At 41.0% G+C, this 72,089-nt stretch overlaps 2 protein-coding genes across 2 annotated transcripts in view; one reads left to right on the top strand and one right to left on the bottom strand.

Annotated features, from left to right (window-relative positions):
* LOC110491057 (pituitary homeobox 1-like) overlaps window positions 1-13,537 on the top strand; it is a 14,434-nt gene extending 897 nt beyond the window's left edge. The window contains exons 1-4 of the mRNA XM_090201561.1: window positions 1-408; window positions 9,011-9,160; window positions 10,127-10,329; window positions 11,997-13,537. The exon at window positions 1-408 is cut by the window's left edge and continues 897 nt beyond it. Coding sequence (XP_090057687.1) covers window positions 363-408; window positions 9,011-9,160; window positions 10,127-10,329; window positions 11,997-12,548 — 951 coding nt within the window. The 5' untranslated portion in view covers window positions 1-362 and the 3' untranslated portion in view covers window positions 12,549-13,537. The remainder of the gene's footprint in view (window positions 409-9,010; window positions 9,161-10,126; window positions 10,330-11,996) is intronic.
* A 35,421-nt stretch (window positions 13,538-48,958) lies between these two features.
* LOC110491046 (guided entry of tail-anchored proteins factor CAMLG) lies at window positions 48,959-58,468 on the bottom strand. The gene is made up of 4 exons (XM_021564422.3): window positions 58,130-58,468; window positions 54,128-54,591; window positions 53,902-53,967; window positions 48,959-50,280 (listed from the first exon to the last, which is right to left on the bottom strand). The coding sequence occupies exons 1-4, from the start codon at window positions 58,290-58,292 to the stop codon at window positions 50,080-50,082; spliced, it is 894 nt and encodes a 297-aa protein (XP_021420097.3). The 5' UTR covers window positions 58,293-58,468; the 3' UTR covers window positions 48,959-50,079.
* Between the last annotated feature and the right edge of the window lie 13,621 nt (window positions 58,469-72,089).

Here is a 72,089-nt window from a genome sequence, read left to right as displayed (position 1 = left end):
ATATAAAAGAGGTTATGTGTTTACATCACGATAAAGATCAACTTTTGCAACGGTATCTCTGAATCTTTTAAAACTAAAGGTCAGCATTCTTCCAATTGATGAATAAGTGTAGCCAAAAAGGACTCGATTACTGTGCGTTTTTCACAAGTTGTGCTTGAATTTGTGTCGTTATATTTTCATTTCTACTAAGCAAAAGGAAACGTGCGTAAACGCTATTCAGTGGAGCCAATGCTATAGGCCAATATTATCCCTGATTAAAGTGGATTTGTCAATAGGCTATAGATTAGAAAGTTACAATGACCACCCAGTATAAATAATATGATGGTGAATGTACATTGTTATTTTGTTTTTCAGGCATCTAAATGGAATTTATTTTGTCGAAGAATGTAATCCCTTGCGGAAATACAGGTATTACTGCATGCTTGACCGTTACTTCTTTTAGACTTTTGTAACATTTTACTGGTCAAACATGGTTTATGCATTCATAAAGCCTGGGCAAATACTATAATATATGCTACCACAACGCATTGTCAGTTAACAAGCAGCTTATAAACGAACATGGTGTTGAGATTTTTTTTTTGTGCTCCATTGACAGCCTATGAATACATAATAAAGCCTTCATCATACCCATAGGCTAATATTCTCAGGTTATATGCATCTGGCATCTGGAATTCTTCAAGTTCATGCTTCGTTATGAGGGATTTGTTTCATGACAGACATATTTTGTCTGTATGCTACCTTACTGCGGCAAAAGGGGCTACTTCAATTGTTTGACTAGGCTATATCCATTCAATTATAAAATAACTAGTTGATTGCGTAAATGTAAATTACACTGGTAATTAAATATCAGGGCAAGGGTGTTCTTGTAGATAGAATATAGCCCTTATGCGCAAACATTAGGGAAGATACCCGTTCAATTTATTATTGTGGTTTGAATAGCCTACAGATTTCTGGTAGGTATTTGCCAAGAATATATTAAATAAATCAGGTCTAGACGATTAGTTAAAACCATTTGTTTGCATACACTTTTATTCTGCCTAATTACGCAGTATCACAGAAATAAATGTGGACGGAAATCATTGATGGATCATAGAGCTCTATAAATTATTGTCGTGCTTTCGCATGTTTTCCCATTCCATTTAAGCAATAGACATACGCAGTGGCGACCAGTAATCTAGGGCACCTTGTTTTCAGTCCGACATTTTTAAAGTGTGGGGCTATATATATGTTTTGGCAAGTCGGTTAGGACATCTACTTAGTGCATGACACAAGTAATTTTTCCAACAATTGTTTACAGACAGATTATTTCACTTATAATTCACTGCATCACATTTCCAGTGGGTCAGAAGTTTACATACACTAAGTTGACAGTGCCTTTAAACAGCTTGGAAAATACCATAAAATGATGGCATGGCTTTAGAAGCTTCTGATAGGCTAATTGACATCATTTGAGTCAATTGGAGGTGTACCTGTGGATGTATTTCAAGGCCTACCTTCAAACTCAGTGCCTCTTTGCTTGACATCATTGTAAAACCAAAAGAAATCAGCCAAGACCCCAGAAAATAAATTGTAGACCGCCACATGTCTGGTTCAGCCTTAGGAGCAATTTCCAAACACCTGAAGGTACCATGTTCACCTGTAGTATGCGAGTATAAACACCAAGGGACCACGCAGCCGTCATACCACTCAGGAAGGAGACGCGTTCTGTCTCCTAGAGATGAACATACTTTGGTACGAAAAGTGCAAATCAATCCCAGAACAACAATGGAACTTGTGAAGATGCTGGAAGAAACAGGTACAAAACTATCTGTATCCACAGTAAAATGAGTCCTATATCGACATAACCTGAAAGGCTGCTCAGCAAGGCTACGGTTTGCAACTGCACATGGGGACAAAGATTGTACTTTTTGGAGAAACATCGTCTGGTCTGATGAAACAAAAATAGAACTGTTTGGCCATAATGACCATCCTTATGTTTGGAGGAAAAAGGGGAGGCTTGCAAGCCGAAGAACACCATCCCAACCGTGAAGCACGGGGTGGCAGCATCATGTTCTCGGGGTGCTTTGCTGCAGGAGGGACTGGTGCACTTCACAAAAAGCACACTTCCAAAGTTGTGGCAAAATGGCTCAAGGACAACAAAGTTAAGGTATTGGAGGGGCCATCACAAAGCCCTGACCTAAATCCCCTAGGAAATGTATGGGCAGAACTGAAAAAGCGTATGCGGGCAAGGAGGCCTACAAACCTGACTCAGTTACACCAGCTCTGTTAGGAGGAATGGGCCTATATTCACCCAACTTATTGTGGGAAGCTTGTGGAAGGCTACCCGAAATGTTTTGCCCAAGTCAAACAATTTAAAGGCAATGCTACCAAATAATAATTGAGTGCATGTAAACCTCTGACCCACTGGGAATGTGATGAAAGAAATAAAAGATGAAATAAATAATTTTCTCTACTATTATTATGACATACCACATTCTTAAAATAACGTGGTGATCCTAATTGACCTAAGACAGGGAATTTTTACTAGGATTAAATGTCAGGAATTGTGAAATACTGAGTTTAAATATGTTTGGCTAAGGTGTATGTAAACTTCCGACTTCAACTGTATATATTGCATATATATTTATTGGGGATGCTTGCCTGTTTTGCATGTTATTTTGGCATTAATACGTGTCACATATCAGTTTGCAAACAATGTAAAAACAAATAATAATAATAATAATTGAGTTAATAAAGCTGCATACAAACATCAACTCTGTTTTGCTTTCAGCTCCAAAATGCAGGTGTTTCAGCCCAACTCAGTGCTTTCTGTGGTGGTGGGGCAGCCAGCGTAGGGGATTGGTAATGTTCTCTAGTTGTGCCATGATTGTCTCAGTGTTCTGTCACTCATGGGGACACTACGTCACAGCCAAGTCTTAGGGTAGAGCTAGAAAATGTGAGGCCCTTGGGTGCTGCCATAGAGTTACATTAGAAGTGCCCATCCAAGAAGGCTCAAGGCCACAGATAAAATGACGCCAAATCACGTTATATCTATAGTAGCTTTGATTAGATTGACATCATACTTTCAAGTCGACATTCTACTGGCAAATCCTTTTTAATCGTTGTCATATGAATAGAAATAATGAAGAGAAATTATAGATAAAACATATCGGCGCTCATCGGCCATTGGACATAAACATTACACAACAAGTTGAAAATCGCAAATTCGACAATGAGTGTTTTGGAAGTAATTAGTTGCTAACTGCATGCATTGCAAAGCAATCACTAGCCTGCTATTCAGAGGAGTGCCTGTGTGGTCCCAAATCTGCGATTAAGGGTCTCTTTTCCAAGCTTAAAATGATAAACATTCAACATTGGCCATGCTGTCAATGAAGCATGATTTGTGCCACACTCAAAACAACTGTTAACTTGGAACTGGGAAATCTGATTTCAGTGACTTCAGGACAACTAGGAGCTTGAAAAAAAAACTAGCTCTGACTGGGAAAATACGTTTTGAACGGTCATCCAACTTGGCATTGTAAATCTGGAACTCTGGCCTCTATTTTAAAGCTATAACCTGAAGATCACTGATGTCCTCATAATTCGACCTTGTTTAATTCCGCATTCCCAGTTGTCTTGAAAGCACCATAAATCCAGAGAATGCCAGACTTTGATGACAAAGTTTGATGACAGAATTTGCCCATTAAGGACTGCCACACCACCTTCATGTGATCACAGCACAAGAAGCTGACTCCAAAAATGTATTGTATGCTGCTGCATAAATGATGTAATATGCCAGGGAGATATGTATACTGTAGCTAAGAAAGTAATACTAAGTGTATGTTGTGTAGTAAGATGTTAGTAACCCATGTGCCTAATTTTGTGTATTTTCCCCTCTTAATTTCGCCCTCCATTCTGACCTGGTGGTGCACATGTAGCCCCATAACCTGTGTTAGAGAAATGTAATCATCAAATATTGTAAGAGCTTTCATTGTCTGCTTATATGTCCCCTTTATTTATCCTATGGTTCTACTTGGTGTAGAGGGAGAACACTGTAAGAATGGCCCATGATCTGAATTATGTGGTTGTACATTTCAAAAGGGCTGAACAAATAGTTATATTGACTACATCTGTCCTAGCTCGCTCATTAATGTCTTAATCGAAATGACATATTTCCTCGGATCCACTTTTGTCCCCTTGTAGTTTGTACATCTCAATTGTCAGTAGAAACCACATGTGTTTTAAGCAAGTCAGCCATATTAGCTAGTTTTTTAAGGCAGTAAATGAGGCTGGATGAACTGTTTCGCTGCCAGACAAGGCTTCACTGATAACAGTGGTAAGATGTTGGGACTGCTGTTGAGACAGCTTTAAGTAGGCCCTAACAGTTTGTGGGCACCGTTTGTCACCGTCATATTGCAATTAAGGTATTGTTTAGTGTTTTGTTGTGGCTTTGCTGGCATGCATCCCACTTTCTTTCTTTTTTTTTGCCCCACCAAGATTTACATGCTAAAATCGCCACTCAGCATACATAAAATATTGACGAGGACGTAACATAACTTTTTACTTGCATGGCCTATAGGCTATTGAAGAGAACACGAGGCAAGAGTGATATAACGTCAATGAATCTAAAGCAGACTGAAGCAATAAAGGTACAAAGTAATACCCATTCATTCGTGAGTGGGATGATGGAGCCATTTCGAATGAAACATTTGTTCAAATGTCAGGGTGGTTATCGGGAATGGGTCACACGGCCTTGGACCAAGTATCCACTCAAGATTGAGATGTGATGATCGCTAAATCAATAATGTCATTAAATCCATAGCCGTAACGCACGGTGTCCGATTATATTTTAGCCCCACTGTTTTCGTAGCCCCTTCAGTGTTCTGTTGTGTGACTATGACATAAAGGACACGATTAAAAAAAACAGCTTTTTGGTTTGGCTTGTGATTAATCACGGTCGTTGCGTTTTTTTTTTTTCAGTCCTCCGAAAAAAATATTACTGTTTATCTTGCTACTGCCCTTTAACCTGTCTTGGTGGATGAAAATGTTTTTTGTAAACCATCCCTCCCGCAAGTGGCAAGTGCCATACAATTGAAAATGCATTATCAGACGAGCCAACAATACGCGCATGAAGGCCAATAAGAACGTTCAGCACCAATGTATATGCAAGAATATCAACAGATTAGCCCTATGATATAGATTGTCAATAAAATAACACTAACAGTCCTGCCTCTAACGTAGGCTAGGAGCCAAAGCCCAAAAGGATGCTGACTACATCTCTGTTGGTAATTATTTATGATTAGCATCTCTAACACACAGAGGCAAACATTAATTTGATTGTGCATAACATTTTACCTTGTCAGCTCGGGGATTCGACTTGCAACCTTTCGGTTACGTGTCCAACGCTGTAGCCACTAGGCTACCTACCCCCTCTTCAACTCACGTCACCGCGAGCCCCCCTACTGAGACGTTTGAGGCGCCCTCGAACATGTTAGATTTAACTTCAACTCACATTTGACTTGTTTTTAACGGTTAGAGATTGGTTTCTGAATAGTTTAGACCTCTTAATTCGCTGAGATGTTTGTGTTACATGGATGTTCCTCTTGATTTTATGTTGCTGGCTTAGTTCTTCCCTATACCAGGGTTGAATACTTACCATTAACAATTCAATCAATTTGACAGTTGAAAGGCAATAGCTACATTAATTGAAAAATGTTTTGTTTCCAGATTATGTGAAATTTAACTTCAATTGACCCCAATTCACAGCCTTGAGAGTGGACGCACCAATAAGGCATTATACTTGGTTGATGTATATGATTCCGTTTTTTTATTGATAAGGTATGAGCGTAGACCTACTTCCGGATGAAAGCATGGCGTGCATTCAATGCTCAAGAAAACTTTTCCAAAGAGGTTCAATAGCCTACAGAAAAACAATATTGCATTAAGCATGGCGAGGAACCTGAACAAATGAATGAAAAAGTAAGTGATTGTTGAAAAATTGCACAATTGCCTTTTGAAAGACCCTTAAGGGATTATTTCCAGTTCGACAGGGTCTCATCGGAATCGGAACGTCAAAGGTTCAGGCTGCTGCCCAGTCACTATGGAAGGGGAACGGAAAGGTCATGGCTAGAAGGGATCCAGTTTTTGCCAAATTAACGTCAGATTTGAATTTTAGTAGCTGGTTATGATAATTAACGTGGCAGGTTAGGATAATTGGGTTAAGATTAGGAAAGGGGTTTGGGTTTGGGTTAAGGTTAGCTAAAAATGCAACATAAAATGCAAAAATAATAACTTTTGACGTTAATTTGACAAAAGCTGGAAATCTTCTAGCCATGACCCTATGGGTGGGGGAAGCTCTAGTCTAGAAGGTACATTCCATTTTGCTTAGGAGGATATTAAAACTCTCTCCATGTAGTCAAAAGTAGATGTCATTGTTGTAAAAACTGTGAGCGTGCTTCATTTACTATCATTCTAAATGATAATACTGATTTGTTTTGTCATGTTTACGCCAATTTCCCCAATGAGGACAGTTTGTGTTACTACATTACACGCCATCGCAATTTCACCACATACATTTGAGTGGAATTTCACATCCTTTTTTTACTTCAGATTGGTGATGTTAATATACAAGTTTACAATCATCACGATTACATTACATCGATTGCTTTAAGCAGATTAATAATTGAATAATAATAATAATTTGAATGAACTACATTTGGTTTGGGCCCGTTGACTGTGTTAAACATGACTCTCCATTGCAGGATTTTGAACGCCGTTATAATGTTTAAACTAAATTGCACAGAACATTCGGGGAGCTCTTTTTATAACAGTCGATGGCAGCACACCAATAGGCTTACACTGGTTTGAGAGTCAAACCTTGTCAGGGGTCGTGATTCGATTAAGTTCGATAACGTTAAAGCAACTGTTTTGTTTCTGTCCCGTTTCGGCAGCCTCATCGAATCTCCATCTGACATGTCTTCAACAAATTCTCTCCTAACCAGTCATGTAAAAAGTATTATCAGATTCCATGTGGCATTTGAGTAGTGTTAATTTAACAGCGCATACACCCCAAACGTTGCCCCCTGTTCCATTTATTTCAAGATGATATCGATGGAAGTGACTAACAAAAATAAACGTGTACCACTGCGTTGGTGACCCATTTGAATCAAAATGCAACAATTCAAAAAGTAGCTAAGTATCTTTCCACGTTGTCCTCTAAACTCTAATGTTAACATTATTCCTCTATTTTTGGTGCGTGTGGAGTTTATACGGTGCTCATTAAACAAAAAACAAAAAGTTCTGACATGTGATAACAGTGTTTTGAAATTGGACTATTTATCAAAATGTATCGTCAACAGGAAGCAGCGACAGCCTCATCCTCATTTTCAACCAACATTTCAGGAATATGCCTATAAATTTAGATTTCAACATTAATTTCCAATGGAATTGTATTTAATCAGGTAAAAACTGCAGAATAATTCCAAAAACGTGCTGTGATTTATTTATTTTGATGCCTACAATAATCTAAAACGGGAAGCACTTGCGCTTGCAGCAATACTTGGAGATGGTGCGCAATAGAAGCTGCCTAAAACAAAATACTTGGCCAATATAATTGTAATACTGCATGTTATTGAGACCATAAAATCATCCAAAACCAAATAATAGTTGCAGATATGTTTATGCAAATCCAGGATTTTGACACTGTGCGCGCCTTCCTCGTTGTCATGCACATGGTTATCAACTTAAAACGAGTTTGCATTGTGTTTGCATATTGTTTTTATTGTTTAAGTTTTATTTTTTATTTATTTATTTAACCTTTATTTAACCAGGTAGGCAAGTGATTGATAATAAGTGATTGATAATGGTGTTGATTTCCTAGCATGGTTTACTATTTTCCATTTATTTTAACGCTATAATGAGTGACAGACATTTCACTTATATTACGGGAAAATATGCTACTGTCAATAGGTCTAGAATATAATATAGAGCCTTTCTCCTTTAAAACAAAACAAGGCCAACATAGGGAACATTGAGGTCGAAATGTAATATTTAAATATATTTAAATGAATCACAGAAAATCTATTTCTGTGAATTTAATTCAAGATTGGATTCAAGTGTCCGGGCTCATAACTATGTGATGTGACTTCTTATCTCAGTCTCAGTCCATCTCTGACCAACCAGCAGGCGCCACTTATTTCACACACACACACACACACACACACACACACACACACACACACACACACACACACACACACACACACGCACGCACGCACGCGCGCGGCGGCGCACGCACACACACCACTTCATTCTTTTGACACAAGGTCTGCCTCACCTTCTTTTTTTAGGTGAATGTTTAGAAGGCCTGAAAATATACCTCATCAAATCGTCCCCACACATGAACTGATAGACTAGGGCTACGGCAGATTTTGTGGCAGTGTCATTGTTTCATGTACATAGGCTACTAAATTATAAATTAGGTAGCCTACTTTCCATATATGTTTGGCCTTGAAAATAACAAGGCAGGCCTATATACAAATGTTTATTGAGCTCAGTTCATATAGGATATATAAATTACGTGTGCGTGTGTAGGCTCTAAGTTAACTAAGGGCACTCAGCTGCAGGGCCGTTCCATTGCGCTGGAGCATATTTCAAACATGCCAAAATAAAGGGCCCATTTTCTTCCTAACTTTCTAAGGCAACGCAATTTGCGCTGGCCTCCTGCGCTCCGCTGGGATACCCCCCATCCACGCCCCAATACCCCCCCCCCCCCCCCCCCCCGCCCCCTTGACCCCCCCACACCGGTCATATCCCCACCAGCGGAATCTGAAAGCATTAGGCTGTCCCTGCTGCTAGGAAAAGAGTCTGTTTATCTGGAGAACAAATTCATGAAAATATTTTTTTTGTTATTCTTGCAATGGCAAGTGTTTGGCTACAGATGGAAACCTAAACACTCTTGTTGAAGTTTGAGAGAAAGGTCGTATATACAGGATTTAATACATATATTTAATACGGCATCATTATTTTCAAGGTGGAATGAATTTGGACAGAATCTCAGAGACCGTGAGACCCCCACCGACGCGCGACATGGCCTCTACGTTTCACTTGCCGAGAACTGCAAACAACACTCGAGAAACGTTGGAGAACTCAAGCAGCGAGTCATCAGATACTGAAATAACAGGTACATTAACGGTGTAATGACATTGCATTACATACTCTCATAATTGCTAGGTAAGCTATACAACAGACATTTTTTTTGTGTGTTAAACATTAAAGGCTAAAAAGCTACGTATGTGTGTAATGTATTCGATATTAAGAGAAACTCATACGTAAGCTTACAACTTTGTTCATAGCATTGAGCACTAACAAATACATTCGAAACACAAAGCACCTTCTGTGAATGAAATAAATAACTTCAATTGTCGTGTTTCAGTAGGCCTACTTTGATAACAATAACCTTACAGTTTGATCAAATCGAATATTTTCTGCATATTTAAACAACTGACATGCAGGAGTTATAATAATTGTTTGAAGTTATATTTTGTGCTCCTGCGGAATGTTAGCTCTTTTATATTCCACTCCTTCTCATCAGTTGTACGATATCAATATATAAACCTAATACTAAAGAGATAATAAAACGTAAAACTTACGAAGAATAGGGCTAGCCAATGCATTCAGCAGCTACAATATGGCTAGTTTGTTTTAAACTGATCTTTCATTAAAAAAAAAAAATATTGCCCTTCTTACGTCTAGGTATGAAATGAAGGCGTTCTTGTAAAGACAAGATAATGGACTCTAGATAAGACTGGACAAACGTTGCAACAAAAGCAACGTTCTAAATTTACGCCGATGAATTCCTCACAGAGCGTCTAAAATAATAAATTTTGAACCCGGAGCAAATCTGTTCATGTTTTGACGACCGTGTTAGCCTACTGGTTGGTTGTCTTTGTAGGCCTTACAGACTTTTGAAAGTTGACATTTACTTTAGTGATTTACGGACACTTCAAACAAGGTTAGGATCACCCTGCCAGGTATATTATGCTTTTCTGCTGCAGAACTAAAATCAAAGTAGTGTAAAAATCAAAGAAGTCTGACTCAGTATAAGCTACAGTACAATAACCATAATGTATATGTTTGTTTTTCACAGAAAAGGAGAGGAGTGTAGAACACAGAAGTGACGATGGAAACGCGGATGACCCCAAAAAGAAGAAAGCGAGGCGGCAGAGGACTCATTTCACCAGCCAGCAGCTGCAGGAGCTCGAGGCCACCTTTCAGCGGAACCGCTACCCCGATATGAGCACGAGAGAGGAAATAGCTGTGTGGACCAACCTCACCGAGGCCAGAGTCAGGGTAAGTGAGTCGAGATGCGTTTTGGCCCGTGCTTAAAACGTGTGTATATTCAAAGGGAAACCGTAAAGACGTGAATGAATGACAGTAAAACTCTTTCCATTTAAACTTGTTCTGGGTGTATTGCTTGACTTTAAGCCAACACCGGAATACCACTTGGATGAAATCGTTGCAATAATTAACGACGATCACAAACTTTACGAGGTAGATCTTACGCTATAATTTCCCTCCATCTTTGGGGGGGGGGGGGGGGGGGGGGGGGGGTGCATTACACAGCTGTATCTATCGACTTTTGATGACATTGTATTAACTATGTTTTTATATAAACTTACAGTATCTGCGCCAATTCATTTAGAATATTTAGTTCGGCAACAGTTAATTTTACATAGGTCTTATTATTGCTATAATGGGTATTGTTCACTACACATCCACTGTAACGTGTTCCTCTGGAAACATTTTACAGCAAAATTGTTTAGTGTAGTGCAATGAGTAATATCATATTACCATGCATACACATGTTCTTGCGAGTAATTGCACATTAGGCCTATGGAAAACCCTTTTTGAAAAATTCTACCCAAACCACCTAAACAAATAGCGTGTTTTAATTACAATATAGGCAAGAAACAACATAAGCTTGAGTTTTTTTTGTGTCCTGGGCCTACAATTAGCGTATGTCCCATGTGTAAAGTACCAATACTTTTAAGCCTACATATCAAAACAACAATGCACTAGTCAGTTGGCAAGAAGTCGACAATAAGGCCAATAAGCGCCTAATATCATTTTAATTTATATTTTTTGATGGCTAATATATTATGATTATCCATACATCTATAGAATACTTCCAGCATTTCGAAGAGGATCATACACTCTTAAAATAGACGCCCAAGCATTAGGACATCATAACATTTACCTTATATTATCCAACAGACGTGAATTACACACACTCTTAAAATAGACGCCCAAGCAGGAGGACATCATAACATTTACCTTATATTATCCAACAGAAGTGAATTACACACACTCTTAAAATAGACGCCCAAGAGGAATACCTTTTTATCTGGAACATTTTGTTCAGCGGTCTTGCAAGGGGCCGTGCAAACACTTCACGGTTATTGATAATACAACTATTGATAATCATTTTGATGAATTTGATGGTCCATAGTGCCTATGCAGACGTGAGAGCGGCGAGATATAGGCCACAGCTAAAACACAATGATGAGGAGGCTTTTCTAGCTAAATATAACCCACCACTGTGCAGCTCTAAGCTTATGGTGTCACATCGTTCATGTCTTTGTGGACAATTGATCTTTAGCCCACAACCGTATGCCCAGGAAGACTATACATAGCCCCACTTCCAATTATATACCCTAAGACTCCTGATTTGTTTCCATTATAAAGTACAAACAAAGTGTTCTTTTAATAAAAACATTAGAGAGACAATTTTATGAAGTTGTGACAAAAAGATATTCTATTATATTATATTTTAATCATTCATAGGCCTTGTTAGGCATAGCCTAGGCTATATGTTCTCTAGTTGACTGTTATGGATTGTATTATAAATGTTTACAAGTAATAACATAATAACACAACTACTTTTCTTATTATTACATTAAATTACTGTTATAGATCGCATGTTGAATACATGTATTCTTTTTGTCTCTGATCTCAAGGTGTGGTTCAAAAATCGCAGGGCCAAATGGAGGAAGCGTGAACGCAACCAGCAAATGGACCTGTGCAAGAACAGCTACCTGCCCCAGTTCAGTGGCCTCATGCAGCCCTATGACGACATGTATCCCACCTACACCTACAACAACTGGACGAACAAAGGACTGACCCCGGCTAATCTGTCCACAAAGAACTTCACTTTTTTCAACTCAATGAGCCCACTCACATCCCAGTCAATGTTCTCAGCTCCTAACTCCATCTCCTCTATGACTATGGCCGGAAGTATGGGGGGGCACTCGGCTGTACCGGGGATGCCAACTGCGGGCCTGAACAACATCAGCAATTTTAACGGCATCGGCACCGCTACAATCAACTCAGCCATGTCCTCGTCGTCCTGTCCGTATGGGCCTCCCGGTTCCCCTTACAGCGTATACAGAGACACATGTAACTCTAGCCTGGCGACCCTGAGACTGAAATCGAAACAGCACCCAACCTTTGGATACAGCGGGTTGCAAAGTCCCGGGTCTAGCCTTAACGCCTGTCAATACAACAGCTGACGTATCAGCCGTGATGAAAATAATTTGCGGACAGCTCTAAACCTAGTAGCCTAGCCTACCTGTGAATGGAGCGAAAGACAACTAAACTGGATTAGTTGCAATCATTTATTTTTCAAATGAATTATGCGGGTTGTGGCCTATGTGTTTACCAATGAACTTGTAGGCTACAACAATTTAAATGTCCATGTTTTTTGGATTTAAAAGTGACGATGAAGATGTGTTACATTGCAACGTTGTACATTAGCCTACATAAGAAACAGACAAAGGATCTCCTATGCATGTTCGCTTACTTGCTTTGAGGGCTCAAACCCATTTGAACTGACTTGCATTGGTCTAAACCAGCGTTTCCCAAACTCGGTCCTGGGGACCCCAAGGAGTGCACGTTTTTTTTTTTTGCCCTAGCACTACACAGCCGATTCAAATATTCAACCAAAACCCCCTTGGGGTCCTGAGTACCGAGTTTGGTCAACGCTGGCCTAGGCCCTGTACTCTTGGTCTTGGATTAGAAACAGTTTGGTAAACTTGGATTAGAAACCAAGAAGTGCAACACATATAACTAGACATATCCGGACTCTGTAGAAGAACAATTGTATTGTACATAGCTCAGACTTTTATGTTGCTCATGTGTTTTACCGTTTATGCAGGGGGTGCCACTGGCCCACCCAATTGTGTCCTGTTTCTGTAGCATGACTTTACCTTTAAATGCTCTGTCTGGAGTATTTTCGTTTTATTTGTTTGTTAAAAATAGAATTTCTGCATTTTTAACTTGGGTGCAAAGACGAGTTGATAATAATGTAAGATAAAGCAAAATCCATTATACTGTATTCAAAAGGTGATTGAAAAGTAACTTCATGTGTTTATGGTAATATGTTTGAATAAACTACAGCAGAAAGAAGTGCATTTCAGATATTAAACGACAGAAAAGGTATACATGACAAAACATAATATGGTCCAAGTTTATGGAATAAAAGATAGGAGTGCAAAGTAAACAGCCTATAATTAATTATTTCAGGGATGACAACTCAAACCAATTTTCACCTGCACACATGTAAACCCCCCTAGAGCACGGCTTCCCAAACCTGACCATGTAAATAAAAAAAAAAAAAAAAAAATTGAAATAATTACAAATGATAGGCTAACTTTTTAAAATTAGGGCTATGAAAGTCTTTTACAAATCAGTCTGACAGGACCTTTGACAGTATTTCAATCTGAAGTATGGTGGTTTGAAGCGACTGAAATCAGAATCAGAAAGGTCTGGGCAATCATTTTGTATGATATTCTGTGTAGAAAATAACATCCCCTCTGGGCACAGACATCAGTTCAACGTTCAAATTTACATTTGGTTGAGTTGTCAACTAACGTCAATTCAACGTGAAATTAACCAAACATTTCACCATGTCATTGAATTTATGCGAAAGGTTGGGTAAAACAAATACGAAATTCCCTTAGTTGATGGCTTTTTGAAAATCCAATCAGTTTTTCCAGGTTGATTGAACATCATTACATATATTTTTTGGTTGAAATGACGTGGAAACAATGCTGATTCAACCCGTTTTTGCTTTAACCAGGTATCCATGCAAAGTAGGCTACATGTCAGATAAAAAAATGTCACAGCATATTTGTCGGTAAACTTTCCATATGTTGACAAAACTAAATAAACCTACCTTTAACAAGATGGGACCTTTTTGTGTAGTTAAAATGATTTATGTGAGAAATTGCGGTGGTAAGCCTTTATGCGGAAATATTGATATAATAACCATCATATCAAAGTAGACTTGGAGTCAGGAGATGATGTGTAATGTGATTCTCCCACTATGACTCGGGAAAGCATGCAGTTTATTAGGCTACATATTAAATAAATGATGATAAATTTCACAGGATGGTGAAAGTGCACGATGATGAGCTTGTGGCATTTTTCCAATAAATATTGAGGTTTTTATTTTGGTGACATGATGGTAGATGGTTGCGTGTTTGTCATGTACAAATAATCTCACCATTTTGTCCATAATAATCTCATAATGTGCTATAATATATTTGCGCAATGTATCAGCGAGCGTGCACATTCGCTATAAAACTAATTTTATTTTATTTATAAAACAACCAGTAGAGTTGAAAATGCAATGGAAACCCATTTCAATTTTATTTTTTATTCGGTACATTTGAATTTAACCGCAAATGTTAAGTATATATCCACAAATTCAGCACACACAGCCTTTTATCCACAACAAGTCGTTTTGATAGAAACACATCTCTAGTGAATAAATGCGCATATTGTTTCCATATAAAATGAACCCAAATATGTATATTTTCATTTCAAATTATATTTATCCATGAAATAAATAACAACAGCACATCCAATAATGTTATTGTAGACTACGCTACTCCCATATCATATAAACAGAGTAATTAATAGAAGGCGACTTTACCGTTAGGCTACTAACACAGTAAAAGAAGAACCGCTATCGACACGAGGCTAAGTATTAAATGTTTTCAAACAAACCAAATAGCCAATGCGTATCACACAGTAAATATTCCCAAATAATATCACAATCATAAACTAGCCATACTTACGATTCCTCCACAATGACTTCCATCCAGCTCATCATAATAAGAAATCGGTCTGGACCAGATCATCTCCTTCATCCTCACTGCTCTTCAATGTGGCGTCTAACCCATGTGTCGTGGTAAACCATTTAGTTTCCATATTTCTTTATGCACAAAACGAACAAATAAACAATATTTCTGCCTCACGGATGCAGTGGCGTTCTAGCTTGTATGGCTCCCTGGGTGAACCCCCCCCCTCCAGCCCCCCCCCCCCCCCCCCCCATAACATTTAAAACTATATAAATATAAAATATATATATATATATATATATATACAACAACAAATATCAAAAAGAAGTAACAAAGACAAATAGAACCAAATGTGTGTTGATTTGGCACTCCAGCATCGATAAATGACCCATCCCCCAACACTGTCAACCAAGAGTCGAGACTAAACCAATTCACATTGGTGGTGTGCAGACTGGTTTTATATTATTCTTAACCGATTTCGCACAAACCAGAAAAAAATAAAACATTATGTCTGTGAAATATATATTCACAGTATTATGAATGAGTTGTGGTTTATTTAGCAGCATTTTGTAGTGTGACTGATTTTACTGTACTGTACAAAGAGGTGCGCTATTTGATAGATTCCCCCGCTCCCCCTACCTCGGGCTTCCAGTGGGGAGACCTGAGGTCAACCTACCCCCGCCCCCCTCCCCATCTCGTACTTCTGAGTGGGAGACCTTCCCAGGCAGTAGCCCGTCTAGCTCACAAACTAGAATCAGGGAGCCCACTCCGACAAGGTTGATTGACCCACAGTCCCACGCGGTGACATGGTATCATTGACGTTACGTGCAAATGAGCGATAGAAAACCGATCGCGCTAATGTCACCATTCCAAATGTTTTTGTGCGGGCGCTTTGTGCCACCCTGGGCGGCTGCCCATGTCGCCATGTCGCCAGCAAAGCCAATACACAATCCAACACAACATCAAACAATACATTTATTGCACTATAACAGTGACAAACGGTGCCCACAAACTGATAGTGCCGACATAATACTGTCCCAACAGCAGAGTCCCAACAGCAGTCATAACATCTTACCACTGCTACCAGCGGAGCCTTGTCTGACAGCGAAACAGTTCATTCAGCCTAACTTCTGTCTTTAAAAAAACATAGCTGACATGGCTGACTTGCCTAAACACGTGGTTTCTTCTGACAATTGAGATGTACAAACTATAGCATAAGGGGACAGCTAGGGAGGTCAGATGTAGCCAATATAACTATTTGTTCAGCACTTTTGAAATGTAAAGCGACAGAATTCAGAACCAAAAGAACAAATAATCTGTGCTTTGGTATACAAATGAGCAGTGGCGATTTTGGCATGTTCTTACAGTATTCTCCTTGTATACCAAGTCAGAACTGTAGGATAAACCGTAGAACGAATAAAGTGGGTATATGAGAAGACAATGAAAACTCTTACAATATTCAATTATTACATTTCTCTAAAACAAGCAATAGGCTACATGTGCACCACCAAGTCAGAACAGTAGGCTAAATTAGGAGGGGGAAATGGACCAAATTATTAGAGTGAGGCACATGGGCCACTAACAGCTTACTACATAACATACACTTAGTATTGCTTTCTTAGCTATAGTATACATATCTCCCTGGCCTATTACATCATTTATGCAGTAGCATACAATACATTTATGGACTCAACTTGTTGTGCTGTGCTCACTTGAACAAGAAGGTGGCGCGGTAGTCCTTCATGGGCAAATTTTATCATCAAACTTTGCCATCAAAGTCTGGCATTCTCTGGATTTATGGTGCTTTCAAGATAACTGGGAACACGGAAATAAACAAGGTTGAATCATGAGGACATCAGTGATCTTCAGGTCGTAGCTCCAGAAAGAGGCCCGAGTTCGTGACTTGCAATTCCGAGTTGGATGACCATTCATAACGTATTTTCCCAGTCGGAGCTCATTATTTTCTAAGTTCCCAGTGGTCTTGAACTCACCGTAGTCTGTTATTTCCCAGCTCTGAGTTATCAGTTGTTTTCAGCATAGCAGAAGTAATGCTGGATGGAGAGCAAGGCCAACGTCGAATGTTTATCCTTTTAAGTGTAGAAAATACACCCTTAAACCCAGAATTGAACCACACACTCCACTGAATAGCAGGCTAGTGATTGCTTTGCAATACCTGCAGTTAGGTGTGCTATTTACAGATTGGCTGTGTACGTACAGGTACAGTGATCGGTAAGCTGCTCTGACAGCTGATGCTTAAAGTTAGAGAGGGAGATATAAGACTCCAGCTTCAGTGATTTTTGCTATTTGTTCCAGTCATTGGCAGCAGAGAACAGGAAGGAAAGGCGGCCAAAGGAAGTGTTGGCGTTGGGGGTGACCAGTGAAATATACCTGCTGGAGCGCATACTACATTAGGGTGTTGCTATGGTGACCAGTGAGCTGAGGTAAGGCGAAGCTAGCAAAGACTTATAGATGACCTGGAGCCAGTGGGTTTGGCGACGAATATGTAGCGAGGATCAGCCAACGAGAGCATACAGGTTGCAGTGGTGGGTAGTATATGGGGCTTTGGTGACAGTACACAATGCAATGCAGGTTCACCTTTCGACAATGCAAAAACAATTGAAAAAGTAGTAACTAAGTGAATAATGGAAATTGACTTTTTTTTACACTACCGTTCAAAAGTTTGGGGTCACTTAGAAATTTTCTTGTTTTTTGAAAGAAAAGCATTTTTTTTTGTCCATTAAAATTAAATAAAATTGATCAGAAATGCAGTGTAGACATTGTTAATGTTGTAAATGACTATTGTAGGTGGAAACGGCTGATTAAAAAAAAATGGAATATCTTCGCAGGCGTACTTTGCAGACAGAGTTCAGTGTGTCAAATCGGAGGGCATGCTGTCCGGTCCTCTGGCAGTCTCTATGGGGGTGCCACAGGGTTCAATTCTCGGGCCGACTCTTTTCTCTGTATATATCAATGATGTTTCTCATGCTGCGGGCGATTCCCTGATCCACCTCTACGCAGACGACACCATTCTATATACTTCCGGCCCGTCCTTGGACACTGTGCTATCTAACCTCCAAACGAGCTTCAATGCCATACAGCACTCCTTCCGTGGCCTCCAACTGCTCTTAAACGCTAGTAAAACCAAATGCATGCTTTTCAACCGTTCGCTGCCTGCACCCGCACGCATGACCAGCATCACCACCCTGGATGGTTCCGACCTTGAATATGTGGACATCTATAAGTACCTAGGTGTCTGGCTAGACTCTAAACTCTCCTTCCAGACCCATATCAAACATCTCCAATCGAAAATCAAATCAAGAGTCGGCTTTCTATTCCGCAACAAAGCCTCCTTCACTCACGCCGCCAAACTTACCCTAGTAAAACTGATTATCCTACCGATCCTCGACTTCGGCGACGTCATCTACAAAATTGCTTCCAACACTCTACTCAGCAAACTGGATGCAGTTTATCACAGTGCCATCCGTTTTGTCACTAAAGCACCTTATACCACCCACCACTGCGACTTGTATGCTCTAGTCGGCTGGCCCTCGCTACATATTCGTCGCCAGACCCACTGGCTCCAGGTCATCTACAAGTCCATGCTAGGTAAAGCTCCGCCTTATCTCAGTTCACTGGTTACGATGGCAACACCCATCCGTAGCACGCGCTCCAGCAGGTGTATCTCACTGATCATCCCTAAAGCCAACACCTCATTTGGCCGCCTTTCGTTCCAGTTCTCTGCTGCCTGTGACTGGAACGAATTGCAAAAATCGCTGAAGTTGGAGACTTTTATCTCCCTCACCAACTTCAAACATCTGCTATCTGAGCAGCTAACCGATCGCTGCAGCTGTACATAGTCTATTGGTAAATAGCCCACCCATTTTCACCTACCTCATCCCCATACTGTTTTTATTTATTTATTTTTATTTTTCTGCTCTTTTGCACACCAATATCTCTACCTGTACATAACCATCTGATCATTTATCACTCCAGTGTTAATCTGCATAATTGTAATTATTTGCCTACCTTCTCATGCCTTTTGCACACAATGTATATATAGACTCCCCTTTTTTTCTACTGTGTTATTGACTTGTTAATTGTTTACTCCATGTGTAACTCTGTGTTGTCTGTTCACACTGCTATGCCTTATCTTGGCCAGGTCGCAGTTGCAAATGAGAACTTGTTCTCAACTAGCCTACCTGGTTAAATAAAGGTGAAATAAAAAAAAATAAAAAAAAATAAACAGAGGCCCGTTATCAGCAACCATCACTCCTGTGTTCCAATGGCATGTTGTGTTAGCTAATCCAAGTTTATAATTTTAAAAGTATATTGATCATTAGAAAACCCTTTTGAAATTATGTTAGCGCAGCTGAAAACTGTTGTTCTGATGAAAGAAGCAATAAAACTGTCCTTCTTCAGACTAGTTGAGTATCTGGAGCATCAGCATTTGTGGGTTCAATTACAGGCTCAAAAGGGCAAGAAACAAATCACTTTCTTCTGAAACACGTAAATCTATTCTTGTTCTGAGTAATTAAGGCTATTCCTTGCGTGAAGAAACTGAAGATCTGGTACAATGCTGTGTACTACTCCCTTCACAGAACAGCGCAAACTGTTTCTAACTAGAATAGAAAGAGGAGTGGGAGCACAACTGAGCAAGAGGACAAGTACATTAGAGTGTCTAGTTTGAATAACAGAAGCCTCACAAGTCCTCAACTGGCAGCTTCATTAAATAGTGCCTGCAAAACACCAGTCTCAACATCAACAGTGAAGAGGCAACTCCGGGATGCTGGCCTTTCTAAATGGAAATAACATAAGCCAATCATGTTTACCTGTAGAATTGAATAGGTTATAAGACCTCTATGATACATTTCATTTTGTTAGTTCTACTACCTCAACATTGCCCATTTTAAACAGGGAGCGAGTAGCTAACAAAATGGCTAGCCAGTCAATCCTAGCTAAAGCAAATAACAGAACCACTCGCTGAAAATAAACACTTTTCCTAATATCATGACTTATATCAACATCCTTAGCTTGCCCATTCACTAAATATACTGTTAAATAACTAAATATACTGTTAAAAAACCAATAGCTTATGGATGCTGAGCACTAATGCTAGCTTATTAGAATTAGCTAACCCTTAGTCTCCCTCAGCATATCTACATATCTACTGTAGCTAGTTAGCTACCACCAACCCTGCACAAACCTGTGGCTAACCTGTGGCTAACTCTGCTGCTGCTGCTGCTGCACTTTTACTTCCTGGATGCTTTTTTAGTCTCTCTTTCAGAAGAAGTTCAGAATATCCATATTTGCTCTGTGCAATGCTGCAGACTCTGACCGAGTGACAGGAGTTTTGCTGATAGTGACTTGACATCTAACCGGTGCTATAGTAGTGGGGTCAAGGGACGTGAGCGGTCCACTGCATTGTGAAATCTCGACCGATCACAGCAGGCACAGGCGCGTCACTCCAGGGGCTTCTTGCTGTGCCTGCTACTGTATAGCGCAAGTGATCCTCTGTTATATAAACATTTTGGGGCTTAGGCCCCAGAAGCCCAGGCCTAATGATGCCACATATTGTTTTGACAAAAGCAATGTCCCCCAAAAAAACATTGCAATAGAAATGGCAGCCATAGTAGCAGCTAAAGATCGACAACATTTGTATTCGTTCGACAGGGGTGGACTTTTCTTTTTACTGGGAACAATTATGATGGAAACTATTATCAGCTAGCATCTCTCTCATGTCTCGTCATTGAGCAGCCAAAATGGGGCGGTTTCTATGGATACTCACAGATGCAGAGGAGCACATGGGCCACCACAGGGAGCAAGGGACAGACAGAGATGGATCAGATAGAGATGGATCAGCTATGGATATTAATAGAGGAAGTTACTGTATTTCTCATTTTGGGTTGAGCAATCAGGCCCGGGGAGAGTAGGGCTTGGACGTCACCGGCATTGCTTTTCTGGTTGTCTGAATGCAAGTTTCACCATCCAATTATCTCAGATCTAGGCTACAGGAGTGCAAGTTTCACCATCCAATTATCTCAGATCTAACCTACAGGAGTGCACGTTTCACCATCCAATTATCTCAGATCTAACCTACAGGAGTGCACGTTTCACCATCCAGTTATCTCAGATCTAACCTACAGGAGTGCACGTTTCACCATCCAATTATCTCAGATCTAGGCTATAGGAGTGCAAGTTTCACCATCCAATTATCTCAGATCTAGGCTACAGGAGTGCAAGTTTCTCCATCCAATTATCTCAGATCTAGGCTACAGGAGTGCAAGTTTCACCAATTATCTCAGATCTAGGCTACAGGAGTGCAAGTTTCTCCATCCAATTATCTCAGATCTAGGCTACAGGAGTGCAAGTTTCACCATCCAATTATCTCAGATCTAAGCTACAGGAGTGCACGTTTCTCCATCCAATTATCTCAGATCTAAGCTACAGGAGTGCAAGTTTCACCATCCAATTATCTCAGATCTAGGCTACAGGAGTGCAAGTTTAACCAATTATGTCAGATCTAGGCTACAGGAGTGCAAGTTTCTCCATCCAATTATCTCAGATCTAGGCTACAGGAGTGCAAGTTTCACCATCCAATTATCTCAGATCTAAGCTACAGGAGTGCATGTTTCTCCATCCAATTATCTCAGATCTAGGTTACAGGAGTGCAAGTTTCACCATCCAATTATCTCAGATCTAGGCTACAGGAGTGCAAGTTTCACCATCCAATTATCTCAGATCTAGGCTACAGGAGTGCAAGTTTCACCATCCAATTATCTCAGATCTAGGCTACAGGAGTGCAAGTTTCTCCATCCAATTATCTCAGATCTAGGCTACAGGAGTGCAAGTTTCTCCATCCAATTATCTTAGATCTAGGCTACAGGAGTGCAAGTTTCTCCATCCAATTATCTCAGATCTAGGATACAGGAGTGCAAGTTTCACCAATTATCTCAGATCTAGGCTACAGGAGTGCAAGTTTCTCCATCCAATTATCTCAGATCTAGGCTACAGGAGTGCAGGTTTCACCATCCAAATATCTCAGATCTAAGCTACAGGAGTGCACGTTTCTCCATCCAATTATCTCAGATCTAGGCTACAGGAGTGCAAGTTTCACCATCCAATTATCTCAGATCTAGGCTACAGGAGTGCAAGTTTCACAAATTATCTCAGATCTAGGCTACAGGAGTGCAAGTTTCTCCATCCAATTATCTCAGATCTAGGCTACAGGAGTGCAAGTTTCACCATCCAATTATCTCAGATCTAGGCTACATGAGTGGAAGTTTCACCATCCAATTATCTCAGATCGAGGCTACAGGAGAGCAAGTTTCACCATCCAATTATCTCAGATCGAGGCTACAGGAGTGCAAGTTTCTCCATTGCACGGACAGTGGTGATGGGTTGGCACATGAGAACTAGATGGTCATTTTCCAAACCAGATTTTTTTTATAACTTGCTCTTTAAAATAATTTTTGTGAGAGTTGAAAAAGTTTAAAATGTTTTACTTCAGTGAAAAGCAGTGAAAAATAATCAAAGTAAAAAAATATTTCAAATTTATTTGATAGACTACTATATCAGCCTTATTACTTTGGTGTGTGGGGCAGATAGATCACATACTTAATCACAAATAACTACACTCAGACGACGACACTTTTATACCACAGTATATGCAAACTGTAATAATAGAGGACAGAAGACAAAGAGACAAAGTTTAAAATAAAATACTAAAGTTTATTTTATCACAACAGTCTAGATGGACAATAAAATATATGACCTACGTGGAAGATTAAACTACCAACGGGACATTCAAAACTGTAATATCTTATGCTTCACGGAGACGTGGTTGAGTGACTACACTATCACCATACTGCTGGTTACACGCTGCACTGGAAGGATAGAACCTACCTAGAGAGTTTTCATCTGTATTTTTCGTAGCTGATAACATACCACCACAGTCAGAGGCTGGCACCTAGACAGAATTGAATGGCTGTATTCCGCCATAAGCAAACAAGAAAACGCTCACCCAGAGGTGGTGCTCCTACGAGCCAGGGACTTTAATGCAGGGAAACTTAAATCAATTTCACCAAATTTCTATCAGCATGTTAAATGTGCAACCAGAGAGAAAGAAAACTCTGGACGCATGCAAAGCTCTCCCTCGCCCTCCATTTGGCAAATCAGACCATAATTCTATCCTGCTGATTCCTGCTTACAAGCAAAAATTAAAGCATGAAGCACCAGTGACTAGATCAATAAAAAAGTGGTCAGATGAAGCAGATGCAAGGACTGGACTGCAGGACTGTTTTGCTAGCACAGACTGGAATATGTTCAGGGATTCCTCCCATGGCATTGAGGGGTACACCACATCAGTCATTGGCTTCATCAATAAGTGCATCGATGACGTCGTACCCACAGTCACCGTACATACATACCCCAACCAGAAGCCATGGATTACAGGCAACATCCGTACTGAGTGAAAGGCTAGAACTGTCACTATCAAGGAGCTAACCAGGAAGCTTCTAAGAAATCCCGCTATGCCCTCCGGCGAACCGTCAAACAGGCAAAGTGTCAATACAGGACTAAGATCGAATTGCACTACACTGGCTCTGACGCTCGTCGGATTTGGCAAGGCTTGCAAACCATTGCAGACTACAAAGGGCAGCAGAGCCAAGAGCTGTCCAGTTGCATGAGCCTACCAGACGAGCTAAACTACTTCTATGCTCGCTTCTAGGCAAATAACACTGAAACATGCATGAGAGCACCAGCTGTTCTGGAAGACTGTGTGACCATGCTCTCCGCAGCCGACGTGAGTAAGACCTTTCAATAGGTCAACATTCATAAGGCAGCAGGGCCAGACAGATTACCAGGACGTGTACTGAAAGCATACGCTGACCAACTGGCAGGTGTCTTTACTGACATTTTCAACGTCTCCCTGTCAGAGTCTGTAATACCAACATGTTTTAAGCAGACCACCATAGTGCCTGTGCCCAAGAACACTAAGGTAACCTGCCTAAATGACTACCGACACGTAGCACTCACGTCTGTAGCCATGAAGTGCTTCGAAAGGATGGTCATCGCTCACATCAACACCATTATCTCAGAAACCCTAGACCCACTCCAATTTGCATACCGCCCCAACAGACCCACAGATTATGCAATCTCTATTGCACTCCACACTGCCCTTTCCCACCTGGACAAAAGGAACACCTATGGGAGAATGCTATTCATTGACTACAGCTCAGCGTTCAACAACATAGTGCCCTCAAAACTCATCAACAAGCTAAGGACCCTGGGACTAAACACCTTCCTCTGCAACTGGATCCTAGACTACCTGACGGAACACCCCCAGGTAGTAAGGGCAGGTGATCAACACATCTGCCACGCAGATCCTCAACACATGGTCATTCAGGGGTGCGTGCTCAGTCCCCTCCTGTACTCCCTGTTCACTCATGACTGCACGGCCAGGCACGACTCCTACACCATCATTATGTTTGCCGATGACACAACAGTGGTAGCCTGATCAACGACAACGACAAGACAGCCTATAAGGAGAAGGTCAGAGACCTGGCAGTGTAGTGCCAGGACAACAACCTCTCCCTCAGTGTGATCAAGACAAAGGAGGTGATTGTGGACTACAGGAAAAAGAAGACGAGCACACCCCTATCCTCATCAACAGGGCTGCAGTGGAGCAGGTTGAGAGCTTCAAGTTCCTTGGTGTCCACATCATCAACAAACTAACATGGTCCAAGCACATCAAGACAGTTGTGAAGAGGGCATGACAAAACCTATTCCCAGTCAGGAGACTGAAAAGATTTGGCATAAGTCCTCAGATCCTCAAAAGGTTCTACAGTTGCACCATCGAGAGCATCCTGACTGGTCACATCACTGCCTGGTATGGAAACTGCTCGGCCTCCGACTGCAATGAACTACAGAGGGGAGTGCGAATGGCCAGGTGCATCACTGGGGCCAAGCTTCTTGCCAACCAGGACCTCTATACCAGGCGGTGTCAGATGAAGGCCCCAAAATTTTTCTGACTCCAGCCACCCAGTCATAGACTGTTCTTTCTGCCACCTTTCTGCAAGAGGTATTGGAGTGCCAAATCTAGGTCTAAGAGGCTTCTAAACAGCTTCTACCCCCAAGCCATAAGACTCCTGAACACCAAATCAAATGGCTATCCAGACTATTTGCATTGCCCCCCCCCCCCTCTTTTACACCACTGCTACTCTCTGTTGTTAACATCTATGCATAGTCACTTTAATAACTCGACCTACATGTACATATTACCTCAACTAACCGGTGCCCCTGCACATTGACTCTGTACCAGTACCCCCTTGTATATAGTCTCGCTATTGTTATTTTACTGCGGCTCTTTAATCATTTGTTACTTTTATTTCTTATTCTTATCCGTATTTTTTAAAACTGCATTGTTGGTTAGGGGCTCATAAGTAAGCATTTCACTGTAAGGCCTGTTGTATTCGGCGCATGTGACTAATAACATTTGATTTGATTTGATATGCCAGTGGGCTGTTCATAAAGTCCTCTCTGAGCCGGAGGGTGAACATGGGAAGAGGGACCCACTGGCCAGAGAAGGGGAAACATAAGTCAACAGAGTCAACAGATTATAGCATACATTTGAGTTCCAATATTTAAAATGCTAATTATATATATTTGTTTTACCATCATGTAGACTGGCAATTCTATTATTCTTTAAAAATCGTACCTGGACTTTTTTACACTAACATAAAGAGGACGTTGAACTAATGCAAGCATTGAAATTTCATAAAATGTTAGGGTCAAGATTCATACCTGAGATCTGAAGTAAAAATGCATAGCTGTAGTCGGTCTGAATGCAGGCAACTTTGAGGTCGAGGAATTAACACTGAATCCAGCAGGGTATTATTTTCTGTGGTACCAGCTTGTATCAACTGCACATACCCTCTTTGGTGATTCAACATCAAGATGGATGTAACTGGACAGCAGATCCTTTACATTTTTTTTATTTAACTAGGCACGTCAGTTAAGAACAAATTCTTATTTTCAATGATGGCCTAGAACAACAGATTTTTACCTTGTCAGCTCGGGGATTCAATCTTGCAACCTTTCGGTTACTAGTCCAACACTCTAACCACCAGGCTACCTGTTGAAGTTGCCACAGATGATGATCGGTTCAGTGCCTTTAAACTATGACAATGGAATGCGTGTGTGTGTGTACTGGTTTAAATTGGTTTGTGACTTCTTACCTGTAGAAAACTACAATTGTGGCACTTCAAACAGACTGTGTTAACATGGCTATTAATGCATATTTTGCAATGGTAACCAGGGAAGTGTCACCAGCAAAGTTAGTTTAATGAAAGCAGTTGATGGGGTTACTAAATCAGCTCTACTTTTTCATTGGTAGAAGCCATTCCTGTTATGATTTCAGATTTGAGAAGCAGAGAAGTAGTATTTGTGTAATTTGTTTGGAAAGTGGTCAAAAAGGCAGTTGTTTTAAAAAGTTAGGAGGCAGTGCATGTGGTTACTGAAACAGCTGCATCATTGAATTGGTAAAACATATTTCTGTTCAGATTTGAATAGCAGGGAAACAGACTAAGATGTTGGGAAAAAGACTAACTTGTTGGGAAAATGGTAGAAATTTCAGTTGTTTGTAAAAGTTCATAGAAAATGTTGTTGATGCGGTTACTAAAACAGCTGTACCATTTGATTGGTAGAATATATTTTTGCCTGATTTGAGTAGCAGAGAAGTAGAGTAAGGTTTAATACGCTGTTGGGAAAGTGGTCAGAGTAGCTGAATTGTGTCAAAAGTTACAATTGAACACTTGCTGTTGTTGTGGAAGGGAGGAACTCATATGGAACTGGAAAGTTTAAGGCTAATATTTGGGGAGAGAAATATGATGTTGCATCTAGTGATGACAGCTCTTTAAAAGTATTTTTTTTGTGGTAGAACTATGTAGAATAAGTTTGCATGTAGACCTACTGATAGCTAGCTGTAGTTCTATCTAATAAATAAACTATTTAGGCTAACAGCTTGAATAGCAGTGAAGTAGATAAAAATGTCATAACCTATGTTTATGTGTAACCTGTTGGGAAAGTTGTCAAAAGTTTGAAAGAAAAGGAAAGCAGAAAGGCATGAAATTTTAACACGAGCCCTACCCATGCCAGCAAAGTTCAGGCCCTACCTTCCCAGATTGCTCAACCCAAAATGAGAAATACAGTAATTTCCTCCATTAGTATCCATAGCTGATCCATCTCTGTCTGATCCATCTCTGTCTGTCCCTCGCTCTCTGCGCTGGCCCATGTGCTCCTCTGCATCTGTGAGTATCCATAAAAACAGCCCCATTTGGCCTGCTCAATGACGAGACATGAGAGAGCTGTTAGCTGATATTAGCTAGCTACTTTTAGTCACTATAAACTTTTTATTGGTAGATAAGATAATTATCTTCTGATTCTAGATTTAAATAGCAGAGAAGTAGACTAAGATGTCATACTGTCACCTGTGCTCCCTCTCCGGCCACTAGGTCACCAGGCTGCTCGTTAGGGCGCACACCTGTCACCAGCGTTACGCGTATGGCACTCACCTGGACTCCATCACCTCCTTGATTACCTGCCCTTTATATGTCACTCCCGTTGGTTTCTTCCCCAGTCATCATTGTTTCTGTTTCATGTCGATTGTGTTTCTTGTTTTGTTAATTTCTTAATTAAATGTATTTACTCCTTGAACTTGCTTCCAGACTCTCAATGTACATCGTTACATATACCCTCTACGTGTTTGTATTAAGTGCTGGGAAAGTGGTAACAATTTCAGTTGTTTAAAAAGTTGGAAATAAATTGTTCATGTGGTATAAATATATTTTTGAATAGCAGAACAATTAGAGGAAGATTTCATACACTAACTTTTTACCTAAGTTGTTGGGAAAGTTGTCAAAGTAGCTGATCTGTGTCAAAAGTGGAATGGAATGTTGGAAGTCATGATGTGTTGAAGAAATCCCATGAAAGTGGAAAAAGGACAAAATATATATATTTTTTAAAGTATCAATAAATTAAACTTAAACTTAATCCCGTTTTAAAGTTTAAATGACATTTCTAGCTTAAACGGTGTAACGTGACAAATATTAACAACTATATTAAGTCGAAGATTTAAAGTGGGGACTCTTGCCTCCGAAGCCCCATTAATACGTCAGAAATCATTCTTACAGGATTGAAAGTGGGGACTTTTGCTTCGCAAGTCTTACTAATTATTAGAATATGGTATATATTAGTAAATATTATTATTATTATTATTATTTTTTTAATTTTACCCCTTTTTCTCCCCAATTGTTGTAGTAGCTACTATCTTGTCTCATCGCTACAACTCCCGTACGGGCTCGGGAGAGACGAAGGTTGAAAGCCCTCCGATACACAACCCAACCAGCACTGCTTCTTAACACAGCCAATGTGTCGGAGGAAACACCTGGCAACCTTGGTTAGCGTGCACTGCGCCCGGCCCGCCACAGGAGTCGCTGGTGCGCGATGAGACAAGGAGATCCCTACCGACCAATCCCTCCCTAACCCGGACGACGCTAGGCCAATTGTGTGTCGCCCCACGGACCTCCCGGTCGCAGCCGGTTACGACAGAGCCTGGGCGCGAACCCAGGGACTCTGATAGCACAGCTGGCGCTGCAGTACAGCGCCCTTAACCACTGCGCCACCCGGGAGGACCTTCAGTAAAGACTTAAAGACTGAGTCTGCGTCTCTCACATGGGTAGGCAGACCATTCCATAAAAATGGAGATCTATAGGAGAAAGCCTTGCCTCCAGCTGTTTGCTTAGAAATTCTTGGGACAATTAGGAGGCCTGCGCCTTGTGACCGTAGCGTACGTGTAGGTATGTACGGCAGGACCAAAACAGAAAGATAGGTAGGAGCAAGCCCATGTAATGCTTTGTAGGTTAGCAGTAAAACCTTGAAATCAGCCCTTGCCTTAACAGGAAGCCAGTGTAGGGAGGCTAGCACTGGAGTTTTAAATTTTTCTGCATCATTTTTGGACAGAAAGTTTCTGATTTTTGCAATGTTACGTAGATGGAAAAAAGCTTTTATTTGAGACGACTGTACAACCATCAAGATTAATTGTCAGATTCAACAGAAGATCTCTTTGTTTCTTGGGACCTAGAACAAGCATCTCTGTTTTGTCCGAGTTTAAAAGTAGAAAGTTTGCAGCCATCCACTTCCTTTTGTCTGAAACACAGGCTTCTAGCGGAGGGAATTTTGGGGCTTCACCATGTTTCATTGAAATGTATAGCTGTGTGTCATCCGCATAGCAGTGAAAGTTAACATTATGTTTTCGAATGACATCCCCAAGAGGTAAAATATATAGTGAAAACAATAGTGGTCCTAAAACGGAACCTTGAGAAACACCGAAATTTACACAGATTTAAAGAGGAGTCCGTAATTTGCTTTCTAATGATCATGATCTTTTCCTCAAAGAAGTTCATGAATTTATTACTGCTGAAGTGAAAGCCATCTTCACTTGGGGAATGCTGATGAAACAATGACACTTAATATAATGTTTACATACCCTACATTACTCATCTCATATGTATATGTATATACTGTACTCTATATCATCTACTGCATCTTGCCATCTTTATGTAATACATGTCTCACTAGCCACTTTAAACTATGCCACTTTATGTTTATATACCCTACATTACTCATCTCATATGTATATACTGTACTCTATACCATCTACTGCATCTTGCCAATGCCGTTCTGTACCATCACTCATTCATATATCTTTATGTACATATTCTTTATCCCTTTACACTTGTGTGTATAAGGTAGTAGTTGTGAAATTGTTAGGTTAGATTACTCGTTGGTTATTACTGCATTGTCGGAACTAGAGGCACAAGCATTTCGCTACACTCACATTAACATCTGCTAACCATGTGTATGTGACAAATAAAATTTGATTTGATTTGAAACAAAAATAGAACTGTTTGGCCACAATGACCATTGTTATGTTTGGATGAAAAAAGGGGATTCTTGCAAGCCGAAGAACAACATCCCAACCGTCAAGAATGGGGGGTGGCAGCATCATGTTGTAAAGGTGCGTTGCTGCAGGAGGGACTGGTGCAATTCACAAAAAGATGGCATCATGAGACACGAAAATGATGTGGATATATTGAAGCAACATCTCAAGACATCAGTCAGGAAGTTAAAGCTTGGTCGCAAATGAGTCTTCCAAATGGGCAATGACCCCAAGCATACTTCCAAAGTTGTGGCAAAATGGCTTAAGGACAACAAAGTCAAAGTATTGGAGTGGCCATCACAAAGTCCTGACCTCAATCCCATAGAACATTTGTGGGCAGAACTGAAAAAGCATGTGCGAGCAAGGAGGCCTACAAACCTGACTCAGTTACACCAGCTCTGACAGGAGGAATGGGCCAAAATTCACGCAACTTATTGTGGGAAGCTTGTGGAAGGCTATCTGAAACGTTTGACCAAAGTTCAACAATTTAAAGGCAATGCTACCAAATTGAGTGTATGTACACTTCTGACCCACTGGGAATGTGATGAAAGAAACAAGACGCTGAAAAAAAACATTCTCTCTAATATTATTCTGACATTTCACATTTTTAAAATGAAAAAGTGGTGATCCTAACTGACCTAAGACAGGGAATTTTTACTAGGATTAAATGTCAGGAATTGTGAACAACTGAGTTTAAATGTATTTGGCTAAGGTGTATGTAAACTTCCGACACCCAGGCCTGTTTCTTTGTAACAAAGGTCTGTATGTCAATTAAAACATTCTGCTATAAATAAGGAAATGATATGGTAAATACAGGTTAAAAAAAAACAAATGCAAAATGGTCTCCTTCTACATTCCACAGAAATCACAGTTATATTCAATATTCAGCTTGAATCTTTCCAAAATATGTTTCACAGGATAAATTCTATGTAACATTTTAAATGAAACGCCCTTTACCTCATTACTGATACAATATTTGTTAGCAATTGTCCGTGCCTTCCCCCATTGTAAATCACCATAGATATTTGACCAAAAAAACCATCACCATAGATATTCGACCATCTTGCTGATTGAAATGTAGTATCACAAACAATATTCCTAATCTGTTTATTACCACATTTATCTTTGAGGATGTTAATATATTTTAATCTAAATATATGTTACTTACATCAACCACAGAATAAAAAATAAAAATACAACCCCCCTTGGAATCTCATCAAAAACAATTGCATATTCTTTCTGTGTTATTGGAATTTATAACTTAACAAGAAATTCCCCATATGAGAGTAGATATACATCTTCATTCAGTAACTGACCAACCAAAATAATTATATTCTCAAACCAGTTACGAAAAAAAGAGACTTTTTAAAAATCGTATATCTTTGTTGTTCCATAGAAATGATCTGGGGAAAATGAGGGGAAAATTCCTGTTTATGGAATTTGGCCAATTTTACTGGGATTTTATCAACATCAAAATTACACAGAAGCAGAAATTCTAAGCCACCAACAGAGTCAAATAAATACTCAGGGAAAATACATTCCAAATACTGTTCTGGTTCTTATCATACTTCAGAACCCAATTTATTTTAAAAGTATTATTTAGAGTATTGAAATCTAAAACATTAAGACCTCCTTGTTCTTGGGCTTTACTGAGAACATCTTTCCATAGATAGTGAGGCTTGTTCCTCCAAATAAAATGATAAAGAATCTTATCTAAGTCCTTTACAATTTTAGGGGCAAGTCAAGTGATGATGATACATAAACCGATCTGGATAACCCTTCAGCTTTGGACAATAAAACCCGACCATATAATGAAATATCTCTCAGTAACCAGAGGTTCAATTTCGTCTTTGTTTTCTCAATAAGGGGGTTAAAGTTTAATTCACTCCTTTGTTTTTCGTCCTTGCATATACCAATTCCAAGATAAGTTACCTTCTCTTTAATTGGGATACCATATACTTCCTATAAAACACAGACCTGAAACTAAGGAAAGGTCTTCAATACAGGAAACTGCTTTAGAAACCTCATTCCTGTCTCTCAACAAATATGGTGGTATCATCAGCCAGTTGACATAGTTTAAATTCCTTGCCAAGTGCTGAAACACCTTGAAAATTCCCTTTCTTGAAATGATGAGCCATAATGTGAGTAACCAATAAAAATAAAAATGGACTAATTGGGCAGCCCTGGCTAATGCCACGCCCAATATCAAATCTTTGGGATGTCCCATGAGCTAATTTCACAGAGCTAGTACAACCACTATATAAAGTTTGGACCGCTTTCAAAGAAAGTCACCAAACCCAAAAACTGTATTGCTTTGAATATAAACTCATGTTCTACAGTGTCAAAAGCTTTATAAAAATCAAGAAACATAAGAATATATATATATATATCTAAGATCAACCTGATGTCATTACTAATGTGTCAACCATGCACAAAACCAGATTGTTCTTAATCAATGATATGATGTAATCCTTGTTTCAAACTCTATTCAACAGGCTAATGGGCCTCCAGTTGTCTATATAAAGACTATCCTTATTAGGTATGGGAATCAAAGTAATTACGCCTTGCTTTAAGGAAGTGGTAACTACCCTTTTTCTATTGATTCTTGGAACATAGCAAGAATGAAAGGAATCAAATGATCATTGAATGTTTTATAGAACTCGCTTATTAAACCATCATTTCCAGGGGACCTATTGTCCTTAAGGCTTTTAATACAATATTTTATCTCAATTTCCGATAAATCATCACAAAAATCCTGAAATCATGATCTATCTATCTTCTTAGCAATGTTTGCTACATTGTCTAAGAAAGGATCCATATTGGAAGTTGCATTTGCAGTGATGATAGCTCCAGTAATTTCTGATTAGTTAGATCAGTTTTTTTGTTGTATAATCCATTATTCCATTTATGATGTCATATTCTTTCTCTCTCTTGGCACAAGACATGTCTTTCCCCATTGAAATAGACAAAAGCCTTATATCAAATTTCATTAGCTCCCAGTAACTTCCAGACGTATTCATAACACAGGCACGATTCCAATATTTATCAATAATTCCTGCTACTTCCTTCTTAAATACTTAATTCTCTAGTAAAGTTCCAGTAACCTTAACTAACTTTTTGTTGACAAACCATGCATTTCTATCTTTATTGAAATCCCTTTGTAGTCTGTTAAAAATCGATGGTTCAATTGAGACTGTATCAACCTTGTCAGCCAAATCTTCAGATATCAGCCAGCAATCAATATGGGATTGTATCTTTGGTACTCGATGTAAACATAATCTTATCTTGGTTCTTATGTCTCCAAATATCCAGAACACCTAACCTTAGATATATATTCCTTATCTCACAAACAGAATTACTATCCCTAGGAGGCCATCTATCTAGATTATTATGTAATACTGTATTAAATCTCCACCCCATATTACTTTGGCCAATGGAAAATTAAGACATTTTACTTATTTTCCCCTCAATGTCTCTAAATAAAATACAGTTACTTGTTATCAGTAGCATAACTATTCACAACAATTAATTGATTGTGGTTGACATCTACCAGTAGTATAATTCATCTCCCTGTATTATCTGCTTCATGACTCAATATATGACCCTTAAAGTTGCCTTTTAAAATAGCGACACCTGCTGACCGATTAGTACCAAATATCATTCCCCCATTGACACTCCCAAAACGCTGTATCTGTGGAACAGACATGAGTTTCTTGAATTAAATAAAAGTCGGCACTCTTACCCTTCCAATACAAAAATAAAGATTTCCTTCTCAAAATATTACAGATTCCCCTGGCATTTATAGAAAAAACAGAAATTGACATTTACTATCACAGTGACTATATGAAGTTTATTAAATTTGTATACGTTCACATGAATCGGGTTCTCACAAAATGAAAGTTTCTTACTAGTTGCAAATAAAAACAGTCCTTTGCACCACGCAGGTGGTAGACCTAAAGTATATTTTTATACAATTGAAAATAACATTGCGCCAATGATTGGTAAAATGCATAGCCATCGACATTAAGTGTCAGTGCGAATTTCCCTGCCATAAGAAACTTTAAAATAAAAAATAAATAAAGTTTGGCTCACACAAATAATGCTCTTTCCTCAAGAAATAAAACGTTTCAACAGTTGCAAATAAAAATCAGTCCAGCACCACTCACTTGGTAAATCCAGTAGTCATCAAGCTAGGCGTCAGCGCAAATTTCTCTTCCATTAACAAAAGCCTTGGCTCCCCCAAAGTAGGCACTTCTCCCCCTCCTTCTTTGCTCTCTCAATCATCGGCCACAGATGATTCAGAGCTTCTTTATCAAATGCTGTCATGTCCTCCTTGAACCTCAGGTGGTTGTTCTTTAAATAGTCATTTTTCTTTGCACTTTTCCATGTCAGATTCCTCGCTGTCCTGGAGATGAATCTCATGATCACTGGTTGAGGTGGCTGGTTGTTCTCCCCATCTCTCAGCCTACCCAGGTGTTGCACTACATCCAGAGAACCTGCAACAACATTTCGCTCCTCCTCCGGGACTATTGCCCTGCAAATGTCGTTCACTCTGTTCACTTTGATGTTCTCGTCAGATCTTTCCATAAATTTGAAGATTCCATCTCCGACAATACCGGTCATTCTCATTTACCTTTGACTCCATTTCAGTGAGTTTCTTCTCCTGCTTTGCAACCTGAATGTTCAATGTTGCGTTCTGCTGCTTCAGAGTTTTTACTTCCTCAGCAATGAAATCAATCGATTTCTTCAGGTTAATGATACTGATAGTGTTCTTTTTCAACAAAACCATGATGTCATCTGCGCTCTCTTTGATTTTGGCCGCAAGGATGCGGACAATGTTGTCCTGTAGCTGGCTCAGTGATGGTTCACTTCTCAGCTTCTTTGGATGTTGCTCCTTGGTTGGGGTATTCGGGTATGAATCACATTCACCCCCCTTTTTTACACTGCAAGCATATGAGTGAGTTTCAGTAATGCCACTTTTCTCCTTGGAAGTTTCAATATCAGCAACAGTTTGGTCATGTCCTGACTCTATGCTGCTAGCTATGAAGATGTTAGCTAGCTAATTTTAGCTAAACACGCTGAAACTTTTCGATAGCTAGCTTGGAAATCATCCACAAAAATATTTAAATGACTAATCAATTACAAAATTATTCAAAATAGATTGTATGGCTCAATATAATCTTGTTGTTTAATTTTTTTTAAACTGCAGCCTTAAATTATAAACATTTGTGAGAAAACCCTAAAATTGATCCACAGCTAGAAATGTTATGTCCTCTCATGCCGCCATCTTGAGCGCCTCCCTTGAGATTGCTAAGTTAACTTGTTACCCGGGGAAATATTAAGTGTTATTACATAAAGCCGGGAAGAACTATTGGATATAAGAGCAACGTCAACTTACCAACATGTCAACTTACCAACATTACGACCAGGAATACAACTTTCCCGAAGCAGATCCTCTCTTCGGACCACCACCCAGGACAATGGATCTAATCCCAGCAGCTGACCGGGGTAACAACCTCAGGAGGGTGAAGAAATTTGGCTTGTCACCCAAAGTATAGATGCACAATCGAGAGCATCCTGTCAGGCTGTATCACCGCCTGGTTTGGCAACTGCACCGCCCTCAACCGCAAGGCTCTCCAGAGGGTGGTGCAGTCTGCACAACACATTACCGGGGGCAAACAACCTGCCCTTCAGGACACCTACAGCACCCCATGTCAAAAAAAGGCCAAACAGATCATCAAAGAGAACAACCACCGAGCCACTGCCTGTTCACCCCGCTATCATCCAGAAGGCGAGGTCAGGATAGGTGCATCAAAGCTGGGACCGAGAGATTGAAAAACAGCTTCTATCTCAAGGCCATCAGACTGCTAAACAGCAATCACTAACTCAGAGAGGCTGTTGCCTACATTGAGACCCAATCACTGGACACTTTAATAAATAGATCACTAGACAATGGCACTTTTAATAATGCCACTTTAATCATGATTATATACAGTGCCTTGCGAAAGTATTCGGCCCCCTTGAACTTTGCGACATTTTGCCACATTTCAGGCTTCAAACATAAAGATATAAAACTGTATTTTTTTGTGAAGAATCAACAACAAGTGGGACACAATCATGAAGTGGAACGACATTTATTGGATATTTCAAACTTTTTTAACAAATCAAAAACAGAAAAATTGGGCGTGCAAAATTATTCAGCCCCCTTAAGTTAATACTTTGTAGCGCCACCTTTTGCTGCGATTACAGCTGTAAGTCGCTTGGGGTATGTCTCTATCAGTTTTGCACATCGAGAGACTGACATTTTTTCCCATTCCTCCTTGCAAAACAGCTCGAGCTCAGTGAGGTTGGATGGAGAGCATTTGTGAACAGCAGTTTTCAGTTCTTTCCACAGATTCTCGATTGGATTCAGGTCTGGACTTTGACTTGGCCATTCTAACACCTGGATATGTTTATTTTTGAACCATTCCATTGTAGATTTTGCTTTATGTTTTGGATCATTGTCTTGTTGGAAGACAAATCTCCGTCCCAGTCTCAGGTCTTTTGCAGACTCCATCAGGTTTTCTTCCTGTATTTGGCTCCATCCATCTTCCCATCAATTTTAACCATCTTCCCTGTCCCTGCTGAAGAAAAGCAGGCCCAAACCATGATGCTGCCACCACCATGTTTGACAGTGGGGATGGTGTGTTCAGCTGTGTTGCTTTTACGCCAAACATAACGTTTTGTATTGTTGCCAAAAAGTTCAATTTTGGTTTCATCTGACCAGAGCACCTTCTTCCACATGTTTGGTGTGTCTCCCAGGTGGCTTGTGGCAAACTTTAAACGACACTTTTTATGGATATCTTTAAGAAATGGCTTCTTCTTGCCACTCTTCCATAAAGGCCAGATTTGTGCAATATACGACTAATTGTTGTCCTATGGACAGAGTCTCCCACCTCAGCTGTAGATCTCTGCAGTTCATCCAGAGTGATCATGGGCCTCTTGGCTGCATCTCTGATCAGTCTTCTCCTTGTATGAGCTGAAATGTTAGAGGGACGGCCAGGTCTTGGTAGATTTGCAGTGGTCTGATACTCCTTCCATTTCAATATTATCGCTTGCACAGTGCTCCTTGGGATGTTTAAAGCTTGGGAAATATTTTTGTATCCAAATCCGGCTTTAAACTTCTTCACAACAGTATCTCGGACCTGCCTGGTGTGTTCCTTGTTCTTCATGATGCTCTCTGCGCTTTTAACGGACCTCTGAGACTATCACAGTGCAGGTGCATTTATACGGAGACTTGATTACACACAGGTGGATTGTATTTATCCTCATTAGTCATTTAGGTCAACATTGGATCATTCAGAGATCCTCACTGAACTTCTGGAGAGAGTTTGCTGCACTGAAAGTAAAGGGGCTGAATAATTTTGCACGCCCAATTTTTCAGTTTTTGATTTGTTAAAAAAGTTTGAAATATCCAATAAATGTCATTCCACTTCATGATTGTGTCCCACTTGTTGTTGATTCTTCACAAAAAAAATACAGTTTTATATCTTTATGTTTGAAGCCTGAAATGTGGCAAAAGGTCTCAAAGTTCAAGGGGGCCGAATACTTTCGCAAGGCACTGTATCTTACATTACTCATATCACATGTATATACTGTATTTTATACCACCTACTGCACCTTGCCTATGCCGCTCGGCCATCGCTCATCCATATACTTATATGTACATATTCTCATTCACCCCTTTAGATTTGTGTGTATTAGTTGTGGTTGGGGATTGTTAGATGACTTGTTAGATATTACTGCACTGTCGGAACTAGGAGCACAAGCATTTCACTACACCCGCATTAACATCTGCTAAACATGTGTATGTGATCAATAACATTTGATTTGATTTGTCGACCCACATTGCTGACATAGCTGAAAACGGAGCAGGGAGGGGGATATGAGTGTGTGTGTGGGTGTGTTAGCTTACCAAATGCTGCCCCGGCCAGGAACGGAATTCTCCATCACAAAGTTTTTGAGCAATAATGTATCAATATCTATCATTCACAAATTAGCTATGACATAGGCAATGAATATACAGCAAAACATTTTTTATTTTTCTCTATATCAAATGGTTTTGACCGCTTGGATGTTTTTTGTGAGCTTCTTTTCTCCTCCCGCTTTAGCCACGCAGTGCTTTTTATAAATGTTATTCTTCGTTAAGAAATTATCAACTTTACCCAGTATATCTAAACATGACTATATGTAACCAATGTGAAATGGCTAGCTAGTTAGCGTTGGTGCGCGCTAATAGCGTTTCAATCGGGTGACGTCACTCGCTCTGAGGCTTGAAATAGTTGTTCCCCTTGCTCTGCAAGTGCCACGGCTGTTGTGGAGCGATGGGTAACGGTGTCTGTTGTCGATGTGTGCAGAGGGTCTCTTGTTCGAGCCTGGGTAGGGGCGAGGGGACGGACTAAAGTTAAACTGTTACATTGATGCTGTTGACCCGGATCACTGGTTGCTGCGGAAAAGGACGAGGTCAAAAGGGGGGTGAGTGTAACGGATGTGAAATGGCTAGCTAGTTAGCGGGGCGCGCGCTAATATTGTTTCAATCGGTGACGTCACTCGCTCTGAGACCTTGAAGTAGTTGTTCATGTGGCTTTTGTGGCGCAATGGGTAATGATGCTTCGTGGGTGTCAGTTGTTTATTTGTGCAGAGGGTCCCTGGTTCGGGTGAGGGAACGGACGAAAGTTAAACTGTTAAACTTTAAACTGATTGTTTAAAGCAAAACTACCAAAACGATTGCTGATGGTGAACCTGAACAATTAAAAATCAAATCTATTGTAAACCCCACTCAACAGTTATAGCTAGATGTGTTGCGTCTCCGGTAGCTTAATTTTATTCCGGTAAAACACAATTTTCAACAGCACATAGATAACAATAACCTAGCAAATTACATAGGTTGTCACTAAACTAATATAGCCTAATATCATGCAAGCCATATCAGGAACATAGTGTGGGTCAATGCGTGAAGCTGGGCACAGTGGGCAGTTTGACAAGGCTACGGATATTCCCTAGTGTTGTTCAGAATGCAAAATTACTTGTAGATCAATGACTGTCAACACAGTTACATGCTTAGTTACACACTGAAGGAGAGAACGCATCAGTTGTCACAAAAGATTAGTGTTTTTCCGAAGGTAGAAAGTAATATTAGCAAATTGTTTTGTTGAATTTGTGATTCTAAATGTTTGAATCGATTTTATGGACAATGTTACATTTGGATTGGTTTGGGGTCTGCAGACCTATGCAGTCTATTTTACACATTATAATTTTGGATTGATGTGTATTGTCGTTGTTGCATCCCTAAGGACATAGGACATAGGAAGTCCATACCTACTGAACATCGTTGACTACAACCTACATGTCACTCACAGGCTGCAGAATAGTTCTGGTTAGCACAGGGTGGGAAATTTTTAGACAACAGGTGAAATGGCAGCAGGCCTATTTAATAATCTCTATTTTTGCCAAGGAGAGTTAAGAAAAAGCAGACTGACTGCAAACCCAAATTGGTGCCAAGGGTTCAAGTTTCAGGAATATGCCAATTACTAATATTGATTATGACATGATTTCCTTGATAACCAACTTGATCAAGTTCGCCGATTGTGTTACATCATGCGAGGGAGAAAAAGTAGGTCTCCAAATTGGTTACAACACACTAAAGGCTAAACGCAATTTCCTCTCCTGAGTAATTCTGTTTCGTCCTGTCTGTCTCAAATGGTACCCTATTCCCTATAGTCCACTACTTTTGGCCAGGGCCCATAGGGTTCTGGTCAAATGTAGTCCACTATGTAGGGAATCTGGTGCCATTTGGGGGATACATCATGTCAGAAGGTGGATATAGCTGCAGCCAATAAACAATGGCATTTCAGTTGATTTAATTAGCTGAGGAGGAAGTATTTATGGGCTTAATTGAGATTGCAGTGGGAAATTGCTCTGAAATAGCTGTTCCTGTTTTTTTTCACAGTGGGCTCCGGGGCGGAGCGAGGAATTTCACTCTTCTTTTTGGATAATTAGAATAACCATAATCACTCCCTGGATGCCTAGACTCTAATTTGAGTGCACACATGCCACCAGAAATATGGTGAGAGAAAGAGGGAGAGAGTGTGTGTGTGCTTGCGTGTCAGGTGGCAGTGTTACATACACTCAATTAGTATTTGTTACTAATTGAGTGTATGTAAACTTCTGACCCACTGGGAATGTGATGAAAGAAATAAAATATGAAATATATCATTCTCTCTACTATTATTCTGACATTTCACATTCTTAAAATAAAGTGTTGATCCTTTCTGACCTAAAATAGGGACTTTTTACTAGGATTAAATGTCAGGAATTGTGAAAAACAAAGTTGAAATGTATTTGGCTGAGGTGTATGTAAACTTCAGACTTCAACTGTATGTATTTTATTTTAAGAATGTTTTAAGAACTCACGCTTAAGAACAACTCACGCTGGGACGACCGTTAATTGGAACTCGTGTGAAAAGGTTAAGTATGCAGAATAACAAGAGTGTTCTTGCTTTCAGCAAGCACACTCGTGCAAGACAGCACACTTATAATACCTCTATGAGATAACCTCATTTCCTTTCTGCACGAATGCAGCTCAGCCAATCAGGCAGTCTACACAGACAGAACATTTCTACCAAAATTGAATCTTGAATGAGTGCGTTTGCGTACCTGGGCCAGACCCTTTTGTGATGTGAAATTACACATTCATGACTAGCTGAGTTCATGTCGCATACACAGAGTCACATTTGCCTAATTTGAAAAAAACAAAATACTCTGGAAGACTTTCTTAATCCCTGTCTGAGGAATGATTTAACCGCAAGTAAGGTTTTAGAGACACAGCTGTAGAGTCTAACTTGTAGCTATCATCATCTTAATTACTATCATTGTATGTGAAAGTTCTCTGTCCCTTACTTTAAAACAAAACTTCAAAGATGCCTTTAAACAATGCAAATAAACCTACCAACAGAAGAGGCAGGAGTTGGTCCTAGGGAGAGAGTCTTTTTTATTTATTTTATTTTATTTCACCTTTATGAATTATGAATGAGTGCGTTTGCGTACCTGGGCCAGAGAGAGAGAGTCTGACCCCCTTGTCCTACATTCAGGCTAATGTCAGCCAACAGATGATTGGTTACAGTCATCATCAGTGACTGTCTGTGATATAAGCCACCTTGTCTTCTTTAATGACAAATTGGGTTGACTTGACAGCAATTATGTAGGCAAAAACTAAGACAGATATGGAAACAGACTACTGAGATTAACTTACCATACAACTGGTTAAAAGTTTTGCGGAGGAAGTCCCGCTCTTCTTCCAAAGCCTCCATCTTGATCTTCATCTTCAGCATCTACATTTTCATCTGTTCAGTTGCATGGTCAGAGGGACTTGATACAGACACTGCAATTCAAACAAAGGGCATTCGTCATAACATTATAAGATATTCTACAGAACAATTGTTTAAAGATGTCATTAAACAATGCAAACTCACTGACCAACGGATGAGGCAGGACTTGGTTGTCCTAGAGAGGGAGTCTGACTACCTTGTCCTAAAGGGAGAAACAAAGAGAACCTTCGAGCTGTCAGCCAACAGATGATTGGTTACAGCAAGGATTCCCAACCACTAGGCCGTGGACCGGCCTGCCCTTTTAATAGTTTAAAGCCTGGCTAATGCACAGATCTGTGATACACAAACAGGTCAGCTAAACACTCTTTCCTCCGCAATGTTCAAAACACAAATAATCAAGATGGATTTAGGGCCTGCTTAGTAACACATGTAAAACATGGGTCAGCCATTTGTCTGTATGGGTCGACCTGTGTTCACTGACCCATAGTCAGTCATGTCTAAACGCAACAGCCCTACTTTTTAATTTATTTTTTTTATTTTAATTTTAAGCCCTGCATGCTTTCTACCTGTGTCGTAGGTTTAGTATGAATGGGTCTGACAGGGGTTAAACCAACTTCAAATATACAGGGTAAAACCATGGTTCTTGGTGTGAAAGTGGTACCAGTATATCATCTCTGATCAATTCATTGTTGCAGCACTTCTGAGCTGAAATATGAACTGAAGCATACTTACAAAGGTTCTACCTACTAGCTAGCGCTTTGCAGTGTCAATATTACAGACTCGTCACATAAACAATATCAAAGAGCCAACAGAGTCTGGTTGAGAGAATGCCAAGAGTGTGCAAAGATGTCATCAAGGCAGAAATATATTTTGATTTGTTTTAAGCTTTTTTGGTTACTAAATGATTTTGGCTACCGAGTGGCGCAGCGGTCTAAGGCACTGCATCTCAGTGCTAGAGACGTCACTACAGACACCCTGGTTTGAATCCAGGCTGTGTCACAATCGGCTGTGATTGGGAGTCCCATAGGGTGGCGAACAATTTGGCCCAGCATCGTCCGGGATTGGCCGGTGTAGACCATCATTGTAAATAAGAATTTGTTCTTTACGGACTTGCCTAGTTAAATAAAGGTTAAATATAAAGATATATATTTTTTAAATACATTTGTTATTTCATAGTTTTGATGTCATAACTATTATTCTACAATGTAGAAAAAGTGAAAATAAAGAAAAATCCTGGAATGAGTAGGTGTGTCCAAACTTTTGACTGGTACTGTAGCTGTTATTGTCAGAGGTTTGGACTCGCTTTAATATTGGTATTTTAACTAATTTACCACTTGATGATGTCACAGTCAGGCCAAAACTCCATCCTACCAAAACAGGCTGAAATATCAGGAAGTCTTTTCAAACAGCTCTTACACTAAAAGGGCATTATCATAATTTTCACAATTTCACAGTATGCCAACTTCAGTGCCAACTTCAGTGCCTTGCACATGTATTCAGACCCCTTGAATTTCTTTCAATTGCATTGTGTTACAAAGTGGTAATAAAATGTATTCAATTGTCATTGCCAACAATGACTGGCTAGCTTCACATAGGTGTGACCTCTGTCATTGCCAACAAAGGGTATAAAACAAAGTATTGAGATAAACTATTGTTATTGACCAAATACTTATTTTCCACCATCATTTTCAAATAAATTCATTAAAAATTCTACAATGTGATTTTCAGGATTTTTTTTCTCATTTTGTCTGTCATAGTTGAAGTGTACCTATGATGAAAATTACAGGCCTCTCTCATATTTTTAAGTGGGAGAACTTGCACAATTGGTGGCTGACTAAATACTTTTTTGCCCCACTGTATATCAGCACTCCTACTCAGATCCTATATCAGATTATTTGCGAGGTCTGTACCACCTACCACTTGTGGTACAAACTACTTGTATTGTATTTGTATTTATTATGCCAAAACAGCAGCTACTCGTTCTGAGGTCCAGAAAAATAAAGGCAGTTTATACAATTAAAAAAATATTACAATACATTCACAGATTTCACAACACACTGTGTGCCCTCAGCCCCCTACTCCACCACCACTACCACATATCTACAGTACTAAATCCATGTGTATGTATAGTGTGTATGTTAACGTGTGTGTGTGTGTGTGTGTGAATACATGTGTCAATGTTTGTGTTGCTTCACAGTCCCTGCTTTTCCATAAGGTGTTTTTTAACCTGTTTTTTTTTAATCAAAATGTCCTGCTTGTGTCAGTTACTTGATGTAGTGATGAAGTCAATCTCTATTCCACTTTCAGCCAGGAGAGATTGACATGCATATTATTAATATTAGCTCTCTGTGTACATCCAAGGGCCAGCCCTGCTGCCCTGTTCTGAGCCAATTGCAATTTTCCTAAGTCCTTTTTTGTGGCACCTGACCACACGACTGAACAGTAGTCAAGGTGCGACAAAACTAGGGCCTGTAGGACCTGCCTTATTGATAGTGTTGTTAAAAAGGCAAAGCATCGCGTTATTATAGACAGACTTCTCTGCATCTTAGCTACTACTGCATCAATATGTTTTGACCATGACAGTTTACAATCTAGGGTTACTCCAAGCAGTTTAGTCATCTCAACTTGCTCAATTTCCACATCATTTATTAGAATATTTTGTTGCGGTTTAGTGAGTGTTTTGTTCCAAATACAATGCTTTCAGTTTTATAAATATTTAGGGCTAACTTATTCAGCATTGGTCAAACACCATTTTTTCCAGAGGTTTACTAAGGGTTGATAACAGGCCGATTGGTCGGCTATTTGAGCCAGTAAAGGGGGCTTTACTATTCTTGGGTAGCGGAAGGACTTTAGCTCCCCTCCAGGCCTGTGGGCACACGCTCTCTAGAAGGCTTAAATTGAAGATGTGGCAAATAGGAGTGGCAATATCATCTGGTATTATCCTCAGTAATTTTCCATCCAGATTGTCAGACCCCGGTTGCTTGTCATTGTTGATCGACAACAATCATTTTTCACCTTTCTACACTGACTTTACAGAATTCAAAAGTACAATTCTTGTCTTTCATAATTTGGTCCAATATACTTAGATGTGTAGTGTCAGTGTTTGTTGCTGACTTGTCATCCCTAAGTTTGCTTATCTTGCAAATGAAAAAGTTATTAAAGTAGTTTGCAATATCAGTGGGCTTTGTGATGAATGAGCCATCTGATTCAATGAATGAAGGAGCCAAGTTGGCATATTTTCCCCAAAATGTCATTTAAGGTTCCCCAAAACTTTTTACTGTCATTCTTATATAATTTATATATTTTTTCATAGTGTATTTTCTTTGTCTTTTCATTTAGTTTAGTCACGTGATTTCTACATTTGCAGTACGTTGGCCAATCAGTTGGGCTGCCAGACTTGCCATATCTTTTGCCTCATCCCTCTCAACCACACAATTTTTCAATTCCTCATCAATCCAATCTAAGCTAATTACAATCTAAACTTGATGCCCTCAATCTCACACAAATTATCAATGAACCTACCAGGTACCTCCCCAAAGCCGTAAACATGGGCACCCTCATAGATATCATCCTAACCAACTTGCCCTTTAAATACACCTCTGCTGTCTTCAACCAAGATCTCAGCGATCACTGCCTCATTGCCTGCATCCGTAATGGGTCAGCGATCAAACGACCTCCACTCATCACTGTCAAACGCTCCCTGAAACACTTCAGCGAGCAGGCCTTTCTAATCTACCTGGCCGGGGTATCCTGGAAGGATATTGATCTCATCCTGTCAGTAGAGGATGCCTAGTTATTCTTTAAAAATGCCTTCCTAACCATTTTAAATAAGCATGCCCCATTCAAGACATTTAAAACCAGGAACAGATATAGCCCTTGGTTCTCCCCAGACCTGACTGCCCTTAACCAACAGAAAAACATCCTATGGCGTTCTGCATTAGCATCGAACAGCCCCCGTGATATGCAGCTTTTCAGGGAAGCTAGAAACCAATATACAGAGGCAGTTAGAAAAGCCAAGGCTAGCTTTTTCAAGCAGAAATTTGCTTCCTGCAACACTAACTCAAAAAAGTTCTGGGACACTGTAAAGTCCATGGAGAATAAGAACACCTCCTCCCAGCTGTCCACTGCACTGAAGATAGGAAACACTATCACCACTGATAAATCCACTATAATTGAGAATTTCAATAAGCATTTTTCTATGGCTGGCCATGCTTTCCAGCTGGCTACCCCTACCCCGGTCAACAGCACTGCACCCCCCACAGCAACTCGCCCAAGCCTTCCCCATTTCTCCTTCTCCCAAATCCAGTCGGCTGATGTTCTGAAAGAGCTGCAAAATCTGGACCCCAACAAATCAGAAGGAATAGACAATTTGGACCCTTTCTTTCTAAAATGATCTGCCGAAATTGTTGCCACCCCTATTACTAGCCTATTCAACCTCTCTTTCGTGTCGTCTGAGATTCCCAAAGATTGGAAAGCAGCTGCGGTTATCCCCCTCTTCAAAGGGGGGGGGGGGGGGGGGTCACTCTTGACCCAAACTGCTACAGACCTATATCTATCCTACCCTGCCTTTCTAAGGTCTTCGAAAGCCAAGTCAACAAACAGATTACCGACCATTTCGAATCTCACCATACCCTCTCTGCTATGCAATCTGGTTTCAGAGCTGGTCATGGGTGCACCTCAGCCACGCTCAAGGTCCTAAACGATATCTTAACCGCCATCGATAAGAAACATTACTGTGCAGCTGTATTCATTGATCTGGCCAAGGCTTTCGACTCTGTCAATCACCACATCCTCATCGGCAGACTCGACTGCCTTGGTTTCTCAAATGATTGCCTGCCTGGTTCACCAACTACTTCTCTGATAGAGTTCAGTGTGTCAAATCGGAGGGTCTGTTGTCCGGACCTCTGGCAGTCTCTATGGGGGTGCCACAGGGTTCAATTCTTGGACCTACTCTCTTCTCTGTATACATCAATGATGTCGCTCTTGCTGCTGGTGAGTCTCTGATCCACCTCTACGCAGACGACACCATTCTGTATACTTCTGGCCCTTCTTTGGACACTGTGTTAACCCTCCAGGCAAGCTTCAATGCCATACAACTCTCCTTCCGTGGTCTCCAATTGCTCTTAAATACAAGTAAAACTAAATGCATGCTCTTCAAGTGATCGCTGCCTGCACCTGCCCGCCTGTCCAACATCCCTACTCTGGACGGCTCTGACAACTACAAATACCTAGGTGTCTGGTTAGACTGTAAACTCTCCTTCCAGACCCACATCAAACATCTCCAATCCAAAGTTAAATCTAGAATTGGCTTCCTATTTCGCAAAAAAGCATCCTTCACTCATGCTGCCAAACATACCCTTGTAAAACTGACCATCCTACCAATCCTCAACTTCGGCGACGTAATTTACAAAATAGCCTCCAATACCGTACTCTACAAACTGGATGCAGTCTATCACAGTGCCATCCGTTTTGTCACCGAAGCCACTTATACCACCCACCACTGCGACCTGTATGCTCTAGTCGGCTGGCCCTCGCTACATATTTGTCGCCAGACCCATTCGCTCCAGGTCATCTATAAGTCTATGCTAGGTAAAGCTCTGCCTTACCTCAGCTCACTGGTCCCGATAACAACACCCACCCGTAGCACGTGCTCCAGCAGGTATATCTCACTGATCATCCCCAAAGCCAACACCTCCATTGGCCGCCTTTCCTTCCAGTTTTCTGCTGCCAATGACTGGAACGAATTGCAAAAATCACTGAAGCTGGAGACTTATATTTCCCTGGCTAACTTTAAACATCAGCTATTTGAGCAGCTAACCGATCGCTGCAGCTGTACATAGCCCATCTGTAAATAGCCCACCCAATCTAACAACCTAATCCCCATATTGTTTTTATTTACTTTTCTGCTCTTTTGCACACCAGTATTTCTACTTGCACATCACCATCTATCACTCCAGTGTTAATTTGCTAAATTGTAACTACTTTGCTACTATGGCCTATGTATTGCCTTACCTCATGCCATTTGCACACACGGTACATAGACTTTCTTTTTTCCCCTGTTGTGTTATTGACTGTATGCTTGTTTATTCCATGTGTAACTGTGTTGTTTGTGTCACACTGCTTTGCTTTATCTTGTCCAGGTCGCAGTTGTAAATGAGAACTTGTTCTCAACTAGCCTACCTGGTTAAATAAAAACAAAATAAATAAATGCATGCCGCAGCCATATCTGTGTCAGATGGTTACAGCGTCTGCTATACAGATATAGACATAGAGGCTAATTCATACATTTTCAATCAGTATATTTTGTATAAAGAGAAGCATTATGTTGGTAGATTATAGGGGTAACTTCTGGTAGGCCTGAAACAAACTTCCTCACCTCAAGTTCAACTGATGGAGTGAGTTGGAGTGCCAGGATGCAATGCCTTCACATCATAGGCCTGCAGTAGCTAAAGCTTAATAATAGACACCATACCAAACCTTCACAAACTATTCTAAACTTTATTAGGGTAATATCCAAAGTAAGTCAAGCCATTGTTTATAAGGAAAATAAGAGCAAAAGAAAAAAAGAGCAAATGTAAACCAGGGGAAAAACCACACTACCCTCCCGTGCCCAATAAAAAAAAAAACACCCAATCCTCCACAAAGCAAAAAACATTGTTTTGGACCACCTCCACCCGGTAAATATCGATCTGTCCCTTAGACAGTGCTAGCTACGCAACTAGAGATCCTGGTTCGAGTCCAGGCTCTGTCGCAGCCGGCCGCAACCGGGAGACCCATGGGGCGGCACAAAATGGGTTAGGGGGAGGGTTTGGCCGGCAGGGATGTTCTTGTTCCATCGCGCTCTAGCGACTCCTGTGGAGGGCCGGGCACACTGCACACTGACACGGTCGCCAGGCGTATGGTGTTTCCTCTGACACATTGGTGCGGCTGGGTTAAGCGGGCGTTGTGTCAAGAAGCAGTGCGGCTTGGCTGTGTTTCGGAGGACGCATGGCTCTCGACCTTCGCCTCTCCCAAGTCCGTACGGGAGTTGCAGTGATGAGACAAGACTGTAAATACCAATTGGATACTATGAAATTGGGGATAAAAAAAAGGATTAAAAAAAAGAATTAAATGAAATGAATAAAATTAAATGCAGTGATTGCCGAAATGATTCAGCAATCATGATTTATTTGAAAAACACTGTTTCCATCAATTTGTCATAATAAAGGAACTACATATGAAAAATCCACCCGTCTAACGGATAAAAACTTGATCTTTTGAAAATGTCTCCTATATTTGCTGTTTCAATACACATCTCAATTTGTTGTTGTTGCATCATTGCTTTTGTCAAATAAACCTGGGTCAATGCGAACCTGCCTACTGATATCAACCCAAATGAACAAGGTCACATATGTACACTTAGCCTACATCTCAGGTCAAATGAAGCAGCATCATTGAGAGAGGAGTTTGATGTAAAAATCAACCAGAGACAATTGTGAAATGCTCCAAGGTTTTATTGGTTTAATACAGCATATTAATTCCAGTATGTTATTACCAGAAGCAACATTAGCTTCTCTATATCTTTGTGTTGATATCGATTTCAAAATTTCACATGAAATAAATTATGAATACAGCATTTATACAAAAAAATATAAATAATTGCAAAACATTCAAGTAAATCTGACAAACAAGATATCACACCAATGAAGTTACATAGAAAACCTGTCTCAAACTGAATACATTAATTTGGGTACAATGAGGGATTAACAGATGATGTAACATGCCACAGAGTTTGAGTGAGGCTGGGATAGCAATACATGACATTTCCACAATCAGAGTTATCCAGCACAGATATACAAGCTTATAAGATCCCACTGTTCCCACATTGAATATCAGTGACAACACGCACTTTCCAAAAAGACACTCCTAAGCCATCCTTTTCATTTTTAAATTGAACTTTTATTTAACTAGGCAAGTCAGTTAAGAACAAATTCTTATTTACTATGACGACCTACCCCGGCTAAATCCAAACCCGGACGACGCTGGGCCAATTGTGCGCCGCCCTTTGAGACTTCCAATCACAATCACGGCCGGTTGTGATACAGCCCAGGATCGAACCAGGGTTTGTAGTGACGCCTCTAGCACTGAGATGCAGTGCCTTAGACTGCTGAGCCACTCGGGAGCCCTATCCTTTTCCTAGCCCAGATTAAAAGGTAAATGTACTAAGAGCTTAGACTCTTTAAGCATACAAGGGTATGTCTTCCAAATGAGAACTCAATTCACCAGAAACAAAACAAAAATTGCGAAGTAACTGGACCCCTTATATAAACATTGTAGAAAGCAAAATAAAAGGGAACTTAAAGCAGCTCCTATCGACAAGATGTCGTAGAGGGTCAGAACCCAAATGAATGTTATGTTACCTTGTTCAACCTGTTATTTCTGTCTTATTCCCTTATCTACCTGCGGACATTGCACCTCGACCCTCTCTCCCCTATGGGATCTACTGACTCAGGAAGGGAAATGGTGTGGAGAAGGAGGTAGGGTAAAGGATCAGTATCAGGGGTCAGCATAATGTCCACTTCTGTGACACCGCCATAGCACAGGGACTTCCTGTCCATCAGGGAGTCTCAGCCTCCTCTGGACCAACCAACAGCAGGATCTCGTGACTGAGGATGAATGTAAAGAAGTAGACACAGAGGTCAGCGAAGACGTCGCCCATCTTCTTGTAGGTGTCCATGGAGCGGTTGATGACCTCAGCAGGGATACCAGACAACAGGAGCGCGGCAGTCAGCACTGTAGTTTGCATCTTCTTCTCAACCTGGTGGATGACGGAAAGTTTTTATGTGTATGTATGCACAATACACAGGTTATGACCATATATACCTGACCCATTTGGTATACACTATATATATACAAAAGTATGTAAAAACCCCTTTCAAAATTTGTGAATTCTGCTATTTCAGCACACCCGTTGCTAACAGGTGTATAAATCGAGCACACAGCAATAGAATCTCCAAAGACAAACATTGGCAGTAGAATGGCCTTACTGAGGAGCTCAGTGACTTTCTATGTGGCACCGCCATAGGATGCCACCTTTCCAACAAAGCAGTTCGTCAAATTTCTGCCCTGCAAAAGTTGCCCCGGTTAACTATAAGTGCTGTTATTGTGAAGTGGAAAAGTCTAGGAGCAACAACGGCTCAGCCGCGAAGTGGTAGAAAGATCACAGAAAGGACCTGCAGAGTGCTGAAGCTCGTAAAAATCGTCTGTCCTGGGTTGTAAAACTCACTACTGAGTTCCAAACTGCCTCTGGAAGCAACGTCAGCACACTAACTGTTCGTTGGGAGCGTCATGAGATGTGTTTCCATGGCCGAGCAGCCTACAAGCCTAAAATCACCATGCGCAATGCCAAGTATCGGCTGAAGTGGTGTAAAGCTTGCTGCCATTGGATTGATGAAGCACGTTTCACCATCTGGCAGTCCAACGGATGAATCTGGGTTTGGCGGAGAACGCTACCTGCCCCAATGCATAGTCACAACTGTAAAGTTTGGTGGATGAGGAATAATGGTTTGGGGCTGTTATTCATGGTTCGGACTAGGGAAGGCCTTTTCCTGTTTCAGCATGACAATGCCCACATGCACGAAGCGAGGTCCACTGTCAAGATCGGTGTGGAAGAACTTGTCCGGCATGCACAGAGGTGCGGGATGAATTTGGACGCTGATTGTGAGCCAGGCCTAATCGCCCAACATTAGTGCCGACCTCACTAATGCTCATGGCTGAATGGAAGCAAGTCCTTGCAGCAATGTCCCAACTAGAGGTTGACCGATTAATAGGTATGGCCGAGTAATTAGGGACGATTTCAAGTTTTCATAACAAATCGGTATTCAGCATTTTTGGACGCCATTTATGGCCGATTACATTGCAATCCACGAGGAGACTGCGTGGCAGGCTGACTACCTGTTATGCGAGTGCAACAAGGAGCCAAGGTAAGTTGCTAGCTAGCATTAAACTTATCTTATAAAAAAACAATGAATCTTAACATAATCACAAGTTAACTACACATGGTTGATGATATTACTAGGCTAACTAGCTTGTCCTGCGTTGCATATAATCAATGCAGTGCCTGTTAATTTATCGAATCACAGCCTACTTCGCCAAACGGGTGATGATTTAACAAAGGCGCATTCGCGTCAGGGTATATGCAGCAGTTTGGGCTGCCTGGCTCGTTGCAAACTGTATGAAGACCATTTCTTCCTAACAAAGACCGTCATTAATTTGCAAGAATTTTACATAATTATGACATAACATTGAAGGTTGTGCAATGTAACAGCAATATTTAGACTTAGGGTTGCTACCCGTTCGATAAAATATGAAACGATTCCGTATTTCACTGAAAGAATAAACGTTTTGTTTTCGAAATGATAGTTTCCGTATTTGACCATATTAATGACCTAAGGCTCATATTTCTGTGTGATTATTATATTACAATTAAGTCTATGATTTGATATTTGATAGAGCAGTCTGACTGAGCAATGGTAGGCAGCAGCAGGCTCGTAAGCATTCATTCAAACAGCACTTTCCTGCATTCGCCAGCAGCTCTTCGCAATGCCTGAAGCACAGCGCTGTTTATGACTTCAAGCCTACCAACTCCCAAGATTAGGCTGGCAATCATATAGTGCCTATAAGAACATCCAATAGTCAAAGGTATATGAAATACAAATGGTAGAGAGAGAAATAGTCCTATAATTAATATAATAACTACAACCTAAAACTTCTAACTGGGAAATTGAAGACTCACGTTAAAAAGAACCACCAGCTTTCATATGTTCTCATGTTCTGAGCAAGGAACTTAAACGTTAGCTTTCTTACATGGCACATATTGCACTTTTACTTTCTTCTCCAACACTTTGTTTTTGTATTATTTAAACCAATAGAACATGTTTCATTATTTATTCGAGACTAAATAGATTTTATGTTTTATATTAAGTTAAAATAAAAGTTCATTCAGTATTGTTGTAATTTTCATTATTACAAATATGTACATTTAAAAATTGGTCATTTTTTGGTCATCCAATAATCGGTATCGGTGTTGAAAAATCATAATCGGTCGACCTCTAGTCCCAATGTAGTGGAAAACCTTCCCAGAAGAGTGGATGATATTATAGCAGGAAAGGGAGGACCAACTCCATATTAATGCCCATGATTTTGGAATTAGATGTTCGAAGAGCACATCAATGCGAGCTGTGGCAATAAGGTTTGCCGTGTCTGTCAGCGGTGTCCAGAGCATGGAGGCGCTACCAGGAGACAGGCCAGTACATTAGGAGACGTGGAGGAGTCCGTAGGAGGGCAACAACCCAGCAGCAGGACCGCTACCTCCGCCTTTGTGCAAGGAGGAGCAGGAGGAGCACTGCCAGAGCCCTGCAAAATGACCTCCAGCAGGCCACAAATGTGCATGTGTCTGCTCAAACGGTCAGAAACAGACTCCATGGGGGTGGTATGAGGGCCCGATGTCCACAGGTGGGGGATGTGCTTACAGCCCAACACCGTGCAGGATGTTTGGCATTTGTCAGAGAACACCAAGATTAGCAAATTCACCACTGGTGCCCTGTGCTCTTCACAGATGAAAGCAGGTTCACACTGAGCACATGTGACAGACGTGACAGTCTGGAGATGCCGTGGAGAACATTCTGCTGCCTGCAACATCCTCCAGCATGACCGGTTTAGCGGTGGGTCATTTCTTTGGGGGGCCGCACAGCCCTCCATGTGCTCGCCAGAGGTAGCTTGACTGCCATTAGGTACCGAGATGAGATCCTCAGACCCCTTGTGAGACCATATGCTGGTGTGGTTGGCCCTGGGTTCCTCCTAATGCAAGACAATGCTAGACCTCATGTGGCTGGAGTGTGTCAGCAGTTCCTGCAAGAGGAAGGCATTGATGCTATGGACTGGCCCGCCCGTTCCCCAGACCTGAATCCAATTGAGCACATCTGGGACATCATGTCTAGCTCAATGCACCACAGACTGTCCAGGAGTTGGCGGATGCTTTAGTCCAGGTCTGGGAGGAGATCCCTCAGGAGACCATCCGCCACCTCACCAGGAGCATGCCCAGGCGTTGTAGGGAGGTCATACAGGCACGTGGAGGCCACACACACTACTGAGCCTCATTTTGACTTGTTTTAAGGACATTACATCAAAGTTGGATCAGCCTGTAGTGTGGTTTTCCACTTTAATTTTGAGTGTGACTCCAAATCCAGACCTCCATGGGTTGATAAATTTGATTTCCATTGATAATTTGTGTGATTTTGTTGTCAGCACATTCAACTATGTAAAGAAAAAAGTATTTAAGAATATTTCATTCATTCAGATCTAGGATGTGTTATTTTAGTATTCCCTTTATTTTTTTGAGCAGTGTATTAATGCCAAAAGGTGAAGCGGTATCTCTTACCTTTGGAAAATATTTGTACAACCCCATGTATGCCAGTTCGAGGGTGAGGAATGGTGCGAATATGGACTGCAAAAGGGAAGAGTAGCCTAGTTAATGAACTGCTTCAACAAATCATTAATCTCATATTACCATACATAATGCATAATCTAAAACAGAGTAAGTCAGTGGTATTAAACTAAATCAAAGCTCTCAAGGGAAGAGACAACACTTTTCTGATCAGACTCACCAGATACTTGCAGACAAAAACCCTGACAAAGATAGCAAGGAGGACACTGCCAACAAGCCTGAAGAGCCTGAAGGAGTCCAACTCATCTGGGTCAGAGCTAGCTGCCTCCTGGGCTTGTTTCTCATTGGCCAGTTGGCCTCTGAGCTTCATGGCATCATCAAAGCGGGACAGGTACTTCTGCAACCCTCTGCGTGGGGATCCGGAGTGGCTGGGCTCATCAGCTGCCAGATGGGCCTCTCCGCGTGGCCTCTGACGGACGCCCGGTGTCACATCCTTGTCCACACTGCCACCCAGCACCTCGCTGGTGTCTGGCAGGGGATACCCTGGGAGATCACTGTGGGGGTGGCTGCTGCCTACTGCCTCTGGGAGGAATGGAGACAGTCTGGAGGAGGGGTATGTTGACCACGAGTCGCTCCTGTCCAAGTCCAGATGGAACACGGGTGCCGTAACACTTCTGGATGATCCTGTTGGGACAAGGTCGGGATTGACATGACATTGTCAGTGTAATGGATTAGGCTAACTTGATTTATCTGTGATATCCATATATAGAATCTCTATGGTCATATATTGAATGCAAATCGGTAAGCTAGTTAGATAATACAGAAAAGCACTGAATTGTCATGACTACATGACTGCAGCACATTTCACACTGATGTTTATTTTCTAGCACACTGCATCATGGTCCAATAGCAGTTGGTAAAAGACCAAGTCCATAGTTTGGCAAGAACAGCTCAGATAACCAAAGAGAAACGACAGTCCATCATTTCTTTAAGGCATGAAGGTTAGTCAATACAGAAAATTGCAAGAACTGTAAAAAAGTTTAAAAGTCCAACTGATTGGCTCAAATGCAATAAATTCCACAAATTAACTTTTAACAAGGCACACCTGTTAATTGAAATGCATTCCAAGTGACTACCTTATGAAGCTGGTTGAGAGAATACCAAGAGTGTGCAAAGCTGTCATCAAGGCAAAGCGTGGCTACTTTGAAGAATCTCAAATATAAAATATATTTTGATTTGTTGAACACTTTTTTGGTTACTACATGATTCCATGTGTTATTTCATAGTTTTGATGTCTTCACTATTGTTCTACAATGTAGAAAATAGTAAAAATAAAGAAAAACCCTTGAATGAGTAGGTGTGTCCAAACTTTTGACTGGTACTGTTCTGAGATGGTTCGTTCGCTCGGATGCTTTCTCTGGTGAGATACATTCAGCCTCTTGTGAATAGAGAGACAAAAATATCAATAATTTAGTATGTTTTTTTCTTGGTACATTGTTGCGGGAAGCCTGGTTCCCTTTGCATCCATGATTACATGCCACTGGTTCATAGTAGCTAGTAGACTGTAGAAGGGTAATTTGAATTTTTGACCAACCTTCTCAATGAGAGAAGATTTGAAATGGTCAAGATGGCGGCGTAAACATTGTTTGATTACTTCATGGAGCAAAACCTTTTAATTTAATAACAGAGCATTTTCTAAATTCAAACGAATCCCCTGCAACTAAACATGGAAGTTTAGAAGATATTAGGCAGATTTCCATTGACCTACATTTAATTATAAATGCCTACTGTTTGCAAAACCTATTTAAAAAAAAAAATCTAATAATGTTTCTATACAGGACAAGGATTGCCTGCTGAATTGCTTTGCCTTGCTTTTATGGCTGGCAAGTTTCACCATCCAATTATTTCATATCTACAGGAGTGCAAGTTTCACCATATGACAGTTGTGGCAGCTAGACCATGGCACAGACCGTGGCGATACTTTGGAACATCATAATTATTAGAATATGGCAAATATTGGAAGAGAATTGTGCCAATGAGATGGCTGCCGTTTTACGATCCTGTAACCAATTGTAATATTGTGTATGTTTTTTTTGCAACTTATTTCGTACATAATGTTTCTGCCACCATGATGAGCGATTACTCATCCCGTACTGGAGGGATACTTTTTCTTCAACGAGTCGGACGGGAAGGATTTACTTCAGATGCCCGACAAGGCCCTCATCCCCGTCATTCGCAGCAGAAAGAGACGGAGGTATCGAGAACGAAGGTCCGGGTGCCTTGTAAGGATCTGTTGCCAAAAGAGGGTAATCTACCTTTACCATCGGCCCTATTAGCCAAAGTACAATCAATCGATAATAAAATAGCCAAACTACAATCACGTATATCCTACCAACGGGACATTAAAAACTGTAATATCTTATGTTTCACCGGGTAGTGGCTGAACGATGACACGAAAAACATACAGCTGGTGGGTTTTAAGCTTTTCGGCAGGATAGAACAGCAGCCTCTGGTAAGACAAGGGGTGGCGGTCTATGTATATATATGCACGAAATCTAAGGAAGTCTCGAGGTTTTGCTCGCCTGAGGTAAAGTATCTCATGACAAGCTGTAGACCACACTATTTATCAAGAAAGTTCTGTATTTTTTGTAGTTGTCTAAATAACACCACAAACCGGTGCTGGCACTAAGACTGCACTCAATGAGCTGTATACGGCCATAAGCAAACAGGAAAACACTTAGCCTGTGACGGCGCTCCTAGTGGCCGGGGACTTTAATGCAGGGAAACTCTAAATCCGTTTCACCTCATTTCTACCAGCATGTTAAATGTGCAACCAGAGGGAAAAATAAAACTCTAGACCTCACCCTCTTCTATACCAGGCGGTGTCAGAGGAAGGCCCTAAGACTCCAGCCACCCTAGACGTGGACTGTCCCCAAGCCATAAGACTCTTGAACAGCTTACCGGAACAGGTTACCCAGACCACTCTTTTATGCTGCTGCTACTCTCTGTTAATTATCTATGCATAGTCACTTGAATAACTCTACCTACATGTACATATTACCTCAATTGCCTCGACTAACCGGTGCCCCCACACTTTGACTCTGTACCGGTATCCCCTGTATATTGCTATTGTTATTTTACTGCTGCTGTTTAATTATGATAATTTTATTTTGTATTTTTTTACTTAACAATTTTTCTTAACTTCTTAAAGTATTGTTGGTTAAGGGCTTGTAAGCATTTCACTGTAAGGTCTACCTACACCTGTTGTATTCGGCGCAAGTGACAAAAATGTGATTTATTAGTCAGTTACTGCATTCTATCCATGCTGGCTTTGGCAGGCTACCAGAGACATGAAACAGAGGTGGGAGGGCTGTCGCCAATTTACCTATATTGGTAATGGAAGCACTTCAACCACTACATTTTTATTAGACAATATATTACAAAAAAAATGTAAAGGTGTGACTTCATTACATCAAGGTGTTTTTATAGACACAAGATAGGGTGCATATCCATTTTAACTATCTATTTTCTATGCAAACTTTATCAAATGGTCCAACTCAATGAGTTATTAAAACATTTAGATGCACCCCCCTCCCCAATGTAAAAAATATTTTCACACAAGCCTCTCCTTGTATTGTAAAATAAATTACATTAACTTCAACGTGACACTGGCCTATAGGCTTAGGTGTCCACTGTATGATATGAATAGTTTAATACATATACTGCCTATAAAAAATGGAAGAGAAGCTTAGGCCTAACCCCAAATATATAGAGATATGTAAAGGAATAGAAGTTTAGGCCTAACCCCAGAGATAGAGATATGTAAAGGAAGAGAAAAGGAAACAGAAAAGGAAGAGAAGTTTAGGCCTAACCCCAGAGATATGCTGGCGGCATGCTACGACACTCACAGTAAATTTCGATCTGTCCCTTAGGTTTCTGGCTTTCAAGGGGGTTTTCTAAGCCACTGTGCTTCTGCATTGCTTGCTCTTTTGGGTTTTAGGATGTGTTACTGTATAAGCACTTTGTGACAACTACCAATGTAAAAAAGGCTTTATAAAAAACCGTGATTGATTGATCTAAAAACGCCTATCAGCAAGCTGGAAAAGAGAAACGATTTGACTGTCCATTGAAGCTAGCTGGAAGCTAATATAAGCCATCAAGCTAAACAATTCGTTGTCTCATCAGCGAGCAAACCATTGACCACCACTTAGGTTTTCCTTACCGTCGTTTTCAGCTTCTGCTTTGGCGAAACCCACAATTCTGTTCATTCTGTCTTCAGAATTCATGAGCAATTTTCGTCTCCGAATTTCTGCTCTTCTTTGCGCAGAGGAAAGACAGGTTCTCTCTTCTGGTGTATTTAGACTAGTGTCATCTGGACACTGCATGGTTTCAGGAATATTACGATTATTTCATGTACAAGACACAATATTCTGATCGTGTAGACAAATTCTTAGATTATTGCATTTTACTGCAGCCGGATACAACAGAATGGGGCCTGCCTGTATTGTCTGTGTAGTGCGCACGTTGATGATCTCATCATCTACGTAAAGCCAAAAGGTTCAACTCGTTTTACACGGAACACGTCTTAACATTTGTAATGATCTTTTTTTCACTTGCTTTTTTTTCTTCTTTTTTTCTCAAGTGTCAAAAGTCATTTTTACACCTGTTCTTTACACCTGTCCAGTGTGTATTTACAGGCGATTAGAACGCTCGTTATGGTCATTTTTACATATATTCATTACACCTGTCCAGTGTGTATTTAAAGGTGATTAGAACGCTTGTTATGGTCATTTTTATATACTGTATATTCATTACACCTGTCCAGTGTGTATTTACAGGTGATTAGAACGCTCCTTATGGTAATTTGTATCTATATTCATTACACCTGTCCAGTGTGTATTTACAGGTGATTAGAACGCTCGTTATGGTCATTTTTACGTTTTCATTACACCTGTCCAGTGTGTATTTAAAGGTGATTAGAACGCTCCTTATGGTAATTTGTATCTATATTCATTACACCTGTCCAGTGTGTATTTACAGGTGATTAGAACGCTCCTTAAGGTCATTTTTACGTTTTCATTACACCTGTCCTGACACCTGGAGACGGGGGCTTAAACCCTGAAACCCTGAAGGGGTGGGGGCAACCCCCCCAGAGCTGACCAAGGCCACCAGGGGACCCCACTACATCCAGCCAGCTCCCTGTGCCATGGAGATGGGGGGGAGAGGGCTAAGTTCGACCGGGGGGCAGCCCCCATCTATGGCAACCGGGGGCTCCAACACATCCACCCAGCTCCCTTCCCCAGGGAGGTTACCTGACCACTGCCAGTGCCCATTGGGGGCACCAGTACATCCAGCCTGCTCCCTGCCCCAGGGGTATCGCGGGAGAGGGTCAGAGAGAGCAGAGGCTGACCCAGGGAGATGGGCCGGAGATGGGCCCCACCCATGGCCACCAGGGGCACCACTACATCCACCTAGCTCCCTGCACTAGTGAGATCGGAAGAGAAGGCCAGAGAGGGGGGCCAACACCTGGAGAGTGGGGCCAACACCAGGAGAGAGGGGCCGACCCCCACCCACGACCACCAGGGGGCACCAATACATCCACCCAGCTCCCTGCCCCAGCTACAGAGAGAAATAGTAATGGCGTCTTTTTGTAGGGACTAACTCCACCATGGTTCGTTCGACAGCCTGGTGTAATGAATGGCGTTTTTGTAGGGGGTTTTGATTATGGCCAAAAACTACTTCTTTGGTAAATACAGGCTTAGGAAATGTTATACATTTTGTTCTATGAGATCATCTTCATCAGTTAATTTTAAGCATTTATGTATTGAAAAAAGCACATAAAGGCTTCATAATTCATAAAGGTCATGTTAAATGACTGATCTTATCCAATGGAAGAAAACGTAAAATATCTCCTAAGGCCATCTTAACCTCGTCTCAAGGCCGTCTTAACCTTTTTTTCTGCCTTTTTTGTCATATGTCATATTTCCACCATTATTACATTTACATTTAGTAATTTATCAGCTGCCTTGGTAATATTTAGCTAAATACATATAACTCACATCTCTGGGCCATCTTTTAGCATTTTCCTCATAGTGACACATGTTTTTTGCCTTTGTTGGTCTAATTACACCAATATCTATTCCTTTATGGCATTGAAAAATCTATTCACATGAAAATAAATTGTGGCCAACTTGAAAATAGGCTGCTGTGACTGATTGTACACTAAATCTATAATGACTCTATTAAACGTTTCCAATGGGTATCCTTGTTCTGCGGGAAAATTGGTGTAGTTATCATCTAAAGTACCATGTGATAATAAAGCACATCCCTATACTGACTGTTTTGTCTCTATATACCCATAAAATGCAAACGCCTCGTTATTGATTTTATTGTGTTACTTTTTTATTTTTTTATTTAGCAAATATTTGTATTTGTTTTTAACTTTGCCTTGGTGGGAAATGAGCTCGTAAGTAAGCATTTCACAGTAAAGTCTACACCTGTCATACTCTGTGTATTTGACCACTAATCTTTCATTTTGCAACGACTGTTCCCTGATATTACAAAATTACATTTCATTCCCTCCATCCTCTTGACCCAAACAACCAATGGGTCTCAGAGGTGTAGTTGCAGGGTACAGTGAAATACTTCAGCTCTGAGCTTCAACGGTGCATCTGAGTGAAACAATAAAACATTTAATGATAATCATTTAGCTACCTCCCATAAGTGGTTATCATACCAGAATATGACCCACATAATGATTTTCACCAAGGTCCATGTATAAAACTTTGCCACCCCAAAGTGGACAAATCAGTCCAACTAATTTGAGGTGTTTACAGTGACTCAAATTATGAACATGTTTAACCACGTTTGTCCTTGTCCTGCATTGTGTAGTCCATATTTCGCTTTAAGTGTGTTTTATATGCATTTTCTGCTGTTAATTCAGAATCCATTCCGTTTCTGTATAATGTGTTAAGTGTGTTTTATATGCATTTTCTGCTGTTAATTCAGAATCCATTCCGTTTCTGTATAATGTGAGAAATACAATCAAAGTCTATTGCTATTGATATCATAAAAGTGTCCTAGTGGTTAGCTGACTAATTGAATGACTGACTGACTTAATAGACTCCTGGTGATGACAACAATACAATTCTAGTGCTCCATTCCAAGATTATAGTTGATCGCTTTCACGTTAATTAGCTATCCATCATTTCTCATTGTCTGAAGATTCAAGCTGCACGTGTGAAAACACATTTTAATGACACTTTCTATCCACCAGATGGGGTTGTTTGTGAGAAAAGTACCTACTTTTCCAAAACCCCATCTGTTAGATAAATAAATTAAAGCAATTGTCACGACTTTCCAAACCACAAATGCTGGATTAAAATATGTATTCTAAAAAGGAATTTATAAACTGTTAAAAGAGGCAGCGGATGAAGGATCAGGGTGCACAACATTTGAGAGAAATAAGCTTTTTGTGCATATGGAAAATGTCTGGAATCTTTTATTTCAGCTCATGAAACATGAGAGCAACACTTTACATGTTTTATTTATATTTTTGTTCAGTGTATATACATCCATGTGAAAACGTGCTACCAACTGAAACGTCATCGCTCAAGTTGATGATCCAATGTTTTGCGAATAGCTGACTAGCAAATATCTAATGTAATCTTAAGGCTCCCTCTGCACCGTTTCTTTTGTCACTGATAGGCTGTACATTTACCTGCTTATTCCCTGACATTGTCCAAGTTCTGATTTCTCATCATTCTCCCTTCCTCCTCTGATGTATTCCACATTTCCCACTTCCTCACCAGACAGTAGCAACAAACTATTCAAAATGGTGCTAATTTCATTCATCAACAACTTTTTTTAAAGGGTAGTAGACATTTACAGTATTTATTTACAAATCATAGTCTAGCCCAAAACTAATGAGACCGTTTCAGCATGTAAAAGGTAACAGTAAAAAACAAATATCATTTTAGCAAACATTGAAAAAGACAACATAAAATAACAAGAGTTGTGACAGAATAGATATTTAATAAGCATTTCAAAACAATACACAATATACTATAGACCTGCTAAATTACTCACATCCAGCATAAAAAACATTTGAAACAGAATTAACTAAAATAGTTCAGTATTTATTTCAAAAGATGTAACAATTGTTTTTGAAGCAAACATTGTATGACTTGGTGAAGGTGTGGTAGAAAGAAGCTGTCTGTTGTACTCCCCCTCCTTCATCCTTGGTGCTCGTTCAACATAGCATTTTGGAGATTCCTGTGAACATCAACAGTCAAACATGTCATTCTAAACAGCACCATCTTCCTAACAAGAATTTAGATCAGTTGACAATTCAAAACAATTCAGTCTAGTCCATGTTGATAATCGGTACAACACGAGACAGACCGCAAGATAGCAAGCTGTGACTTGTTGCAACACATAGACTTACAGATCTATTTTTTTCAATTATTTCCAACTCACTACAAGTACGGCACTACGCTGAGAAACATATAGGCAACACTAAGAAGTTCTGTGATTCTTCTCCTATATGGCATAACTAAAACCTGCTGGCAAACAGTAAGCCTTTTGTGTGCCCATTGTGGGAAGGTAAGGGTGTGCATACCTTGCAAGTCATGTAAGGGGCTAATAAGGGGCTAATACCTTTCGAAGGTCCTCAAACAAATGTATTCACTTCCAGGCATTTCATTGTTCCTTTACCTACAGTTAAGATCTCTGTTAAAAGCTTATGGTGTACCATGGGATGCCCCGTTAACATCCCACATAATGCTTACATGCTTACCTTTCATTAACATCTAAAATGGTCTCTGCCACTTATGATTGGCTGATGTCTGTTAAATGCTCTACATTGGGTGCCACTCTATTATGGAACCGTGAAATGCAGGGATTGGGGCACGACCTAAACTGGGATACCATTTGGGAAAATGTATTTGTTACCTTTAAAAACCCAGCACACCAGCTCATACATTATATATATTATAAGCTAATACACATAAGTTATGCAACCCCATTTAGACGTTTTAAGATGAAGCGTTCTGACATTAGTTATTTTATTATGTCTTTGTTTTAGTATGGTCAGGGCGTGAGTTGGGTGGGTTGTCTATGTTAGTTTTTCTATGATTTGCTATTTCTGTGTTTGGCCTGGTATGGTTCTCAATCAGAGGCAGCTGTCAATCGTTGTCCCTGATTGAGAACCATATTTAGGTAGCCTGTTTTCTTTTGGATTGCGTGGGTGATTGTTTTCAGTCTTTGTGTGGCTGCACCAGAAATAACTGTTTTTATTGTTGTTTTGTTATTCAGTGTTCAGTTTTGATTATTATTAAAAATCATCACTTACCACGCTGCACCTTGGTTCTCACCTTCTTCCACCGACGACAGCCGTTACAATATGAATGCAGTTGGAGTACTAATGCACATGTTTTGGGAATATCCTGTGGGGTCCCAGTTCTGGTCACATGTATTGGGAATGTCCTGTGGTGTCCCAGTTCTGGTCACATGTTTTGGGAATATCCTGTGGTGTTCCAGTTCTGGTAACATGTTTGGGAATGTCCTGTGGTGTCCCAGTTCTGGTCACATGTATTGGTAATGTCCTGTGGTGTCCCAGTTCTGGTCACATGTTTTGGGAATGTCCTGTGGTGTCTCAGGACAGACTCGCGGCTCTGGCCGCTCAGGACAGACTGGCAGCTCAGGATAGACTGGCATCTCAGGACAGATGGGAGACTCTGGCAGCTCAGGACAGACGGGAGACTCTGGCAGCTCAGGACAGACGGGAGACTCTGTCAGCTCAGGACAGATGGGAGACTCTGGCAGCTCAGGACAGACGGGAGACTCTGGCAGCTCAGGACAGACGGGAGACTCTGGCCGCTCAGGACAGACGGGAAACTCTGGCAGCTCAGGACAGACGGGAGACTCTGGCAGCTCAGGACAGATGGGAAACTCTGGCAGCTCAGGACAGACGGGAGACTCTGGCAGAGCTGGAGAGGAGGAATGCTCTGACAGCACTGGACAGGCAGGAGCACCTGTCGGGAGAAGACGGAGAGAGAGCCTGGTGCGGGGGGCTGCCACCGGAGGGCTGGTACGTGGAGGTGGCACCTGATAGACTGGGCCGTGAAGGCGCACAGGAGGTCTCGAGCACCGAGCCTGCCCAACCTTACCTGTTTGAATGCTCCCCGTAGCCAGGCCAGTGCGGCGAGGTGGAATAGCCCGCACTGGGCTGTGCTGGCGAACCCGGGGACACCATGCGTAAGGCTGGTGCCATGTCCACCGGCCCGAGGAGATGCACTGGAGACCAGATGTGCTGAGCCAGCTTCATGGCACCTGGCTCGATGCCCACTCTAGCCCGGCCTATACGAGGAGCTGGGATGTACCGCACCGGGCTATGCACACGCACCGGGGACACCGTGCGCCCCATGGCATAACACGGTGCCTGCCCGGTCCCTCTCTCCGGTAAGCACGGGAAGTTGGCGCAGGTCTCCTACCTGCCTTCGCCACACTCCCTGTGTGCCCCCCTAATACATTTTTGGGGCTGCCTCTCGGGCTTCCAACCGCGCTGCCTTGCTGCCTCCTCATACCACCGCCTCTCGGCTTTCACTGCCTCCAGCTCAGCCTTGGGGCGGCGATATTCTCCAGCCTGTGCCCATGGTCCCTTGCCGTCCAGAATCTCCTCCCATGTCCAGGAGTCCTGCGATCGCTGCTGCTGCCCGTTACCACGCTGCTTGGTCCTTTGGTGGTGGGTGTTTCTGTAAGGGATCTCGTCCTCCTCTTCTGAGGAAGAGTAACGAGAAGGATCGGAGGACCAAAACGAAGCGTGGTAAGTGTCCATAATATTTAATAAAATCAACAGAACACTGGAACAAAACAAAAATAACGTGCATCAACGAAACAGTCCCGTGTGGGGACAAACACGGACACGGAAGACAAACACCCACAACCCAAAAGTGAAACCCAGGCTACCTAAGTATGATTCTCAATCAGGGACAACAATTGACAGATGCCTCTGATTGAGAACCATACTAGGCCAAACTCAAAAACCAACATAGAAAAACAAACAGACTGCCCACCCAACTCAAATCCTGACCATACTAAAACAAAGATATAATAACAGAATTACTGTCAGAACGTGACAGGTGTCCCAGTTCTGGTAACATGTTTTGGGAATGTCCTGTGGTGTCCCAGTTCTGGTCACATGTTTTGGGAATGTCCTGTGGTGTCCCAGTTCTGGTCACATGTTTTGGAAATGTCCTGTGGTGTCCCAGTTCTGGTAACATGTTTTGGGAATGTTCTGTGGTGTCCCAGTTCTGGTCACATGTTTTGGGAATGTCCTGTTGTGTCCCAGTTCTGGTCACATGTTTTGGGAATGTCCTGTGGTGTCCCAGTTCTGGTCACATGTTTCGGGAATGTCCTGTGGGGTCCCAGTTCTGGTCACATGTTTTGGGAATGTCCTGTGGTGTCCCAGTTCTGGTCACATGTTTTGGGAATATCCTGTGGTGTCCCAGTTCTGGTCATGTTTTCTATCCTAATCTGTCAATTATATGCATATTCTAGCATATGGGCCTGAGAAATAGGCCGTTTACATTGGGAACGTTATTTTTCCAAACATAAAAATAGTGCCCCCTAGCTAAAAGAGGTTAAAGAACACCCTCTGTGTTTTGTTAGACAGATAACTCTTTATCCACAATATAGCAGTAAAGTGTAAAGCCATAACACATGTTTTTCCAGCAGCAGACTGTGATTGATAATGTCAAAAGTAGCACTGAAGTCTAACAAACAGCCCCCAAAATCTTTTTATCGTCAATTTCTTTCAGCCAATCATCAGTCATTTGTGTAAATGCTGTGCTTGGTGTGGATTAATTGGCATAATTTTATGCACTCTTATGCACGGCACAACGCAGTGCCTGGATACAGTCCTTAGCAGTGGTATACTGGCCATATACCACAAACCCCCAAGATGCCTTATTGCTATTAAAAACTGGTTTCCAACGTAATAACAGTAATCAAGTAGTATTGACTATTCTGTGCCTACTATATTGATTACTCAGTGCCTGCTCCTACGATTTTGAAGTTGTCAACCTCCCCGTCCTCCCCATCCCGAGCCTGTCAAGGCTCAGGAGAAGACCCAGATGCAGACCGTTTCAAAGTAACAAAAGTTTATTACAAAAACAGGTGGACAGGCAAACTACAGGTCAAGGGCAGTCAGAGGTCAGTAGTCCAGAGCAGTCCGAAAGACACAAAACTGCAGACGGGCTTAGGGCAGGCAGAGGTCAGTAATCCAGGGTGGTGTAACAAGGTACAGAATGACAGGCAGGCTCGGGGTCAAAAACCGGGAAAGCTAGAACACAGGAACTAGAGACAGACAGGAGCACGGGAAAATCCGCTGGTAGGCTTGAACAAACAAAATGAACTGGCAACAGACAAACAAAGAACACAGGTATAAATACACTGGAGATAATGAGGAAGATGGGTGACACCTGGAGGGGGGTGGAGACAAGCACAAAGACATGTGAAACAGATCAGGGTGTCACAGAGCCGGGCTTCTCCATCTGTCGGAGGCCTGCACCAGGCGCCGGGAACAACGGGCTCAGGTTATCCTGCCTCTTGCCCATCCATAAAGGGTTCTCTGAATCCTGTGATGTGTGGGAGTGGGCGGATTTCCTCGTCCTTCTGGCCAGCCGTGATTTTGGGCAGTTCCATGGTAAGAAATGTGACCGTTCCTGGTGCAAAAATAATGCCCTATCCCGGAGCTCAAGTAAATTACATTACTAAGCTGCTCCCGAATGTACTACGTCAGAACATGGAAATCGATTCTATCGTAGTCCATGTGGGTTTTAATGACATGAAGGGCAGCTCTGAACAGTTGAAACTGGATTTTAAAGAGCTGATTGACTCTCTGCTAGACACTAATAAAAGACCCATCATATCTGGCCCTGTGCCCTCTCTGAATCGTGGCATTGAACACTTTAGCAGGATTCTTTCTCTTCACAACTGGCTAAGTGATTGTTGAAGCTCAATCGGTGTAACTTTTGCTGACAATTTCTATACCTTTTGAAAACAAAACACATTTTTTAAGGATTGGATCTACCCAAATCATTTGGGTTCCTGGATCCTTTCACAGCATAATAAGGCTGCATTGAGACAGTTACTTATCAATGACCCAAGCCCAGCTCAGTTAATCCTTACCATTGTGACACTGAGTTGTCATAATGCTTAAGCAAATGTACATTAAACCAGGGGCGTTGGAAGACACAACATAAGTAATTTATATCCCTCTAACTGCCCTGAATGCCTCTGCTGATCCAACAGCTATTGTATGCAGTAATAATGAGGCGGTGTGCCCTACACTGCACTAATATAAATAACATGAGCATATTGTTACGTGCCTCCTTGAAAGAGGGAGATGCAGAGAGCAGGAGAGCAAGGAAGTCCCAGTGGCACAATTGTTTATTCAGCAGTCCCAACTCAACAACAACATGGGGGGGAACACGCCCAAACGAGGTCGCCACACACAGGGAAATAAAAGCTACACACTGAGGAGAAACCTCTACTCCTAAACACATACCAAAAACGGTACAATTGCCGTGTGAAAGAAAACCCTGTGGTGCAGACACGCACCCCTAGCAAAGTAACCACAGCAAACAATCCCGCACAAAGACTAGCAGGCAGCGGGGGTAAATAAACCCACCGAAATCAACTAATAGGACACAGGTGTAAACAATACAGACAGACACAAACGAAAAATAAAAATGGATCGGTGGCAGCTAGTAGACCGGCAACGACGACCGCCGAGCACCGCCCGAACAGGGAGAGGAGCCACCTTCGGTGGAAGTCGTGACACATATCTACTTCTGCCAAGCTTCCCAGTAATTCAATGAAAACAATTAAGCATCCCAGATACATACGGTATACACATCCCGAAAGAAATACATTTTCTCACGGCAATTTTAACAAAGTTAGCAAAAATAGATAAGATCTTGCTACCATGGAAAGGAAAATACTCTTTAGTCATATCACAGTTTATCTATTTGCTTATGGTTGTGCCTACACCTAGTGACCTGTTTTTTTAAATTATATGAGCAAAAAAATATAAAATTTTATTTGAAGCCTATTTATACAACGAATATTAATTCAGAGGGCAGAAATGACTAAATATTAAAGCATTAGACCTCTCACTAAAGGCATCAGTCAAACAAAAGTCATACTTAAATCCGAAATGGTTCTCTAGTAAATTACTAATGTCTCACCCCATGTTCAAGGATGGCCTTTTTCCCTTTATTCAGATTACAACGGCTAATTTGTGGTTTATTTGAAAATGAAATAAACTCCAAAATATATATATTTTTTTATACAAGCCACAGAAAGTTGGTAGTAATTTCAGTTTAATCCACCTGAAAAGACAGAACAAATAATACAACAAATATTGTGGTTAAACTCAAATAAACAAATTGATTAAAAAAAATGTTATTTTTTTCGATAAAACATTTAAAAAGGTATAATCTTTGTAAATGATATCATAAATAGGACTGGTGGAGTTATGTCACACATGTAAATGTTAGCTAGCTAGCTGATAAGCTTTCTTATATACTGACTAGCCAAGTCCAACTTCTCTCCCTCAATCACTACAGTGGCATGACATTACAGTAGCATTACTTGAACCGCTGCATTCTGGAGCTGGTATAAATAACGTCCTCCAGTACCACCTGCAGGTTGGAGAGGTGGCCACTACCATTCCCAGTACGTAACATTCATTGTCATTCCTTTACACTTGGAAAGCTGCTTAACTCACGGTATGTTGCCTAGTTCCAGGTGCATACAGGGAGAATTGATTGTTGTGTGCTCCACTATAATAAATGGTCTTTCCACATGTCAAAAAATAGAGTGGTTGGTTAAAGGGCATTCCTTTCTTTGACGTGTGATCATAGCTCAAGGTGTTAAATCTCTGTCATTGTGTTGTACAGCAAACGTGGAGACAGTGATGGACAACAACCTGAAGTTCCAGGGATCTGGGTGTACAGATGAGCATCAGGTAACTATATGGATATCAAGCCTTTCAACAAGCCTTTCAACAAGCCTTTCATGTATATGCATAAACACATAGACATTGTTGAGTGTAATATGAAGATTGAAGCTTCCTCAAGGCATCACAACTTGCCATATATTATTTTGCCACGCCTACTTGCCTCTGCTCTGCTCGCCACAGCCCTTGTTTCTCTTTCCCCTATCCCCAATGTTCTACCTCAAACCTTGAGCGACTGAGCTAATTGATCAGTTCAATTATTGGCTTAATTCAACACACCTGGTCTTCAAAAACATGAAGTTCCTGCAACACTCCAGGATCAGGGTTGCCAACCTCTGACATACTGTATCAGAGGGCACACACACACACACACACACGCACACACACACACACACTGCTTTCATTGTGAGATTTCTGCAATACAACCCAACAAAAGTGGCCACGCTGTTGATCCCTCACTTAAACCACACACACATGCAAACATTTAATATAAGGTTACATTACATACCGTTCCCTTATTTGAATCCACAAATTACATTACATTAACAATGATTAAAACATTTCAAAGGTCTTGGACAAGAATACAAAAATCCCCTTTCTCCACACAGCTAGGCTGCCCATAATAGCTAAAACAGCAACACTTCACCAGTTGCTCTACTCATAGACAGGCCTGCGATACTATATGTACGTGGCCGAGATGGCAAATATCCGTGCCATCAACTTGCACTTATATCCAAGGCTGTCCGAGCGTGATACGAGGTTATCATATTTCAGGTGCTTGTCAGCAAAGGCCTGATCCATTTAACAGTGAAATGAGCAGCCCACTCCCCAACCAATAACAATATTTGTTGTATTTGGTACAGAGGAAACCATTTCATCATCATCATCAAACCAGCTTCCGCTTACACAATGATGTTTATGGAGGTGTGTTTGCTGTTGGTGAGGCTACATTTCTCACCTCAATGTCTATCTCCATAATTCTGGTACATGGGATGGGAGACAGTGGTCAGCATAGTCCAGCAGTGAGTTTCCCCTGCAGCTTCAGGCCCGGCCAAAGTGAAATGGAGACAGTAGATACAGCTGGTCTGTTGTAATATAATAAAGACAGTAGATCTAGCTGGTCTGTCATAATATAATAGAGACAGTAGATCTAGCTGAAATGTCATAATATAAATGAGACAATAGATCTAGCAGGTCTATAATAATATATTATACCTTATGTTCCCTGTATATATATCTGTTTATTATACCTGTTGATACAGGGCTCATATGTGAAACTATTCTAACTGAACATTTTCTTTCACAGTGACACTGACCACGAATGGGAGTCCCTAGTGCCAAGGAGTCCATCCCCCACTGAAGCTGGTTCATCCAGCTCCTGCCACAAGTGGTGTTCATCTGTCCAAATGTATTTCTGCAGGCATGGATGTGCTATGGCACCTGGCATCAGCAGCATAATATTGTGTAGGGGACTGAGGATCTTCCAAATTTTGAAAGTGTTTTTTTTTCTCCCATGGTTTTTTTTCTCCCATGTTTTTTCTCCATTTTTTTTGGGGGGGGGGGGGAATGTTGGAATACCATTTTGGTATTTTGTATATAGTTCTTCCATTCAAAATGTATAACTTCACCAATTTGGCCACTTGGGTACATTTGGGCTACTTGTGTGGGACACCTGGGTGAATTCATGATAAATGTCATATAGCACACTCATTTTGGAAGTTATCATTCTGAAACTTTGCACTATCACTGTTGTCCTCTTATGTTTTTCACTAAAATTGTCCCCATCATCCTATCTGAATGTTTGTTTTATCTTGTTCATTTTAAAGATGATGATACAACGATAAAAAGAAAAAACATATGTTTTTTTTCATTGTATTATCTAAACCAGATCTATTGTGTTATGTTCTCCTACATTCAATTCACATTTACACAAACTTCAGTGTTTTCTTCCAAATGGTACCAAGAATATGCATATCCTTGGTTCTGTGCCTGAGCTACAGGCAGTTAGATTTGGGTATGTCTTCAGGCAGAAATTGAAAAAAGTAGGGGGGCAGCTCTAAGAGTTAACTAGTGATTATGATTGACTGTTTTTTTATAAGATAAGTTTAATGCTAGCTAGCAACTTACCTTGTCTTACTGCATTTGCGTAACAGGCAGTCTCCTTGTGGAGTGCAACGAGAGAGAGGCAGGTCGTTATTGTATTGGACTAGTTACCTCTAAGGTTGCAAGATTGGATCCCCGAGCTGACAAGGTGAAAATCTGTCTTTCTGACCCTGAACGTGGCAGTTAACCCACCGTTCCTAGGCCGTCATTGAAAATAAGAATGTGTTCTTAACTGACTTGCCTAGTTAAATAAAGATTAAATAAAGGTGTAAAAAAATATATTAAAAAAATACAGATTTCCGATTGTTATGAAAACTTGAAATCGGCCCTAATTAATCGGCCATTCCGATTAATCGGTCGACCTCTAGTAGAGATACTCTGAATGATCGGCAATGAAAAGCCAACTGACATTTACTCCTGAGGTGCTGACCTGTTGCACCCTCTACAACCACTGTTTATTATTATTATTTGACCCTGCTGGTCATCTATGAACATTTGAACATCTTGGCCATGTTCTGTTAAAATTTCCACCCGGCACAGCCAGAAGAGGACTGGCCACCCCTCAGAGCCTGGTTCCTCTCTAGGTTTCTTCCTAGGTTCTGGCCTTTCTATGGAGTTTTTCCTAGCCACCGTGCTTCTACACCTGCGATGCTTGCTGTTTGGAGTTTTAGGCTGGGTTTCTGTACAGCACCTGCAGTGCCAGATGTGTCCCCCTGCTTAAGCCAGTACATGTCCAGGCCCGTCTGAAGATTGCTAGAGAGCATTTGGATGATCCAGAAGAAGATTGGGAGAATGTCATATGGTCAGATGAAACCAAAATATAACTTTTTGGTAAAAACTCAACTCGTCGTGTTTGGAGGACAAAGAATGCTGAGTTGCATCCAAAGAACACCATACTTACTGGGAAGCATGGGGGTGGAAACTTCATGCTTTGGGGCTGTTTTTCTGCAAAGGGACCAGGACGACTGATCCGTGTAAAGAAAAGAATGAATGGGACCATGTATCGTGAGATTTTGAGTGAAAACCTCCTTCCATCAGCAAGGGCATTGAAGAT

The sequence above is a fragment of the Oncorhynchus mykiss genome, chromosome 2, assembly GCF_057628025.1.
Source record: "Oncorhynchus mykiss isolate SJ-2025 chromosome 2, ASM5762802v1, whole genome shotgun sequence".
Classification (NCBI taxonomy): domain Eukaryota; kingdom Metazoa; phylum Chordata; class Actinopteri; order Salmoniformes; family Salmonidae; genus Oncorhynchus; species Oncorhynchus mykiss.
This window is presented reverse-complemented; position numbering and strand designations above follow the sequence as displayed.

What these genes read in the sequence shown, in the direction of transcription:
- LOC110491046 (XM_021564422.3), bottom strand. Translation starts at nt 58,292, where the DNA reads ATGCAGTGTCCAGATGACACTAGTCTAAATACACCAGAAGAGAGAACC. An exon ending in TTTTTGTCTGCAAGTATCTG is followed by an intron (nt 53,968 to 54,127) that starts GTGAGTCTGATC and finishes TCCCTTTTGCAG; the next exon opens with TCCATATTCGCACCATTCCT. An exon ending in TGTACAAATATTTTCCAAAG is followed by an intron (nt 50,281 to 53,901) that starts GTAAGAGATACC and finishes GTCATCCACCAG; the next exon opens with GTTGAGAAGAAGATGCAAAC.